The 71,564-nt window shown below is 43.9% G+C and overlaps 2 protein-coding genes across 2 annotated transcripts; both read left to right on the forward strand.

Moving 5' to 3' along the window:
• The first annotated feature begins 7,787 nt into the window (after positions 1-7,787).
• Positions 7,788-35,569, forward strand: LOC104567066 (tubulin-specific chaperone A). Its single transcript, XM_088522833.1, has 4 exons — positions 7,788-7,861; positions 25,331-25,436; positions 33,223-33,309; positions 34,659-35,569. The coding sequence occupies exons 1-4, from the start codon at positions 7,809-7,811 to the stop codon at positions 34,737-34,739; spliced, it is 327 nt and encodes a 108-aa protein (XP_088378959.1). The 5' UTR covers positions 7,788-7,808; the 3' UTR covers positions 34,740-35,569.
• A 13,882-nt stretch (positions 35,570-49,451) lies between these two features.
• On the forward strand, positions 49,452-54,544 carry LOC148594998 (homeobox protein orthopedia-like). The gene is made up of 3 exons (XM_088522828.1): positions 49,452-49,488; positions 50,294-50,703; positions 54,026-54,544. The coding sequence occupies exons 1-3, from the start codon at positions 49,452-49,454 to the stop codon at positions 54,542-54,544; spliced, it is 966 nt and encodes a 321-aa protein (XP_088378954.1).
• The last annotated feature ends 17,020 nt before the right edge of the window (positions 54,545-71,564 follow it).

Below are 71,564 nucleotides of genomic sequence, written 5' to 3' on the forward strand. Positions count from 1 at the left end.
TTGTAACTCCTGGGTCAGTTGATGGGCTGAGCCCCCTTCCCTCCCCTCAGGTCGGGACGCTGCCTGAGGAGACTAAGGAGCGAGGAGGGAAGAATCCATCGTAACTCTTGGGTCAGTTGACAGGCTGATCCCCCTTCCCTCCCCTCGGACTGGCACGCCGCCTGAGGAGACTCGAGACTGAGAGCCCTCTCCCATCTTCTGGGGTGAGTGATGATTGCACATTTGTACATCAGAGCTAGCTAAAAACCCCACGCTGTAGTAGAGAATTTCCTGTACTGACATCCGAAACCTGCTTTGTAAATGTTGCATTTGAATAAATCATACTGTTTGTGAATCCGACTACTTGTTTGGGGGGAGGCAATTGGACCTACAGTTGACGGAGTGTTTGTGAATCCGATGCTGCCAGAGTCGAGCTTATAGGTGATCACACTATTTGGGAACTCGATTCTCTCATAGGAAGGCGATCGGACCTATGGTCCACAGACTGTTTGTGAATCCGATACTAATTTGATATCTCCTTCCCCGTCCCCGCCACCACTACCACTACGGCTTTCAAACTGCAACATTTCACATGTGTGTATTGCAGATTTCTCCTGAGCCTTCCCAGCCTTTTTTTTTTTTTTTTCCCTAAAGTGTAGGCTATAAAACTGGGCCTATAATCCCAGTCAGAGTTCTGCTCTTTTGGCATTCCTGGGTAACAGGAGTCCTAGCTGACATTGGCATGTTTCTACATGCTTGGACAGTACCTGCTCTCTGCTAGGTGTAGCACTGCAGCTGGGCTCCCATCCTGTTGGTTGGCCCCTGCAACCCAGCAATCCTTTCTAAAGTTGCTGCTTTCCAAGATAGAGGCTTTCAGCCCACACATCTGACCTATATGACCATCTGACCCGTAGCTAGCAGTGTCCCCCAGGGGTCAGTCCTCGGTCCAGCCCCGTTCAATTTATTCATCAATGACCTGGATGAAGGCACAGAGTGCTCCTTCAGCAAGTTCGCTGATGATATGAAATTGGGAGGAGTATCTGATAGCCCAGAGCGCTGCGCTGCCATCCAGAGGGACCTGGACAGACTGGACCACCGGGCGGTGAAAAACCTCATGAAATTCAACAAGGCTAAGTGCAAGGTCCTGCACCTGGGGAGGAATAACCCCAGACACCAGTACAGGCTGGGGACTGACCTTCTGGAGAGCAGCTCTGCAGAGAGGGACCTGGGCGTCATGGTGGACGACAAGTTGACCATGAGGCAGCAGTGTGCCCTCGTGGCCAAGAAGGCCAGTGGGATCCTGGGGTGCATTAAAAAGAGCGTCTCCAGCAGGTCGAGGGAGGGGATCCTGCCCCTCTACTCAGCCCTGGTGAGGCCGCATCTGGAGTATTGTGTCCAGTTCTGGGCTCCCCAGTACAAGAGGGATGTGGAGCTGCTGGAGAGAGTCCAGCGCAGGGCTACGAGCATGATCAGGGGCCTGGAACATCTGCCCTATGAGGAGAGGCTGAGGGAGCTGGGCCTGTTCAGCCTGGAGAAGAGAAGGCTGAGAGGGGATCTAATCAGTGTCTATAAGTACCTCAAGGGAGGCAGTGAGGAGGATGGTGCTGGCCTCTTTTCAGTGGTGGCCACCGACAGAACTAGAGGAAAGGGCCAGAAACTGAAGCACCAAAAGTTCCACAGGAACTTAAGGAAAAATTTCTTAACAGTGAGGGTGACAGAGCACTGGAACAGGCTGCCCAGAGAGGTTGTTGAGTCTCCTTCTCTGGAGATCTTCAAAACCTGCTTGGATGCAGTCCTGTGCCACGTGCTTTAGGTGACCCTGCGTATGCAGGGGAGTTGGACTAGATGACCTCTAGAGGTCCCTTCCAACCTTAAGCATTCTATGATTCTATGATATTCCTCAACCTTCAGCACAAGACCTTGACTTTTCCTACATTCGAGTTATTCGTTTATTTTACCAAGCAATCCAAATTGCTTTACAGAACTAATCTGTTCTTATTATGTATGTCACCAGCATTTGTGTCAGCAGCAGGCTGTACTAGCAATTATTTTATATTTCCTCTCAAATGATTAATAAACACTTTGAATAGTTTGGGCCTGATGAAAAAAATCCTGCATGAAGCCACCAGATATTCCTACATTATGACAATTGCCCATTTACAATACGTTCGCATTTTTGCAGATATGCCAATTTCCAAACTACTTAACATGCGCTACACTGATACTGTACAGTGATAAATTTCTAATCAGGATGCAGTGTGATATCATGTCAAATGCTTTACAGTGTCAGACTGTATCATAGCAATGCATTTATCTTTGTCAGTCAAGATTGCTGTCCTATTAAAACACATATTTTTTGTTCTTAGACTTTCTAAATACTACTTCATTTTGATGCAGCAATCTGCAGGTATTATTTTCCTTTTTTACTGACTCATGAGACGCTGTCACAATGTCGCCTGTGGCACCATAACGGGTATTAGCAAGAGCCGCCTTGTTAGCTCCAGTTACTTTGCAGTTCTGCACCTCCATGTGCTACCAACACATTCCTGTCTGCTAAGCACTGGCAGGGGCTGTTTCTTCACTGGAGAATATTGTCTCGAGTGTTCATTCTGTGGTAAGAATCACAGCTTTTGGATGTGGCCAAAAAAGGAGGAATCCCCTTTACTGGTATTTAAACTTTGCACTGAAGCATGTGATCCGGCAAACCCACACGGATGTCAGTTGATGTCCATGAGTTTCTCATTGTTTTGTTTTGTAGCATACTGTGGAAAGGATTGCATAAAAATAAAGATAATGGCACATACTATCATCCAGGAATTGAGTGCACATTGAAGATTGATTTAAAGCTATTTGTACAAAATGTCTTCAAAAATCTTGAAGCTTTCTAAAGACTCAGGAGAAGAAATAAAAATTAAAACAGAATTTGCCTTTTTTCTTCCCAAAGAGATTGATCATATGTGTCTTTACTATGTGAATACCTTAACCTTCAGAATTGAATTTGATCTTTCACAGAGATTTTATTATATCCAGTTATTGTCAAGTCAATAATTCATTTTGTTTCATTCCAATGAGAATCACTTATGCAATAATTTTAAAATATTCCTCAGCTAGAGACTATTAATTAAAATAAAGAAACTGTCTCACAGATAGGATATATAAATTAAAGCAACCAAAATAATGTTAGCGATAGGTTCATCATCAAAAACTCTCTTTCTACCATGAAACAAACACTGGTGAGGAATTTCAGTGTGTTTTACATCCTTAATATCTGTTAGGTCTCTCTTGATTGACCTCGAATAAAATCTAACTGAGGGGGGTGACAAAAAAATATGTCCATCAACTTTGCTCATGCATTACAACATAAAAATTGACTGGAGTCATTGACTACAGGTAGCAATGAGCAAAACTACACAAGATAAATACTCTGGTTTGTGGATACCCATTCACTCTATTTTGTCTGCCACCTTGATTTTTGTATTGGGCATTCATGGATAAAAGGTAGGTGATCTGAAAAAAATGTGTGTGTCTTTTAAAATACAGTATCGTGTTATGTTACTCCCTTCACAGAAATTTATGTTACATGGCGTTAGATCATGGGCTAAGCTTAATGTAACATGATGCATTAAAAACTGCGCATCATGATTGTAATGTGTGTCAACACAGTGAATTGTTATATCACATATCTCTTCATCTGTAAGCAGGAGAACCAAGGAAATAATTCACAAAGGGATATATTCTCCCTTTGATGCATGCACATATATCCCTTTCACCCTCACTACTGCCAGCTCTTTACCTAATGGTTAGTCTGGGCTAGGAAAAGCTTCTTTAAAAGGAAGCTTTGAGTTAGCTAAAAAGATTTGAATTGTAGCTTAGCATTTGTAACAGCATTTGTTATAGGCACAGTTTAACCCCCTTTAAAATTGTATGAGAGGGTTGTGTTGCAACCCCGATGGTATAAAACCTGAGGAAACACCATTACTGCCTTCTCTACCCAGGATAAATAGTGCTGTCTACAATTTTGCTGAGGATGAGTGGATTTTCTTCTGATTTTATACCACCGTAGCCCTGTGGTCTGCATTTTTATTCTCAAAAGTACAGATGGGACCGGAGTTGAGCCTTGCAGTGTTTGGTGACATTACAAGTGCAAACAGCATCTGTTCCCGGCCCCTTTCCCCAGCATGACCCCCTCCTCTGCACCGCGTTGAGGAAGCTCCTCACAAACTCTGCATCTGCGACACTTCTCACCTGCGCCCTGGGCCCTGGCTACGTACTAGCAACCTAAATGTCCTTGGGTTGCATTTGTGGTGCTGAACAACTCCCCGAGCAATTTTCTGGGATATTTTTGGAAGAGTGTTTTGGCCAGTGGTAGTCACCTGATAAGTAAGTGGGTTGAGAGATCTATACTGCAAGGAATAATGACACTGTTATATGTTCACAACCAGGGAAATTCATTTGTATGCACTTCAACGAGGTGTATAGCTTTGGGCTTGCCAGCTGTACAGGGGTTAATTTTATTTACTGCATACATCCAAAAATTAAAGAGATGCTGCTGGCCTTTATTCAAAATCTAATCTTATTTATCTATTACTCTTCCAGGAAGCTATATGAAATTTGCTTTTCCTACAGAAAATGATAAAATTTGAAGGCTAAATAATTTCCACATTCTTGTATTATCATAAATGAAAATGAAATGATATTCAAACAGCACAGATGGTTTTGGAGGATAAACAAAATAGTATAAAAGCTAGCTCATCATTTACTTATTAAAGAAATGGTCTCAGTCCCAGCTGAAACAAGTACAACCTGTCAGGGATTGCAGCTGGTCTGTGAAATCCCTGGCTCCCTTAGCAGAGAATGTTAACCTTGAAAAGATTAGAGTGTATCTATGAGATAGGGAGTTCACACAGAGACAGCAGAAAGTTATTAACAAGTTTAAGGAGGTTTGGCCACGGAGCAGAAATTGGCCAAGCTAAGAATCATCCAATCATAAATCTGTTACTAGCTACTGTCCTTTGTAGCCCTCACCAATAAGCAGCAGCCACGACGAGGAGAGCTCGGTATAAATAATGTACCTAAAAAACAATAAAGTGTAGTTTGTGTTGCATCTACCCCAGTTGTTTGTGTTTTTGGCTGCCACGACTGTGACAACAACCGTGGCTAAACCAGCTGGCAAAGGACGTTAAGATGGGAACTGTCACCAGAGTCTAGGGGCTTGTAGCCATGTCTGCACCTTGTTGTGCAACGTGTCACTGGCTTCAGCACCAAAGGTGGAAGTGGCCCTGATACCCCCAATTTGAACTACACCAAGCGGTAGTTTCTGCTGCAGTGAATTTCCCAGCACCACGTGTGTCGGTTCCCTAGGCCAAATGGACAACCACAGAGCAGTTCCACTGCAACCCAAAACCAACTCTGGTCATTCAGGATCTCCTATATTACCCACCAGGGAGACAACACAGATTTTCAAGGCCAGACTTCCAAAGGACGCCATAAGCAGTGAAGTGGCAGCTTTTAAGGGAGAAAGGGATATCATAAAATTACAGAATCAAAGAGACTTGCAATGTACGCAGCTTAGAAACTCATGTCTCTTAGAAGTCCTTTTTAGTAGTCTTTTTTAATGGGGAGACAGCAGCTTGAGCAAGCACTGTATGTGCTTCTGCCTGGGGAAGAAATAAATGAGATTTTAGTTGGATTTTTCAGATAGAGGGATTAGTATATCAGTAAGTATAATTGCACCGGCTCAGGTAACTTTTTGCAGGACACTTCACAAACTGCACTGGAAACTTTCCTGGAGCCAAACAAAACTTGAGAGGACTGCACAAGATAATGCCCTTGGCTACAGGGAAGGGAGTCATCTGCAGCAGCTACACATAGCTACAACTGAACTACAATTAGGATACAAAATATTTAAAATAGTTTTGGGAAAAAAGCCCTTTAATTAAAAAGAAGTTTTGGTCTTGGACAGTATTATATGTACTTTCTTATACATCCAGATATCAGGATTGATGCCTATAAATAAAAACATTTTATCTTTTTAAGTGTTATTTTAGCATTTTTTAATACTGACAACACTTATTAATAAAAATATTTCAGCATCCACTAATAACACTTTTCATTTTATCTTCATATGTGTTTAAATCTACACTCACACTGATATTCTGTCATCAGTTAAGCTATCTGGATTAGCTCTGTTCTAAGAAAAAAAATTGTCTTTTATTTCTACAGTTCAACAGCTGAGTCTCTGAATATTGTCAGTGATGAAGTATTGTTATACTTCAGGGCTAGAAAAATTTGTAGCACTTTAAAAATGAATTAGTTTTCTTAATACTAAACTTCTGGGTGAGTTTTATTCTTGCTGTTTGTATTTGCTGTTGTCTTGGCTTATTGAGCAAAACTGTCAAATACAGAAATGATAGAGAAGACTGGTTTGGAAAAAAATCATTGATGTGTGGGGGCAAAATGGCAATGCAGTTTATCTTGTGCCAGTTTGTATCTTAAAAGGGTCTGTAATGTAAGCAGAAATCACACTGCTTTGCAATTATTCAGAGAATGGTTTCAGCCTCGGCATAACCTGCGGCAGGTTCCTAAAGCAGGGTGCATATGATGTGCGTTTCCGTTGGGCTAAGAAACATTTGTATTCTTGCATCCAGAGCACGTTGATGGAGCTGTTGGATTTAAGAAGTGAGTCTGTCTGCAGAGACAAGTGCAGGGTCCTCCTGAGGGTGGTTTGGAGTCCTTGGGGTGGGAGGCTACAGTCAGGGGCCGTCTTGAGTAGATGTAGGAATACGAATATTACTCTCAGGCCTGGCTAATGTCACTGTTGAACTTAACCAGTCAGGTTTCCCCAAGAGCTCCACCTGCTCAGCCACGAGTGTCTTTGAGCCCAATGCAGGTGTCCCTGCTGGAGCAGGGGAGTTGGACTAGATGATCTCTAGAGGTCCCTTCCAACCTCAACCACTCTGGGATTCTGTGATCCAGCATTTGGGAACATTTGCTAAGGTTAATAACATGGGTCAAACACATCCTCTTCTGTGGGTAAGGCATGATCCCGTGGATTGGGGGGATCTTGCAGCACCCGGTAACATGCCTGAGCTAGGCCTCATGCACATACCTAGCGATGTGTGCCGGCACCTTGCCTAAAGCAACAGTGTAGCCTTCCTCATGGCCACCCCGTTTTTTAGGAGGTGCTGGTAACTAACCGCTAACTGTGTCCAAAAAGAGGACAAGCAACTAACATAGAGCAGACCAGAGGTGGAAAACCAATGGGCTGGGCAGAACTTCTCCTCAGAGCTGCATTTCTCCTGGTGGCTTATTTAGCTCCACGTGCTGTCTCAGACAGGGTCCCAAGGATTGCTTTCTAGATGTGACCTCCTTAGTGGTCAGCATCAGCCGACTACAAGAACAAAGAAAAAAAAGCCCTTTATTGGTAAAACACTGTTCAGTTATAACAGTTATAAGACTAGGACTGAAGCTACTTGTGTTTCCTTTTCATTTGTTTTAACTTGAGAATAAATCCTTCTGTTCTATGGTATATAGAACTACCATATATTAAATTTGGGACAAAACCAAACGGAGAATTCAATCCTTTTCGTGTGTGTGCGTTGCGTGTTGATGTAGAAGCAGCGACCGGCGCTGCCATGGCCGGCCTGCTCTGCGCGGGCGGGCGGCGGTCGCCAATGGCAACCGCGCCACCCCGCCCCGCAGACCGGGCGGCTCCACTGGCCGGGGAAAAAGTGGGGGGTCCCGCCGGCCTCCCCCGCTCGCGCGGTGGTGCCGCTCGGGCCGGCGTGGCGCATGCGCAGTCGCGCCGCCCACTCCGCGCCCCCGGCGCCATGGCCGACCCGCGCCTCAGGCAGATCAAGATCAAGTCTGGCGTCGTGAGGCGGTGGGTGCGTGTGGTGTCGCTTCCTTCCGATGCTGGCCACGCGGGAGCCACCCGGGCTGCGGGGCGGGGCGGGGCGGGGCGGGGCGGGGCGAGGCGAGGCGAGGCGAGGCGAGGCGAGGCGAGGCAGGTGGGGTTTGCCTCCGAGGGGTGCGGGGGAACGCGGCCCTTGGGCGAGCTCGGCGGCCTTTGCCGCCCGCGCCGAGTGCGGCCGGTCCTGCCGCGCCGGCGGCGATGGTCCCGCGGGGCTGGGCGGGGGCGCCGGGCCGGGCGCGTTTGGCGGTGGGACGGGATGCGCGACGGGCGTCCGTGCTCCGGCGGCTCCCGGGCTCTCCCGGGAGCGTAGCTCAGTGCGGGCTCTGTGCTCTCTACGGCCTCGAGAGCCACGGGCGGCCGAGCTGCCCCGCGGGGTGCAGAGCTGCCCTGCCCGATGCTTCGCGAATCCCGAAAGTCTTGAGCATTTGACCCAAACGTGGAAGAGCTGCGGTTAGCTCCAAAATGATGAGTGGGTGTAGAGGGATGGCTAGAGAGCCGCGTACATGGCTGCCCAGCAGGCCTGCTCAATTCCAGCCTTCAGGTTTCAGTGAAAGAACAAAGGGAGTGCTAACTAGGAGATAAGAAAGTAGACCAAGGTCAGAGGGAATAAAAGAGCTGTTGAACTAAAAGGATGAGCTAAACAAGTAAGGGGGGCTGTAAGGGTCTGAGTTAGATCATTGTCTACCAATTAGGAGCCTGTGTAATTACATCACTAATTGTTAAGAATCATATAAATGTACTGCATGAAAAGCTAATAAACGAAGTCAGTTCCAGCTTCTATGAAGTTGATGTCTGGCATTCCTGACCCGCTCCAAGCTGCAACAAGTGGGGTGTTTGTCATCCCCACGCACACACTGCAAAACTGGTAAATGTTATACTAGAGGGTCCATTCGATTTTAACCTAGTCCTTGCTTTTAAGAAAAGTTGCAGTTTATCCCTCCTACTGTGACTATCAAAGCATTGGGCTTTGATATTAGCTATTTTGTTCATAGCGAGGTTCATTAAGGCTGGGTCCTACAAAGCCTGCACTGACTCAGGTGCGGGCAGGAGTGAGGGTTGTTATTAGTGCCAGGTCAGGATGCTAATAGGCCTGTTCCCTGCTTATGGCTTGTTTAATGTCGGCTAGATAGATACTGCTGACAGTAAGAAGCATGTTTTCTCATACCTGATTATGCTTGAAGGGCTGGACTCAGGAGTGGAAGAGGAAAATGGATATGGATTTTATCATTATGTTTATGCCAGATAAAGTCATCTCAAGTTCCTAAGCTTAAAATGGGGAGTGGTTCTCAAATATAGCTGCAGACAAGAAATGGATTATACTGTCCTTTTCTGTTGCTGTACATAAACTTGTGTGTGAACATGTGTTTATTTATAAACCAGGAAACGTCAGTGAAGTTTGATTTAGTGCTTCAGTGACTGCCTCCTGCTTTGCATCCCCTTCATTACCTTGCATTATACTTAGTGCCTACACTGGACAGGAACACTGTAAACATCATATTTGCATTTGTAAGTGGCTTGTGCTTTGTGTCAGTGTTTATAGTTAAAATATTCTGAAGTGCAGGAAAACTAGAATTATTTGTATTAGCATTTTCTCAGTCTGTATGTTCTTCCTGATACCCAAACACAAAGTTTATTTGTGGGCAGATATTTCTGAGAGAACTGTTTCATCTAATAAAACACAGCTGTACTTTAGTAGCTTGTAGAAGTTTCTATACTCTGGCCTATCGCTGCTGTTTGATAGTAGCACACAGTTCTCATTAAAACTATGTAATAGCACTTCAGATGAACATCATTTAGTAAGAAATTATTAGTAAGAAATTATTACAGCAGTTGCCTGCACAATGCTTTTTCCTCATCACATCTTCTAGCCTGCCATCTCTGAGTGAGAACTGGAAGTTTCCTTTGTGTTCCAGCTGCTTTGCCCAAAGATCTAGTAGGAGGAAAGGGAAGGACGTGGAAGTGCATGGAGTGACATAATCTCCTCTGATGACATTACAGGAGTCTTCATGTCCAAATCATACATGTATCCGGAGTATGATTTGATTGATGAAACAAGCATAATGAGGTCTTTCAAGCCACATTTTTATTTATTTACCCTACCCAAAATTGTTGAGTGCTGCTGACTGTAATTTCTTGGATGGTAGGGTAGGAATTCTGACTCTAGTGAGACTCTCTCTCTCTCATTCACATTGATTAATTTAGCATTTCATTGCAATGATTTTAAATTATAGTATGACTGAATACTTTCATCTCTCTAATGCTACTCTCTTAAAATCCCATTTTTATTTCAGTAATATAGTCCTGAGATTAAACATTTTATACATTGTGTAATATTTTAATAGAAATAATAGATCTTGCACATGGACCTAGATGTGGCCTAAATGTGTGTGTGTGGCACATGGAGCTTTTCCAGATCTAACTTGCCTAGATGTTGACAGCAGTAGCTTCTGGGTCTGTGACAGCTGCACAGACAACCGGACTACTGCTGGTCTTCATCTTTTTAGCGAACACCTGGCCCTCATAAATGAGGACCTCTCAGTTTGGGAGTCTCTCATGGACATAGTTGTGCCTGCTAGAAAAAAATACCATATTCCTCCTATCCTTCCCTCAAGGACTTGAAACAGCACCCTAAATAAACCAAGATCTCTATGAACAGGTCATCACAATGGTCTGTTGTTGTTATCATTGAACAGAAAAAATGATGCATGTTCACTCCAATGTTATTTCTGAGTTTAAGTGAACAGAAGAAAAAGTTGGAGACTTATTGAATGGTCTCCAAAGAGCCTCAAAAATGTTATTTACAATGGGAGCACATGTAACTTGAGTCAACTTGGGAATTTTAATAATATCCTCTCATTTGGGAGTGGAGTTTAGTTGTAATTTAGGATTCCAAAAAGCTAAGATATCTTTATTTAGTCGTCATGCGAGGGGACCCACATTGAGGCTTATTAAATGTGCCATAAGGCCACTGACTTAACATTTCAGTTAATTTGCCCTATTTTTTTCATGAATTCATGATTTAGAAAAGTCCGTGTCTCTCCTAATAGTGGTTTTCAAGTGCTCTCAACTTTCAGGGTAAAGATGGGGAAAAGAATGATAAGGTTTTATTGAACTTTTAGGTATTGGTATTTTCATTTGTCTTTTCTTAATCTCATAATTTACCACTTTTCCCAAACTAAAAACAAAGACGAGCAACTTCCTGTTAAATATCCTGTTAAGTATTTCTTTCTATCCAGATAGCATAGATTCTCTGAGCAGCTCTCTCAAAAGAGAGTCTTCTGTAGGTCATGGATGATTTGCATATTTAGTGTTTCTTACACTATTATATTTTAATGTTAAAAAAAACTGAACTAGCAGAGGGGAGAACCTTTTGCCTTTTCTGATAAATTTGATAGCCAGGCTCTCAGTGACTTTTGTTAGCCAATCATACAAAAAAAAAAAAAAAAAGATGAGCATAATAATAATGCTAATTATATTTGTGCTTTGCACCCTTATAAGTAATTTATTTATCTCAGAGGAGTCTTATTCTCAGTAAATCCAAGCTCAGATAACCAGCTAGATAATGAGTTAATAGAGCAGAGGAAAAAAAAAAAGAAAAAGAATAAAGAAAAGCATCTTATATCCATTTCAGATTGGCAATGGTTTTAAAAACTACTGTGAACAAAGTAAGTTGGGATGTGTGAAAATCGCACTGACATTTGCCCATAGTTTCTATCTGATTAAATGAAGGTGACATCAGTAGATTAGAATGAGACTAAGACAAATCACATTACAATTGTGTTAGTTTAACAATATTTTAACACTCTTGACTAAATGTGGCTGACATACCATAATTACAAATCTACAAGCCTTGATTATAGAATTTTACATCACGAACCTATGGGGAGACTGTATTGATTCTTGTGAAGCAGCCCTTTCTCAAACCACCTTTCTAAAACTACAGCATCTTCCCCAGACTGTTCTTTTGCCTGCAGTGCTGACATTGATACTGTTTTTGAATTTTCACAGAATCCCAGAATGGTTGAGGTTGGGAGGGACCTCTAGAGATCATCTAGTCCAACCCCCCTGCTCCAGCAGGGACACCCAGAGCATGTGGCACAGGGTGGTGACCAGGCAGGTTTGGAAGATCTCCAGGGAAGGAGATGCCACAGCCTCTCTGGGCAGCCTGGTCCAGGGCTCTGGCACCCTCACAGGAAAGAAGTTCTTCCTCACATGGAGGTGGAACTGCCTGTGTTTCAACTTGCACCCATTACCCCTTGTCCTGTCACTGGCCACCACGGAGAAGAGCCTGGCCCCATCCTCCCTACAATCACCCCTCAGGTACTTGAACATGTTGATCAAGTCTCCTCTCAGCCTTCTCTTCTCCAGACTAAACAGGCCCAGCTCGCTCAGTCTTTCCTCATACGATAGATGCTCCAGTCCCTTAATCATCTTTGTGGCCCTATGCTGGACCCTCTCTAGAAGCTCCACGTTCCTCTTGTACTGTGGAGCCCAGAACTGCCCCCACTACTCCAGATGTGGCCTCACCAGAGCTGAGCAGAGGGGCAGGATCCCCTCCCTCGCCCTGCTGGCAACACTCCTTCTGATGCAGGCCAGGAGCCCATTGACCTTCCTGGCCACGAGGGCACACTTCTGCCTCATGGGCAACCTGTTGTCACCCAGGGCTCCCAAATCCCTCTCCGCGGAGCTGCTTTCCAGCAGTTCAACCCCTAGTCTGTACTGGTGCCTGGAGTTATTCCTCCCCAGGTGCGGGACCCTGCACTCGTCCTTGTTGAACCTCATGAGGTTCCTCTCTGCCCAACTCTCCATCCTGTCCGGGTTCCTCTGAATGGCAGCGCAGCCCTCGGGAGTGTCGGCCACTCCTCCCAGGTTGGTGTCATCTGCAAACTTGCTGAGGGTGCACTCTGTGCCCTCGTCCAAGTCATTGATGAACAAGTTGAAGAGCACTGGGCCCAGTACTGACCCCTGCGGGACACCACTGGCCACAGGCCTCCAACAAGACTCGGCCCCGTTTATCACCACCCTCTGGGCTCTGCCATCCAGCCAGTCCTCAATCCACCTCACTGTCCACTCGTCCAGTCCACCCTTCCGGAGCTTCCCCATGAGGATGTTATGGGAGACGGTGTCGAAAGCCTTGCTGAAGTCGAGGTAGACAACATCCACAGCTCTCCCATCGTCCATCCAGCCGGTCACCTCATTGTAGAAGGCTATCAGGTTTGTCAGGCACGACTTCCCCTTGGTGAATCCATGCTGACTGCTCCTGATCACCTTCTTTTCCTTGACATGCCTAGAGATGGTCTCTAGGATGAGCTGCTCCATCACCTTTCCAGGGACAGAGGTGAGGCTGACCTGCCTGCAGTTTCCCGGCTCCTCCCTCTTGCCCTTTTTGAAGACTGGAGTGACGTTAGTTTTTTCCAGTCCCCCGGCACCTCCCCGCCCTCCATGATCTCTCGAAGATGATGGAGAGCGGCTGAGCAGTGACCCCCGCCAGTTCCCTCAGCACTCTTGGGTGCATCCCATCCGGGCCCATAGATTTATAGACACCCAGGCTGCCTAAATAATCCCTAACCCAGTCCTCCTCGACCAGCGGAAAGTCCTCCTTTCTCCTGGTTCTCTCTCTTGTCTCCAGGCTCTGTAGTTCGTGGGGACAGGCCTTAGCAGTAAAGACTGAGGCAATGAAGGCATTTAGTAACTCTGCCTTCTCTGCATCCTCTGCCACCAAGGCACCCTCCCCATTCAGCAGCTGACTAACATTTTCCCTTGCCTTCCTCTTGCTGCTGATGTATTTATAGAAGCCCTTCCTGTTGTCCCTGACGTCTCTCACTAACTCTAGTTCCAAACGGGCCTTGGCCTTCCTCGCTGCATCCCTGCATTCTCTGACAATGTTCCTATATTCTTCCCATGTGACCTGGCCCTTCTTCCACAGTACGTACGTGCTCTTTTTCTCATTAAGTTTACCCAACAGCTCCCTGCCCATCCACACAGGTCTCCTGCCTGCCTTGCTCGACTCCTTTCCTGTAGGAATGCAGTGTTTTGTTTAAGTATCATCCCAGTGCCAAGCAACTTTACTGCATTTTTTTTTCTAAATGCAGAAAGCTCTGAAAGTTAAATAGGACAGCATCCTTTGAAATATAAATATAGCTTTTTAATGAAGTTTTTGGTTAATTCAGGATACAATAGTATGTGCAAATCATGTACTGCTGGATGCAACTCTTTCTTTAGGTATGTGGTGACTCTTGCTATTCAAAGAAAAAAAAATGGTTTATTTTCTTGGTTAACCAAGGAACTTCACAATTAGAAGTGAAAGGACATGGAAGAGATGACGTTCATAACTTAAAACAAATAGTTGTGCTTGAAATGTATTTTCCACAAATGTCTAATGTTGGGCTCCAAACTAGCAACACTTCACCTATGTATGAGATTTCTGGTGCAAATCACTTTTTTTTTTTCCCTTCAGCCTCCTGTCCAACATAAGAATTATCATCACTTTCCTACTTGTTTCCCATCAGTCATGGGCCCCAACTTTGATTCTGACCACCTCTATATGGATAAAAAATTGAAGTCTCCTTTCCTTATTCCAGTTGCAAATAGAAGATTATATGCAACAACGGCCCACCAACTGAGATGGTGGGTAGGGCCGGGCTGTCCTAACTGTGTCCGTGTTGGAGAATGTTCCATAGAGATACTCAGCTCTGCTGAGTCAGCGTGAGTGAGCTATTTAACATGTGTGTGCTGTGCACCCAAGAGAGTGAATATATTGCGTGCCCTGCTGGATTCAAGATGGCTCTGTGTTTCTGTGGCATGAGATCCAAAATAAATAACCCCTCTCAGCCCAGGAGCTTGCGCAGCTGCTCTCCAGGGCTGGCACCAGCTGAATTGTAAATTTGGCTTCAGTGTTGGTCAAACTTGCTTGTTGTGGTCCTGAACTACTTTAGTGTGCTTTCAATACCTTTTGTCGTGCTCCTGGCTTCAGGATCAGAGATGGAAAGTCCTGAGTTGGCCCTGCGTATGAAGGCTACGTAGGTCCTTTGCTCTTATTAACTTGGACTCTCTTCAATATAAAAACTGCTTTATGTGAACTGGCTGTGAAAATGGTGCAACTGCTTATACACAAGGCTGCCTCAGTTAACGTCCATGGCTCGAATAGTCAGCAATCCAGATAATTGGTCGAAGGGAAGTTGAAGGCTGGCACTATGGTCTCCAGAAACAAAATACACATTTCTGTGTTTTTCAATGCATGCAAGTTGCAGTAATATTAAACAGTGGCTGCAAACATCTTAAACATCTTAAAGTTTCAGGAAGAGCAAAGTATCTGCTGATAATTTAACATTACACTGATTCTTCTCTCCCACTTAAAAAAAAAAAAAAAAAAAAAAAAAAAAAAAAACTTTGAGCAGTCCTGACCTGAAAATTGATTCTCTTTTGAAAGTATCTCAAAATTTAAATAAGTAATGATCAGAGCTTTAAAACACTCTTTGCACTCCCTCTTCCATCTCATTACCCCTTCTAAAAAAAAAAAGGGGGGGAGAAGGGGAAGCCTCTAAAGCTCTAGTGAAGTGCATGGTTCTGGCATCTCATTGTTTCTGTGTCCCCTCTGGAAAAACTCCTGTTCATGTCCACATTGACCACACTAATCCATTGAAGTTTTTATCCTAATTGGCAGAAAGATATGGCACACCGGGATTATCACCACTGTCAGTGGTGATGCTGTGCAATAATTCTTTGGAAAGGAAAGAGGGTTTTCTTAATTTGGGCATGCATGTATTCGAGACCAACTTTGCAACTTTAATAAATCCTTTCAGCCATTTTTCTAAAGCTGTGAAAACTGTAGTTCCAGTTGCTTGGCAACCCTAGTTTGGTGCCATTATACATACATGTTGTGCAGTCATTTGTCATTGGACATACTTTTTCTGTAGGATTCTTATCCCATGACGTGGGGGCCACACATGCAACTGAGGATAAAATAGTTAAAAATAATTACTTTTGTATGCTAGGTTAGATGGTGGATCTAGAGAAAAACTTATAGAAAAAAATATTAAATATATGATAGCATCTTGCATAAAAAGATATGTTACAACTACACTAATGACCATGGTCCATCCTGGCTTGACTTTTGAGTTAAAATGCTATTGTTATATGCATAGTATAAGTGCAAATCTCATTCAGGATTGAGGCCTATTGTATTTTCTTTAAGCTGCATTAAATTTCTACCCCCATCCATGTGAATTGTCTGTGTGTGTAGCAAACCATTGCGGTAACAAATCCACTATGTTGCCCAGTTTTCTGGGACTATTCTATTTCTAACACTGTGTAGAGGGGAGAAGTGGCATTTGTGAAGTAGGTTCTGTGTCTTTTCTGCAAAGCAAAGATATTGCCTGGAGGTAACTGCCTTGGGGGGTTACAGAAGGGAACTTGAAGTAGTGATCTGTGGTAAGCCTGATTGTCACCACCACGGAGGCCCCCCTGTTTCTTCCCCTTCCTTCTGTGGGAATGACTTTTTCTTGCTCCTCAGCATTTCCTAACTGCCTGTTTCTCTCCAATTTTATCACATGCTATTCTCTTTTTGTTGTTGTTTTGGCCACTCCAGAATCCTTTTGCAGTGAGCTGATAAACTTTTTACTTCTTTTCCCAGCCTTTCCAAACATCCTTTTGGTTTTCCTCCTGCAGTCTTCTCTCTCTTCTTTGTCCCCAGTCCATCCAAGTTCCTTCCTACAGTGTCTGCAGACCTTGTCCCACCTTGGCACCCAGCTTTGAGAGTATACAACTTAAGAGCTTCCATTCCAGTTGGATTTGCTGAATTCCATTCCTTGCTCCCTCTCCCCCTCCATACTCCTGAGGGTGTCCAGTCCTACCCTTGGCAAGCAGACTCTCTCAACAAGGGGAAAATGGGAACTTCTCTTGCTATGGCAAGGATTTAATAAAATCTGCAGGAATGTATTGCAAGAACAGAAAGAAAACTGTGTTGAGAGACAGGGACAGAATGTGAATCTCCTGGAGATTCAAGAAAATTTTAAGTAAAAGGTATAATTTGTCCTTTTTTATTAATAAAAGAAGATGCAAAATAAGTCATCTTTAAATTAATGATCTAACTTAAAAATACAACTGCTTTGCAGTAGTCATCTCTAATTGAATCCAAAACCTGTAAAGTTAAACTGAAAATGTCATGGTAACTCAGGTTTGCGAGCAGTAGATGTAGGAGGGGCTAAAAATAATACTTATTGTCTGTGCTTACATCTTGACTCTTAAAAGAGAAGGTTTATCTTTTGTGATGGCTTTGTCTCTGTCAAGAAAATGAAGGCATACCTTAAGATCATCTCCATTTGGGAAAGTAGCAGTTACTTGTGGCTAAGAAAATACAGCAATTAGTAATAAGTGCTCCAAATATTATATTGTATTCCTTCCTTCTTTGACTTTTTGTCTTAAGCCCTGGCTCTATAATGTGTCCTTGTGCAGCTCCCTGAAACCAAGAAGATGCATTAGCAATTGGCAGATTTGGGGCCTGTTGTTTGAAGCTCTGTATGTCAGCACAGCACCACCGTTATTGCAATTGATAGTATAATTGTGTGTGTTAGTAATGCATGGAATTGACCATGCGACAACTATGCTAAGTAAAAAGAAAGAAGAAAAGCTGTACCTTGCATGGCTTATACTATTACCGATTTTTAAATTTGAACTAAGTCAACATAGATATTTCATTATCTAAGCAATACATGCTGTCAGCTTTGGGCTTTCTGTTTGTTTAGGTTAAATCCTTGGTAAATGCTAATATATCATGATTAATGCATGCATATCCTTTAATGGTGAAAGTATTCAATAACAAAATTGAGATTTTTTTTCCTTCCTTTTCCCACCGCAAATACAAAACCTTCTTCAAAGTTCAGCTAAGATTGCTCAGTCCAGACAGGGAAGTGTTTCTAATGTTATTTTACTGATGCTTGAGAGTAGCATCAGAGACTATACATTTATAGGTACCACTCTAGCTCAGGTTGAGCTTGGTTTGGATATTTCTGGAGGACAGTGGAGAATATACCAAGAATACTTGTTTTTGTTTGCACTGTTCTTATGCTATTTTTATTCTGGGCATTCACTCTTAGTTTTGTGTGTGACTGAGGCTCAGAAAGGTGGAACTTCTACCCAGTAGAGGTAGAAGTGCAGGCATCCTGCACCCCAAAACTCCTTCTTGCCTAACAGACAAAACAACACCAAAGCAGGTGTCCCGCTGTGGCTGCCTGTCCACACGTGTTCAGCTGTCAGCTTTCAGATAAGCTATGTGACCTTCCTTTGATCCGCTGATCTCAGAAAGACAGTTTTGTTGCTAGTGCAAAGGATGCAACTGCAGGAGATGATCCTGGGGCTGATCCCCAAGGGAGAGGATAGAAGCATGTGTCCTTTGGGGAAAGAGAAGGGAGGGGAGTTTGGGGCTCTTTTGGATGCAGGCAGGAGTTCCACTTGCAAAACTGCACCCTAGATGGGCTAGGAGTGAAGTCTCTTGAGAAATCAGTGCCATCCTGAATCAGAAGACCTCATTTCCTTCCCTCCCACCTCTCCTTCCCTGTTGTGGGGCTAGACAGACCTTTTACTGAGCTGGTCCAATTGCTGAACACAGGGGCTTTTTTTATCAGCTTTTTTTTCTTGCTGTATTTGTTTCCTTCTGGTTTGGAGTGAAGTGGCCCAGGGAAGGATGTTCTGGGCATTAGTAGAGGAGGGGAGGAAGCAGATCTCCCCTCCGCAGCCATGAGCTGTTTGTCTTGAGCTGGTTTTGTGAAACTTCCCTCCTCAGCTTGAGGGAAGAGAGCGAGCAGAGGAAGGAAGAGGTGAGAAAGCAGATGGTGATGGTATAGAGAAGGTACGTAGAAGGTGACTTGTTCCTTTTTCTGTCTCAGGATTCTGTCAAGCACTGCTGTCCTTGTGGTTTTAGGTTGGTTTTTTTTGAAGCGGTAAGATTTTTTTTTTATTATTATTATTTTTCTGTCCTCCACAGAACACACAGATTGTGGAATTCACTGTTAAGTGTTGTGCAAGTCAAAGATGTAAAGGATTTTAGAAGGGCCGTAGCCACAGTCAGGAGCTGACCTACTCTCTGTTAAACATCGATGGGCTGGTTTTGTTCTTCAGTGCTTAGTCCCTAATTTGATTTCTGTAGGCAAGAATACTACAGGAAATGACACTTTAGACCTGATTTGTTTCTTTATAGTCTTTTCCTTATAGTTAACTCTGGCCACCACTGGAGTGGTGAAGTCAAGGTCTAGCATAATTGGATCTTATGTTTGTTCTTTTTCATTCTGAAAGATTGGGAAAGGCTAGTAAAATACTCATGGTTTTGTTTTGGCTATTTTTCACAACTTCTGGGGATGTAGATTTCTGCTTTAGGGTGCATGAAAGATAACTAAGTAAAGCAAGCTTGTTGTCAGAAGATTTAAATCAGCTACATGATAATCTTCGATTAAAAATTTATGGGGAGGTCTGAAGGTTGAAAAGAACTATTATAGATGGGGACTTGAAGTATGAGAATAAGCTAATGTTATATAAAATAAATGTCAGTAACCAACAACCCTTTTATGTATTGTACAAACCCAGATATTAATCAGTGTTTTAAAACATTTTCACCAAGTTCGAATAATGGCTTATTTATGTCTGAAGAAAAATTATTTTCATGCACCTAATAAAGAAATCTGTCTTATTCAGTGATAGTATGTTCTTCTACCGAAATAGAATTCAATGAACAGTGGCCTCTATTCGAGACCATTTATAATTCTGCAACAGCTCTGGGTGCACATTTACTAAAGTGTGACCTTGGGCAAGACCTGCAGTCACAGTGCAAAGTAAAATGAAGCATCGCCACTGCTTCCTTTCTCCTCTTTGGAAGTTAAAAATACTGTGCCTGGCTTTTCTACAGTTTTGCACATTTGAGTTAGCTCCTTACACGGCAGATACCCTTAATAAAATGACAACAGTAATTTAGTTTTGTCATTTGAACTGGCACTGGCTACATGGCTCAAAAATACAGTATTAGAGTAGTTGAATGTGTGTCGAGTCTAATTCTTTTTTCCATTTTCCAGAGAGCTGCTTTTCCATTAACTTTGGGAAAACACACTGGCAGTTTCATTTAAAATAAGCTCAGCTCCACCCTTCATCTAAGTGACTTAGCCTGTGCAATAAGAAATTAAGATCAAGGGACGTTTTTTCATTAGCCTGTTGTTTTGTTATTTGCATTCCAAAGACAGCATTACGAAACACAACCATATGTGCAAGGAGCTCATCTCAAGGAGCGTTAAAACACTTACTGTAGCATATGCTAACTATTAAAAGATGCCTTGATGGAAGGATATTAAAATTGCTGGTAATTGACATAAAATATGACAAAGTATTTTAGGCTTTCTGAGCAAAGCAACACACATTATGGAGGAGCAGCCCCATAATGTAACTGATTAATGAAGGATTGCTGAGGCATACGCAGCTGATGTTATGAAAAATGAATTCTTTGTTGTCGTGCCAACAACCCAGCAACTGCAGTCAAAAAAGACTATTAGTGAGAATCATTATCAATAGCTATATTTTCAAACTCTATTATAGCAATCAGGCTAGAATTTATTCAATAGATTTACTTCATTTGGTAGTAATTGATAAATAATCAAAATTTATCAATGTGCTTGCACATGTTTCACTAACAATCAAGCAAAAGTGGTCCATTTACCACCTGACTTGGTCCAAATTAGGATTAAATTGATGATCAATTAATCTTAGAAGGGGCAGTGTTGTGTTTTGTGGAGGAGCAGCAGCAAAAGTGGCAAATAAATGGAGTAAAGACAGCAGATTAGTAGAATGAGCAGAAATGAGCTGAACTGCTACGGTTCGCAGCTAATGAGCATGCAGCTGGATTGCAAATGGCTGGATTTATAATGTTGGTATAAAAATAAAACTGGCTGTAGTTTAGAACTGTCACAGGCCTGGAGACAGAAATTGGAGCATATTTGACATCACTCTCTACAAATAGAAAAGGCAGAGACAAGTTGCAGGTAATACCTCTCACTGGACTAACTGCGTATCATCAACAAACCAGTTTCTGGGATAAAAACAGTTTGGGGTCAGAGGGCTGGGGACACGATGAAAGAGCAAAATAAGTGCTTATTTCTGTACTTCCCTCCATTACTCCGCGATGCTTTTTATATTTTTGTGCAAACAAACTTTGCACATAGTAAATGAGACTGGAAAGATTCTTGTCTTATACACTAAGTGTGAGATGCAATGGAAAAAATAATCTCCATGAAGAATTCAAGAAATGTGCATAGGCAATGTCAGGCTTCTGTGAAATATTTCAAGTTAAAAGCTAACAGTAACCTTGTTTCCAACTACATGAAGTCGTATTTCAGTTTTCATCTGTATAAAGTATATCTCAATATCCAGGTCTACCCAAGAGATGCAAGGCACAAAACGAATCCTGCTTTCCTACTTCTTTGAGTTTGAGGAGAGGCAACAGTGACTAGTGACTTTTTGGAAGGAATTGTCAAACCACAGTAGTGCTTACTTTCACGGCCAGTTCAGTTCACTAATAAATGTGTTACCTTTGCCTTATAATGTGCTTTATGAGGCTTTATTTTGGTGTTAACTGTCCCATGTTTTTTCTTTTTCTTTCTTCTTTTAAACATTTTAAGTTACTCCTGCTTCAATTGAAATTCTGTTCTTATACCGGCAACCTAAATTCCACTTAATTATCATATATATGTCAACTTTCATAGCTGCTTTTTAGAAGAAAAATACAATTGCATTTTAAGGCAGCTGAGATGTGTGTTGTAGTGCCAAAATGTTTTATTTAGAGCACCTGAAGAAAAAACATCTTAATTTCACTGACAAAATAGAAATTCTAGATTTTGTTCCTTTTAAAGGAGTGTTGAGTACCTTTCTCTCCTATCAATGTCCATCCAAGTTCTGTTTATAGTGTACTGCTGAAAAACAGGCTCACTGTTTTTCACTGAAGAAGAAAAAATCCAAAAATAGAGTTTTAGATTCCAAACTTAGGCAATCAGATTGGAGACTAGTGGCCACAAAGCTGACTATTTCTTAAAGCCCCCTGCCTTGAAATATGCAGCTGTACTTGGTGAGAAGTTGGGCTTATTTAAAAGCTATTGCAGTGTGCAGAATATTGGGCAGCTGAAATAAGACTAAATGTAGGATTTATCTTAAAGCATAAGCATATTTTAAGGAATCACCTGTTATAGGATAAAGGTTTGTTAAGTATGGCAACTGCAGCTATGATCAGCAATCTACATTGTTCCCTTTCTTGATTTTAGATTATATAATTAAAAACACTTTTGCTACATACTGCAGCTTCCATTTCTTATCACATTGTGTGTAATGTCTGCTGGAGTTATGTCTGCAGAGATTTTTATGGTTGTGTGTGGTACTTTTTTTTTCCTCTCTTGTTTTTGCTTTTTAAACCATGAATGATTTGTGCATTTGAAGTGCAACAACTTAGGGTCTGGCTATTTTCCAAGACTAGTGAGCTACTTTTACTCTGGTCACTGCAAATTCACACCACATACAAAGGTTCTGTTTCAGTATATTAGAACTTTTTTGAAAAGCCAGAATCTTGAGGAGAGGAAGGGAAGTGTCTTGCAGGTACTTTTGTGTAGACCTCTGTTAAAATTATTAGGAAGAGGTGACTGAAGGATAATATTACTCCACTATAAAATTTTACTTTTTTTTTTTTTTTTGAAAGAAAGATAATGATTTAATATAGCCTCTTTCCCAGGTTTCATATAATGTTTCCAGGATTTGTTAATATTCTCATGACCCTTTTGGGGAATGCCTCAAATTCTGCCTCTAAAATATACAATCAGTACAGAAAAAGGGAAGTAGATAAATCAATACATATATATAATTCTTAGGGATACAGCTCTGAAAAAGGTAGACACAAAAATCACTGAGCAGTTTATTTCTGAAGTGGGCCAGAATGCGTCATGCTTTCCCTTTTGATAAAAGCAAACAGATTTGAATGGCATTCATCTTGCAAAGTTAGTGTGCAGAGATGTGAAAATGGAAATATAATGTGAAAATGTAAGTAATGACAAACATACAGTGGCTGTTATTTTAGCTAAAAATGAAAATCCATCACTAAAACTTGAATTTGGGATTAAGTCATCTTTTGTTTTAATAGCAGACACATTATAATAAGTGGATGCACATAAAAGCTGCTTTTTATTGCTGCATGCACACACCCTTGAGGGAATTTGCTGTCCTCATTCAAAAAATCAGTTGTCTCTGAATTAACTTTTTTGGAACCTAAAAATAGTAAAGCAAATCATACTGTGTGGAATTAAATCAAGCAACCTTGATCAAACAATTAACTCATTCTCTATTAAATCAATAATTGCTGATGCTAATACTAGTTCCAGTACTCGAAATTACAGCCACTGATTTAGTGTCTTTATTAGTAGTAATTAGGCAGCTGTCTTTCCCTGGTAGTACATTCCAAAGCTGGTACTTGGCTGTCTTCTAGAAACTGCCCGAAAGTGCCCGCGTTGCAAACCACACGGTACCGCAGCATGAAGCTCTCTGGGCAAAACAATTTGAGATGTGATATAAGCTCTGCTAAAAGCAGGCAGGAGTACCTGGTGTTCCAGTATTAGAACATGCTCTGGGATTATTTTTTCAAGTATTTCAAGCATTCCTGGGTGCTCCATCTGCAGTTGTAGTTCACGAAATGTTCCCATTGCCCCAGCATTGTTCTGAGCTGTCCATCCCCAGCAGCTCTCCTAGTGAAGCGCTTAACTGTGACAAATTAGGAATTAATTTGCTCTGATGTGCTAACGTGACCATGAAGCTCTTTACAAGACCTTTATTTATTCTCTTTTCATTTGTATAATATAGTCTTTGCTTCTTGCCTCTGGTTACATTCTTTTGACTGGTAAGTTCTCCCACTTAAACAATTTTATCTAATATAGGCTAATCTGACCCTTGTTCTTCTTAGGGGAAGAATTTTCTTTGGTGAACACTCATATTTGTATTAGAATCTAGGTGTTTGTTTTTGTCTTGAAAGCACCAGCCAGGAATTGCTTAATCCTTCTCCAGATCCGAAAGGCATTATGTATTCCAGCATGTAGGTATATGAACGTGGAATTACTGTGCAAAAATTACTACAGAGCATCAGTCTAGACTATCTTAATATTCTCTTCTGACCTTCAGATTTTTTTTATGTTTATCAGTTGCTGTTTTTGACTGAGCCTGTGGAAAAAACCCTCACTTAGCTTCTGAAACAGAAATTACCTTGCATATTGAAGTCAGATAAAATCCTGCTAGTCTCACGAGATTGAACCTCATTATTGCTTTTATCGACATTTTAAGACCTACAAATTTTCTTAGCTTGTGTATTTTTATAGGCATTCAGGGTCTGCATTTCCTTAATAACCTCAAACATTACTTTCAAGGCATTTTTTTATTTCTTTTCAGTAGCACCAGAAATTTGTTGGACATATTCTTATCAGCTTGCTGTGTTCTTCTCTACAGGAAATGCAAGAAAAAAAGATAGAAAAAAAAAACCATTACTCTGAAATGTACACTTGTTAACAAAAAGGATCCTGCTTCCAAACATGGATCCATCATTAGGATTAAAATTCAGATTTCTTTCCCTTTGAAAAATAGTTCATAAAGAAAATTACTATGAGGTAAATTACAGAAATGCTACTTTTGTCTCCAAAACTACCATCAACACAAACCCAGCAAGTACTCAAAGGACCCACAAGGCTATGAAGCTATCATGTTATTTGGGAAAGTTTTAGTATTTTGTGCCAAAACTAGTATATGAAATATTGTATTTAATGGCATGACATGTAATTGCAATGAGGAAAAAAATATTGAGATTGTAGTCTGTGAGCCTGAAACTGCTGTTTCTTTTCACTTTTTTTTAAAAGTTACTGCTGAGAAGAATGTCACCTTATCATCTGTCTCCTGAGGGGCTGTGCTTGGTGCCATTAGTGGCATTATTCAGCAAGTGCAAAACTTTCAAAGCCTGGATGATACTGGGAAGCTCTGACAAAAGCTGCTGTAAAAGCTAAGGAAAGCAATGTTGCCTTTGCAGACCTCTTAATATTGAGCTTGTTTCAGCTTCCTATGATGTGATTTTTTTTTTTGATACAAAGATAGCTTTCTTCTTCATTAGCTGTCATCCAGATCTACAAGGCAACTTTTTAGGATACTCTACATGGAACCTTGAAAATAAAAATATTATTATTGAAAATATTGTTACAAGAACTACTGTACATAATAGCTAAATGCAGTATTTCATAGATTCAATTCTTTGAAATGTTAAACAGCCTTTCTTTGTAAAAACTCTAATATCTCAGAGGACTGCAGCTTTCAAGTTTTTTTTGTTTTATTTTCAGTGGGGTAACCTTTTACTGTAACGGAGCAAATTAACACAGTCACTTGTTTTAATTGCAGGCTGGCAAAAGAAAAAGTTATGTATGAAAAAGAAGCAAAACAGCAAGAAGAAAAGATTGAAAAAATGAAAGCTGAAGCATGTGATGATTATGGAATTAAGAAGCAGGTAAATTAAGCTTGTTAGTTTTTTTCTTCTTTGTTTTGTTTTAATCATAGTCATCCTTAAATAAGATAATATCTTGTACCTCTTTCCAGACTCCTGTCATATGAACCCTAGACTAAAAATTCTGTTAATTGTAAAAATCATAACTTGCATTTGAAGAAACTTCCTTTCCTCCAAAATATTAAATTATATGGCAATTTGGCACTTGGTGATGGGATGGCTATCACTACCATTGAGTAGGAAGCCATCATGAGCACTATTCCTCAAAAATGCCAAGCACCTGAAAAGAACTGTTCTAGATAAATTAGATTAATTAAGTGCTCGGTGGTAAATATTAATGTTACTGTGAAATGTCTGTTAGCTCCCAGTAGCTAGCGTGTGTTTGGTAAAAATCATGGGCACAGAGAGCAATGGGTAGGTTAACTCCTAGCAGCTGTTGGAGTTGTTGGGGTCACTCGCTGGAAATGTGCTTGTTGCAGTTTCATGTGCTCCAAAGGTTCATTTAGAGTCACAGTTACCATAGGTGGAATTTTTCCTGACAGGTTGCCCACAAAGGACAGTGGGTGGTTGCAGGCAGTTGGTCTATGGGCTTTTGGAAGGAGAGGGAATGTCAGGTTTCCTTGTCACTGAAAGAAGGGAGGTTGGGGAGGGTTGTTTATTTTCTTTATAGAAGTTTGGCGTGTCTGAGTGTTTGTTTCTCCCAAGCAAATTTGTTAACTTTTAACCATGCTTCTCCCTCCCCATGAGCATTTTCCAGATATATTCACTTAAATCTTCACAGAAACTGTGAATTAGAACAGTGGAAGGATAGGTTTAAGAACCTGAAAATAAAAAACTAACAAAAATAAGTTAAGAAGAAACCTTTTAGAAGAAGCTACAACAAATTCCTGAATAAATTCAGTTGTCAATGTCTTGTTGTCAATGTCTTGGCCTGTCTTGTTTTCATTATAACATGGAAAGAAACACAAATGTAGAATTTGCAGAAAACATTGTATTTATAGACGTGAGTTGTTTCTGCCCGATTGCTGACTGACTCCAAGAGGCTGCAGAAATAGCAGTCTTTGAAGATGTGCAGATGCTCACCAGAGCTAATGAATGCAATCCCCATTTTTAGTGTCCCCCAGTCATCCGGCTATTTGCTATTGCTATTTGCTATTTTTCATCCTTGCTGAAATGCAAAACCTCATCAAAGTCAGGAGCAGCAGAGGTTTTGAACCTTTGCAGTGGAAAGGATTGTAACATACTATTTGAAGGTATTTTTAGAACTGTGGCAAAAGCTTCTTAAGTGATCAGTCCCAATTCATTCAGTGTTTGCCTGAATTCATTTTGAAAACAATTAATACCTCCAAGGACATCTTTATCATTCTTTTAGCACACGTTATACTCTGAAAGGTGTAAATATTTTAAGTTGTGCTGAACTTAAAGGCTCAGAAAGAAGAGGCACACTTGTCACAGATGAGGTGAAACATGTAGTTTCACTGCAGTGTGATTTCTTTCATAACCCCTTGGGTTTTCCCTAAGAATGGGTGACCTCTGCTTAATAATCTGACCTTGGTAGCTCTAGCTGCTCAGGTAAAGAGGCAGGGAAAATGCTAACAAGGAGTCTGATGTTTCACTTATGTATTTGGATAGTGTCCTTAACTAGTACAGATTTGTCTCTTTAAAAGTTTAGCAAACAGTGGGATGAGAGAAGGTTCATTTCTTTTGTAACTGGGTTCACTTCTCTGCTCTACAGGAAAACAAGGAAGAAAAAATCAGCTTCCATCTTTTTTGAAGCTGATCAAGCTTGTTGCTCCTACTATATGCGTCAGGCTGAAGGAAATTGCTTCCTGTTGCAGAATACTTGGTATTGGTGCTTTTAAACAGTAGTATTTATTTCTCTTCTAAACATATTCTTAAACTTTCAAAAAATTGATGTTTTAATATAAGTGCTTGGATGATCCTAAATTAGAGATTCTTCCCTCCTTTGAGCACTCTAATCTGCCTTGATAAGTTGAACTACTGACTTTGAACTTTCTTACTGTGGGACCTGCTAAAATCTAAGTTGTTTAGACCTCAGACATTGTGTCCTCAGGTGTTTGTCACCGAGTTGTGTTTGGCCTTTGGGCTTATTTTCAATGTGTATTTATTTTTAATGGTACACTTCCACTTAAGTGAGTGTTAGGTGGATCTGTAGTTTGTATCTGGCGTTTCTGTTCGGTGTTATCTGTCAATGCAATCTGAAACTTATGGGAAAGACATAGAAGACTATTGATAAGGTATTAAGATACCAGTTCTTGACATTTAATTCAATGTAAGAAAAATACACATTGAGTTTTGTTATATACACACCAGCAATCAAATATAAGCAGACCGCTTTCTTTTGAAAGGTGCCAGGCTTCTTAGTAGAAATCCTTCAATACAGAAAGAGAATTGACTAGAAATTCAGCTTTTTGAAGAGATTTCTTATACTGGCTTTTCAATACGTAAGAAAGAATTGGGATGGCAGTGTAGTCACAATAGCTCTTCTGATTATTGACAACAAATCCAGTTTGCTTGTCTTCACATATATTTTTGTGCTTTACTTTTTTTTTTCTCTTAATACTTTATTTAGATGCACTTCAGTTATTCCAGTTTTTAATACTTTTATTTGGTGTTGTAATTCACAGTAACCTTGCAGATATTTGTGGTTCTTTTCAAAGTTAGATCATTCTCATATAGTAACTTCCTCTGTAACCTGCTTGTTAGTTAAACTAACTAGAATTTGGCTAGAAAGTTTCTGGGCTTCTTGACTAGTAGGGCTGCTGTTTAATTTTTATGGAATTTGGAAAGCAAATGCTTTTTTATAAGTTCAATCTTAAAGTCTATCTAACTGTTCAAGCTTTTGACTTCACTTTATTATATAGATTTGTAACAGTAAATGATCTACCTAGGATTATTTTGTTAAAGATGATTATTGGGAGGGAAAAAAAAAAAAAAAAGCTAGTTATGCAAAAGTTACCGAAATCTGAGTAGTGAGTTCAGTAGTTTAGTACTGCCTGGTTCTCTAACTACTTCTGTTCTCCAACTGTTTGCACCTACTGGACATAGAAGTTCTAAGAATTATCTTTCTTTTTAAAAAAAAAAAAAAACATTTAATATTGCAGAACAGCAGGCAAATAAAACTCAGGTACCCCTTCAGATCTCTGTAAATTCTGTTTCAAACTGAGTGATTTGGGTAGTTTTATGTTCTTTTCTTGCAGAAGGCAGGACTACAGCTTGCAGATTCCAGGTTATCCTTCCCTTCCCAGATAGCTCCTTGATGGGTTATATAAAATGAGTTATTGCTTTCCACATTATCTCACAGTGCCCAGCAGGTTAGCAGGAGCAGCCCAGGGCAGTCAGTATTGGATACTCAGCCCTGGAGGTATTTTTACAGAACAAAGTAGTACTCCATAAGGCAGAAGGCATCATCTTGTACAGTTTGTGGCACACTATATTACATAGAAGTATTCTATAGAAGCTTTTATTCATTCACTTCTCACAGTGTAATATGCAGAGTGATTATTTTTAATACAACCTAATACCGATGCTTAAAGTGATAATGCTGTCAAGAACTGCAGCTTGGGGATGCTTAACTTTTTTTTTCTGTTGTTGCTAGCATTTGCAATCTCTCTCTTGCTTCATTATTTATCTAAGGCTGTCTGAAATGAAGTCCAAAACAAAAATGGAAAATTATTTCAAAAACGGCTTGAACTAAGAATTTGAGCAGTAACACATACATGCATGATGAAAATGTTTTATTATAAAAGGACTTCCTCTATGCATAAATAAATAAATTCTTAGTCATAGCTCATCTTCCTTCAAGAGACCAGTGTTCCCTTCAGTGCTCCCAAACCCTCCAGCATTAACAGTGAAAGGAATATGCAACGCAGGGATGACATTTAAAGTGAAAGGCTTCTGTTGCTGGTTATCCTGAATGCAGAAGTGTTTTAGTACTTTAATGTCTAACTAACTGATTTTCATATCTACGTAGATTTAACATTACTGATCAACTCTGCACACCTTTTCAGTGGATAGATTTGAGGTCCAGAAATGTTCCATGAAATAAGTGTTCCCTTGTATAAATCTGAAGTTGTTTTCTGTAGGTGGAGGCAGGATATTCAAATTCTGTTGCAGCTTGGAGCGGGTCAGGAATGCCAGACAACAACTTCATAGAAGCTGGAACTGACTTCGTTTATTAGCTTACATGCAGTACATTTATATGATTCTAGCAGTTAGTGATGTAATTACACAGGCTCCTAATTGGTAGACAATGATCTAACTAAGACCCTTACAGCTCCCCTTACTTGTTTAGCTCATCCTTTTAGTTCAACAGCTCTTTTATTCGCCCTGACCTTGGTCTACTTCCTTATCTCCTAGTTAGCAGTCCCTTTGTTCTTTCACTGAAACCTGAAAGCCCGAATTGAGCAGGCCTGCTGGGCAGCCATGTCCACGGCTCTCTAACCATTCCTCTATAATTCCCCCTTTTTCTTTTGCACCAGCAAGGCCTGCTTGGTAGTAGAGAACGCTTCTTCCTCCCATGTTGTTCTTCTGCAGGCTCACACTTTCCACAGCTAGGGTACCAGCTGCTTGCCTGCTATGTCTGATGGATGCGAGTTTGCTTCCAGCCAAGGTCTCACCCATTTTGCTGGCACCCATCTGGTTCCAGTATCTGTAACAGCACAAACATACCCTTTTCCCCAGATTATCAAGTCCAAAGGTCCCGTCCATTTTCCCGTGTTCCAGTCTCTCAGCATCACCTTACATGGACCCGACTTTACTTCTGTCAGGGCTCCCTTTAGCCCAGCCCTGTGTTTGACCATCAGAGGGACTAGGCCGTCCTGGGGTAATCTCAAAAATTTAAAAGCACATTAAAGAAGCAAAGTATGAATAATTACTCTTGAGTTAATACTTGTCGGCGGGATACTGAGACTGAACATTCTCTCGAGTTGGCAGATTAGAGGGTTGCTGACAGGCTCCTAACTCGGCGGGCGTCCCCGCAGAGACAACGTAGGCCTCAGTGTCAGGAGTCTCGCCCCCTCCTCTCTCCGTACTGTCTGTTTCAGCCCAGTGCATCCTGCCACGTAGGGCCAGTACATGCCAGCAGGCAGATCGGGGGGGCGGACAAACTCCGCCTTCAGTCACATAACCTTCCCTCCTGGGTGCGCAGGTGCGCATACCAGTAAATTGTCCCAGGCGTCAGTCTGAGGGTCCTGCCTTTCTCATCTCCCTCCCTCTCGTGTGTTTTGACCATCAAACTAGTTTAGAGGATGTTTGCAGTTAAGTTGGCTACAAGCCTGGTCGAGCAGCCCCCTTCAACTGCTTTCGGAGGAGGTCGGCTGTGAGCCTGGCTGAGCAGCCGCCTCCGTGCTCCTTATCTCTCAGCCTGGGCAGGCAAACATCTTCTTTCTCAAGGTCTTGGGTTCTGTTTTGTACAATAGTTTTATGACTCTACGGATCGTACAAATTTCCACCTTTCAACCATACCTTGTGTCAGCATCAATATACAAAGGATACAACACATAATAAAGATGAACATAGCAAATAGAAATAATAGCGCTAATAACAGTTTCTGTCCTCACTTAAAGCATTACAATTCTTCAACCCCCACTTTAAAAGACAAATCAAATCCCCTGCACCTCCCCCCCCGGCTGTTGTCAAGCCCTCAGCAACATAAGTCTCCTTGATCTCATTCGCCTTCTCTTCCCCGGCCCCCCTTCTTTTTTCTTCAAGGTGGTCTAACAAGTCCTGGACCCAGCCAGGCCGTTCTTCAGGCGTGACGAGGCGGGTCCGGAAGCGGGGGCACAGACGGTGCAGGTGCCGCAGGCGAGGACGTGGGCAGGGGCGTTGGCAATGGATCTCCAAACACCAGCGGTTTTCGGTGGCATGGCAGTCCCGGTCCTGAAGTGCTCGCAAAGGCTGCCGTGGCTCCGACGGCCACTTTCCTTTTGGCTTTCACATCAGATTTGAATACTAGGTGGGACTCGGCTTTGAACCCATTCTCTCTGCACCAGATCAAAAGCTTGCAGAGGGTCATCAATGGCCGTTCTCCGGTCTCCCACGCAGAGAGCGGCGGAGCTGTGGGCGGCACTGGCGGCTCCATTGGTCGACTGGGTGACTGCTGGCGGTCCTTCTCCACACTTTCCACCAGTTCACGAGGAGACTTACACGGGGTACCCACCGCTCCCTGTCCAGGAGCACCTCGCGGCGCAGCGTTATGGGTAGCTGCTGGATCTTCCCCTTGCAGCATCTGCGTCGCTGCGGCTACCATTTTCTTTTCAGCTAGCATGGCCTTTAGTTGATTCGTCACTTCACGTCAGGTATGACCCAACTCTTCGGCAGTTTTGCTGCCCTCCAGAGTGGCTTCCCATAGGGAACTCACTATCTCACGCCACTCCGTCACGCTGAAAACAAGCTGCGGCTCTTTTAAGTGGCCTTTCTCTCTCGCCCACTTAATCAGCTCATGCAGTTTCTTCATGCTCACTGCTGCCTCCCTTTTTGCTAATAAGTCCAGCAGCAGCTGCACAGCAGCTTCTCGCTCCATGTGCACGTACACTGGGAGTTCTGCTTCTAACCGTTACCCCACACCGTCTTCCCGTGTGCGCATTCACGGCCGGCTTACCCGCTCCGGTCCACCTTCTTGGTCAGATCACTCGGCTGCACCTGTACGTCGTCCTCTGGAATCCCGCACCGTTGTGCCAAGTCCCTGTTTGGAATCTTGTCCCTGTTCGGGCGCCACTTGTTGCAGCTTGGAGCGGGTCAGGAATGCCAGACAACAACTTCATAGAAGCTGGAACTGACTTCGTTTATTAGCTTACATGCAGTACATTTATATGATTCTAGCAGTTAGTGATGTAATTACACAGGCTCCTAATTGGTAGACAATGATCTAACTAAGACCCTTACAGCTCCCCTTACTTGTTTAGCTCATCCTTTTAGTTCAACAGCTCTTTTATTCCCTCTGACCTTGGTCTACTTCCTTATCTCCTAGTTAGCAGTCCCTTTGTTCTTTCACTGAAACCTGAAAGCCCGAATTGAGCAGGCCTGCTGGGCAGCCATGTCCACGGCTCTCTAACCATTCCTCTATAAAATTCAGTGGGGTGCCAGTTTAGTAATTTTGTTCAAAGTGCACGGTGAGAATAATCTTTCTCCTGAAATGAAGCACAAGGATAAGTAATAACTTTTTATGTATGATAAGCATCAAAAATATGAGCCTGCTAGTCTTTGCTTTTCATTTTTCTTTACCTTTGTCTTTCAGTCAGACTCCTGCAGTGTGCACACAATGTGATCAATAACTTTTTTCATGCAGTAATTATCTCTATGTGGTATTATCTGAACACTGTTTTTCTTTATTACCCAAAAGATGCAGGAGATATTTATATAATCAGCTGATCCCATTTTGGATGAAGCTGCTTCATGACAGCAGGAGAAAGTTTGTTCTAAATAGCCTTTTTAAACAAATGTTATATGGAAACCTTACTAGGTAGTATTACTTCTTTCTAAAGGAAAAATATTCTAAATACTTTTTTTTTCTCCACTTAAAAATGTATTTAATTAAACACAAAGGAAAATGAAGTGTCTTGTAAAATCTTAATATACATGAACAGAATTTTAAGCAATTATGCAAAGTCAGTACATTTTAATAAAAAAAGCCAATGCAGAAAATATGCAACTGTCCTGAAGTTCCTAGATGATGACTGAGCTACTGAGTTTTCAAAGTAAAAGCTCCTTTTAAAAAGTAAAACTCTCTGGAATATGTTCTCGTTTCATTGGCTTCCACTTTTCACAGATCGAGATTTTGCAAGAATCACGCATGATGATCCCGGACTGCCAGCGCAGACTAGAAGTTGCACGCTCAGATCTCACTCAACTATTAGTAAGTACCGCCCCAAAAGCTGCTTCTCACATACTGACACCTCATACAATGCAGTGTTCTTTCTCTGCTGAAGCTGTATAAACATGTTTAGTCTGCAGCATAATTTAAGTATAATAAACTTAAATTTACCTGTAAAAAAAAACCTGCAAATTACTTACAGGTTCCAAGACTGGCATCCTATAACATACCAGTATTCCATTTTGCATAACCATCTATGCAGACTTGGTCTGCAGTATGCAAAAGTGTGTGTGTTACAATGCTAGAAATGGCCTTTAATGGAATATATCCCTAACAATGCACTTAAGTAAGTACTGAGCTTATTACACATTCAGGTAAAATAGTTTACCTGCTTATCCCTCCTTCGGTGGGAATATATATAATACTCTTCTAGTGACCTGAAACATTCAAAAATACTTTGCTAAACATTTACTTTGCTATGGACAAATGAAACAAACAAACAAACAAACAGCAGCAGAAGTCTGTGCTGCATAGTGCTTATGTGATTTATTAGTGAGGTGGGCATTAGTGCTCCATTTGTAGAATATGAATAAATAGTATCTTGCACAAATAGTTTCAGGTTAACTAAAATAAGCTTTTGGAGATTATCATGCTCACTTTAAGAGCTGATTTTTCACCAAAAATTCTGCTACATCTGTAAATGTTACCATGGAGCTGATACTACACACTGCAAGTTAAGCCTCTGACACCTGATTGTTAAAATGTAACAATGATCAGTTAGGACTCTCTTTTCAAAGGAATATCACCTCAAGGGGACATGTCCCTAGTGCTTTCCAAAAGAGATGTTTAGTATTGCCAGGATTGGGCTCCTTTTGTCATGCCAAAAACTTGTTAACATGACAGTTAGCATTGGGGGATGCAGAAGTTATTTATACTGGATGCTATGAATCTGTACAACCGGGCATGCAAATTTAAATTGAGAAATGCAAGCACAGAGGGGTTACATTTTCTTTCAAGAATTCAGAAGTCTAAGAGACTTGCTTTCTTGCAGCTGACTTTATTTCTGTTTTTACCTTACCTTCATTTTTTAATTAATATGACTTTAAAGTATGTTTAAAAAAGCTTAAGCTTTTTTCCTACTCGTACTCTTGTTCTGAGTTCTACTGACATTGGTTCCAATGCTGATGTACTTGTTTTTGAGTATTTATTTAATAGATAAAGGCACACATAGGTCTACTCGCACATGACTGCCATTATACTTTAAACCTGTGCTTTGAATCATGTAGAACTGATGTTCTCAGTTTTGATGTAACCTTTTTGCTTCATGGTTTCCTTCTTATATTTAGTCATATGTCAGTTATGAAGTACTCAAAGGCTCTTTTTAATTCCAGGAAAATGAAAAAGAATTGGAAGAAGCTGAAGAGTATAAAGAAGCACATTCCATACTGGAGTCAGTGAAGCTAGAAGCTTAGAAGTTTTCCAGTACTCTCTTTATATGCATTAGCACTGGGTCCATTCCACACTTCTGTGACCACAGCGCTCTCAATATTGTTGACTTGCTAAGGTTCCCTTTATGCAAATAACTTAGCCTTTCTCTAACTCCAAAATGCATTGAATAAAGGATGTTCTGAAACATCTGTGTGTTCCATATTCAGGCAAAATAGAAATACTACCAGTTCACCTCAATTACAGAAAGAATATCAAAAAGTGTATTTAATAGTGTGATAGTTAACATAAAAACTTTACTCTGGACAATTCAGGCTAAGAAACAGAGTACAGTTCAAGCATCTAGCTGTGTAAGAAATACAACAAGTCAATAAATGCTTTAGAAGCACCTTATATTGGAAATATTTTCAAGCTATTAATCTGTATTGAAACAGTGGATGGACTAAATGACCCTAAGTCACTCATTTTTCCCCGTGGCACTATTTACCTGCAATTATAACAAAGTATTACTCCCTATTTCCTTTTGAATACAAGGCAGAAATAAGAGCCAGTTCCAAACATTTCTTAATTTGCTTGGAGTTGATTTGTAGAACCCAGTTCACATTATTATCATTAATCAAGTCTGAGTTGCTTTTCTCAAGAAATAAAATTTAGCAGCTGCCTAGCGTGTTGTCAGCTGGACTTACTGGTAGAAGCTCTGAAGTGAACCTTTCTCCTGAAAGCCCAGCTGCTCAGCTGGGTTTAAGTGTGACTTCTTTTTGAGCAAAACTTAAAACCTGTAAGGGGAGAGAGAACTAATGGGTATGGGGACAATGCTTAATCTGCCTAGAGGACCATTAAAACATTATGTACAAAACCTGTGGCTCTTCCAGGATGACTTCTCTAATTTTATAGTCTTTTGGCATGTTCTTTAAGGGCAACAAAGCACAGTGTACCTTTTGTGTGGCACTATATGAAATAGTCTAATAAAATTTGTTGTTAATGCTTGCAGTTCAGGTAAGCAGCTCCTGAGGAGAGAACCTGTCTTTTCTACATACTTCAGTCAACTGCTTCACCAGACATGGCAGCTGAGGGGACAAAGCAGCCCAGCCTTAGCTGACCAGCTGCAGCCTGCATAGCCGTGATCCTGCTTAGCAAATGCCTGAGGTTAGTGAGGGGAGCCTGCAGGCAAGATGTTGAGCTAAAGAGGGGTGTTGGGGAGGAGGGAGGATAAAGTAGAATTAAAAACAACAAAAACCTTCCTTTTTGAAGAAATAATACACATTCTTGAAAAGCAAATCCCCAGGAAAATGAAATATAGCTGCTGACTTCCACAGGAAATGCAGGTCAGCATTAGCATTCCTTAGTGTGATAGGTTCTAGGGTAGGATATTTCATCATGTCTGTGGTTGTCAGGACCCGAACTGTGTTTGCATATTTATTTTTTTCCTAGCTATTTTCTAGTTAACACACACAGTGAAGTAACAAAAGAGCTAAACCCAACATTTTAGAAGGCAGTTTTCAATAGAAAACTTCTCAAGTCTCCTCTTGCGCAGCTGAGATTCCTGTCCTCTGGCTTTAGAGGATGCTCTGATCTATAGTTCTACTGGCAGTCCAAGCAAGAGCCATACAAACCTGGTACATTCACCCGGACACAGGTATTTTTCAACTCATCAGTTCCATTGCGTATTGAAAACAGAAAGCAGCTTCAAAACCCTTCCGTTTGTCCTCCAATTTAAACTCCTTCCTTCACTTGAAAAACCTCCACAACACTCAGGTAATTACTTGTAACTAGCTAATTTACAGGCTGATTGCTTTTGTTATGTTACTTTATTAATTTAAAAAAAAAAAAAAAAAAAAAAACAGCATTTTCCTCCCCAGCAACACTTTCCCAAGGATTCTTTGAAGGTAGGTTTCTTACCTTCAAAAAGTAGTCTCTGACAGCTCTCTGATACAGAACATCTCAAATAAAGTCCCTCACAATAGTCTACGTAAGCAGCAAGACTTATAAATTATTTGCACTACTTTGGGGGTTGTTTTTTTCATGATGTTTATGCTCCAGAGAAAGCTCTAAGATAAGAACTTAATTTTCTCCTGAAAAAAAAACGCATGGTGTAGTTAAGAATCCAGAAAATCCCCACACTTTAGCATGAGACATAGAAAATACACAGTAGGACACACATCCCTTCTTCACCCCTATTCTTCCAACCCTAATTTAATTCCAACAGCTCTAAGTCATGCCTCTCTCTGGGATTTGTAGTCTAGATTGCTTCCTCAAGTCAGATGCTCTTCAGTTATTTCTCCCAAACACAAGCAAAGCTGCTTCCTTTCACCCTTTTGTTCATTAGCCAAACAGCCACTGTTACGGAAATGAGAATAAGAACATGGAAATTCTTTTTACTGGTGGCCAGTGTCCTCAAGAGACCAACCAGACAACCAAAATTTAACACTCACCAACCTATATTGTAAAAAGAAGGCAAGTGGAGTGGTTTGGAAAGTGTATGAAATGGGGTGCAGAGTCTGGGCCGGAAGCACTTATCCAAGGAGCATTCTCACATACAGAGCATTGCTGGACATGGTTTACTGGGATAAAAGACACAACCCACTTTTTTTTTTTCCATTAAAACATTGCTCAGAGTTGAATTAGCCTAATTTCATCAAGATCCCACAATAAAGTTAAAAGGGAGGTTTACTCAGTGAAACCCAGAGTTTCAGAAGCCACAGAGCATCTCTTAAATGCAAGATTTAAGTAAAGGCACAACAAGATAGAATCAAGTGTCCTTCTCTTATTCTGCAGGTGTACGATTAGTTGCAGAGGAAGATATGTACATCTCCAGGGAGATTATGCCCCAGCTTCCGTTAGGAGGTGGCAAGAGCTAACTATACATAAATATGTAGGGTTAAATCCTCAAAAAGATGAAGGTGTTTCAAGAATCACTTTTGGAAGCTCTGCTAAATGCTCTGATGTAAGAAAAGGGAACCATAGAGCACTGAGTCATTCAGTGCAGTTCCACTGAATCCAAGGGCAACCATTTCACAAATGGAAGAGAGGAGGGAAAAACAAAAAAGAAAAAAAAAAGAAAAAAAAAATCCAGTTACAACATGTTTCAATAAGGAAAGAATGCAAGATTCTACATGGCAGCAGCACTTACTTGCAGTTACCTTTTTTTGTAGTGATGCAGCAATACATCATTTCTAGAAAAGATCAATTTTTTGTGTGTGTGTGTGAATTTGATGCAAAAAATGAGCCTAGCTCATAAGACACAGTCAACAGCCCTTACGCTCTCCTTTGTACATGCAAGGTGTCAGCTACAAGCATTATTTTAGGTGCTATATTTTAAAAAAGAAACAAAGCAGAAGGAAAGATTCAGAGGAAAACAGAAAAAAAAAAAGACTTAAAATAAGAAATAAAGGAGTAGCTATGAAAAGATGGAACAAATTTGGAGAGTTTAAGCTGGAGAATACCAAGGGTGGTTATATTTAGGGCAATAGCCTTCAAGCCCATGACAGAATGTGGAGGAAAGGAATAATCTTTTGCATGGCAGAAAGAAGAAGACATGATGGGCTTAAGCTATGGCAAGTGGGGAGAAGTTGGAAGGGTTTGCAGTTTCTCTCTCAAGAAAATGCTATCTAGCAGACAAATCAACCTCTAGATCAGGCTGCCTCAGGAGACAGTTGGAAACACATTGCTAGAGGTCCAAGATTCCTCACTGTCATCGCACACCAGCGACAGGAAAGGCACCTGAAGGTGGACAGAGCAAGGATGTGTCCTGCTGCCAAACCCTCGAGAAAGGCAGGACTCCCCACAAGGGAAGTGAACTGCTCCCAGGTCCTGCTCGCCACAGCAGCAGTGAAGAAGGGCTGCCCAGAGCCCCTCCAGGGAGGGGGTCTCAGCCTTGCCCACCAGACCTGGCAAACCTTCCACTGCACAGTGCAAAGCAGTGGATTGAAAAAAGCTGAAAATGCCCTTCGTCAACAAAAAAAGGCTTCTCTCTTCTATGCATAGTCACAGCTACACTGCTTTACTGTACGGCATGCAGGCCTCACACCAACTGCAAATGATAGACTAAGGACTGCAGAGGAGACTGCATAGGATGTGTGCATCTCCTGCCTCCCTCCTGTTTTTTTAAATACATCTTCAACCACAGTGGGGAAAAAAAAGCACTTAAACTTAGAAAATTACTTCTTAATATGTCCCTCAATCCAGCATTTTGTATTGAATGTCAAAGCTCAGCAAAGTGCAAAATCCAGAACCAATTAGCATAGGCATTACATTTACTGAGAGGAAGAAAAATTTCCTATAGTTTTTCCTAAAAATTTTAGGAAATTAAAAAATTTCCTAAAAATAGTTCCTATAGATGTTACATTTGCCAGAAGGAAACCCACTGACCCACAGAAACAGCCTCAATTAGTAAGGTTAACAGAAGCCATATAGGTTGAAATTGAGAAAAAAAAGGCATATTATTTTTATATCAATTACTACTTGCTCCCCATTTCAACAAAAGGAAATAAAATACTCTCATCCTTCCTAACAATCCAGTGGCCTCCTCCTGCCCTAGCATAATTAGTGACAAATTTCACCACAGCTCTCCATAAGCAATCAAAAAGACTAGCTAATTAAAAAATAATTAGTTTACACAGATGGATGAGAGTGGTTAGATTAGTTTATGAAAATAATGTGAAACTCCTCTAGATGCTTTTAGTGACTCAGCTTCCTGCTGTTTGTGGGTTCTACACTCCCCCAGGCTGAGGGACAGGCAAGAGCACAAGGGCCAGTAGCCAATGCTCAAGGAAAAGGTGTAAAAACATGTGATCTCTGCCCACAGCTGGGAGGCTCCCACACAGATACCAAAGGGAACAGAAGGGGCTCCCTCTCCTGAAGGCTGAATCGTGGCCAATAGTCACTCATAGACCTCACCTCCATGAATGTATCAAATACTATTTATGCAAGTGTAGTGTTTAAGGGGGGGGGGGGGGGGGAAGCATAAGAATCCAGAGATCACCAGAGACTAAATTGCCTTCTAAACAATGTAAAAAGATAGCTAAAATATAACTGTTACACTTAGCTGAGCAAATTAAAAAGCTGTAAACTGAAGTTTTAAACTCTTTTAAATTAAGAAGCTATAAAAGAAAATGAGGTTTTAAGCAGTGGTGCTGAAAAGACACAACTACCTGTACTGAATTAACTGCCCTACTTGTTTTTAAAGCAGACACAGCAGCACCCCTGATTTCTTTGGCCCTGCTATTTGTGGAGCACTACCCCTGGTCCGTGGGAACGTTGAACACAGTGTAAGGTCCTGGCTATTGAGGGCTCACGAGTCACAGAACCCCAGGCTGAAGACATCTGAAACTGCTGCATCCCTTAGTTGCACTAGATGAAAATAAATAAATAAATAAATAAATAAATAAGCTCAAGAAGTGAGCAGAATAAAGGTGTTTTCACATTAAAGCTAACAGAGCCCAGATTACTTGGTCAAAAAAAATAAAATCAATGCAATGTTACCAACATACCGTTCCAACAGCCTACAGAGAGCGAGATGCTGAACCCAGCCCAAGAGCAATTGCACAGATGGCATCTAAAGAGCCATCACGTTAGATGCCCGTTGCGCCAGAGCCTGTACAAATAAAAAGGAGTTATGGTCTCAATATTCATGTGAACAGATGAATGAGACTAGCAAAGACTAAAAAAAAAAGTAACCAAATACCTAAGATTCTTACTCAGAAGGAACTGCATAAAGGAGTTGTGTTGGTGTGGAAAAGAAAGCAACTTTCTGTCCTTAAACTATATTCTTCACAGTAAAATGAGTAATGCTAGACCAGAGCGAAGACACATTGCAGAAATGAAGAGTCAATGTAAAGAAGGTCACACAGTTTTGCTAAGATTGCACATGTCCTGTGGATAAAGAAAAGATTTCAGTCCCATTTGCATTGATCGCCACTCTGTTCACAAACCACTACTCCTTTTGAATGGAAAGCTCAGCTGGAACTGGGCCAATACTCTCACTTTAGTCTTTCAAATATAAAACTTTACCCAAGAATTAAAACATAATCAGCTGTCTATAATTCACAGCACTTCACAGGTGGTTTAACTTTGAGCGATGCACCACCCTTCATACAGATGCCATCCAGAAATAGCCAACCTACTTTTGAGTTTTACTTTTTCCCCACAAAGTACAAAAAAAGAACATGTAAAGAATAAAAACAAATTTGGTCATGGTTTTACAGGCAAAAGCAAAATTCACATGTTGGCCAGATGCTTGATAAGCCAGACATGGACAAACTCTACTTCTCTTTAGAGAGGTTATTAGGTACAGGTTACCAATAGTGCCACAGTTTTGCATTGCTGTTCTTCCAAATCACATAATCTCTCCAAGTTCTGGTTGGCTTTAGCATAAACTAATACCTACAGGATTTAAGTTCTGCTCTGCTGTCTTGCTTAGTTCCGTACTCCCATCCTCCAGCAAAAGTTAAGCGAACAAATTGCTACTGACTGCAGAAGCAAGAAACATTTTATCATAAAATCATGGACTGGTTGAGGTTGGCAGGGACCTCCGGAGATTACCTAGATCATGCTCAAGCAGGGTCACCTAGAGCACGTTGCCCAGGTGTGTGTCCAGGTGGCCACTGAGTATCTCCAAGGATGGAGATGCCACATTCTCAACCTGTCACTGCTCAGTCACGCTCACAGTGAAGTTTTTCCTCACATTCAAAATCATTTTAAAGGGTTGATTCACATGCACAAGTCTCGGAAGTTCTTAAAGAGTTTTAAGAAATGCAGAGCGTAATCATCCCAAGACACCTGAGTATGCAGTGTGCTCTATCATAGACAGTTAATACTGTTAGCCAAGCAGAAGCCATTATCCTCTTAAAAAGAGGAAAATCACACACTGTAAGATTAACACATAAAAAGGTACTTTCAATCTTCAGCTGTTCTTTAAATCTTCAGCACTAGAACTCAGGTTGTCAGCAGTGGGAAATCTGGCAGAAGTGTCCAGAGAGGGAGGGAAAGATGATGAGAAGGAAGAGTGGGGAAACCTCCTGGCAGGTAGTTACACTGACTTCAGACACATAGCTCAAGGCAGAGAATGAATCTGAATGCGTTTTTTGAGCCAGACAGAGAAACATGCCCTTGCAAAACACAACAGCTTCCTGAAAGCACATATTATTTGCCCAAAATGGTACGGAGGCAATATAATCAGAAAGGACCACATGCATTACCATTCAGGATAAAGCTTTTATAATGATGCTACAAGACAAAACACTCACCCTGCTGTCAGCTATTTTTTGAGATACCATTTGGTGAAAGAAGTTTTACAAATGCTTATAAATAGACGGAGCTCTTTTTCCCCCTAGGAATCTCAAAAATCAGGCCAAGGCGCAAACTACTGTTTTCAAACACTGAGTTCAAAAAGGAACACGCCCTGACAGTATCAGGCTATTTTATCGCTGCCTCTCTAATTCTTCCCCTGCAGAGCAGAAGTGTCCTGTTAGTTCTAGTTCTCAGTGTTTTCTGCCTGTGCTAAACTAATTCCGCGTAACCTGAACAGCAAGCAATTTTCACAGAAGCAAATAGCAAGATTAGGTACCTAGTCACCGCAACCTTATTAACCCCTTACATGGCCTCACTTTGCACGGGGTCCTACATAAGTACTATTAACAGAATATCCTGAGCTGGAGTCAGCCAGACCCCACACATCTCCATCTTCCTAAAAAGCGCTAAAGTGGAAGCTGGACATCCCAGCGTATGTCCTCCCTGCATGGACCTCCTTGAAGACCACAAGCCCTCTGCCTCCAGGGATACCGTGACCACACAAAGTGCTCTGCGCGGAAAAAAAAAAAAATCACGTTATGGTTAAAAATGCCATCCTACACCTCTGACTGCTGGCCTTCTCATGCGCCTCAGCTCTTAAAGCTGAGCACAGCTTTCCCTAATTTTTTGTTAATGTCACACAGACCTTTTTCCTAATCAAGAAACTTGACCTTTACTATGCATTGAAGATATTGGGCTGAAAGGAGAAATGTTTTTGGCGATAATAAGTACAAAATGTAGAGCCCATCTCGTATTTATGTTACTGGGGGCACAAGCAAAGAAAGAAAAATAACCTGGCCTTTATTTTATTTTAGCATTTCATATGTAATATGTTTTTTCTTGATTAGATGGAAAAGAACAAAAATGCACCCAATTTCCCACTATTAAAAAGCAACAACGAGGAGGAGGCGAAAGCAAAGCATCGCTTTCCCCTCTGCAGGAAAAAGAGCCAGCATGTAATTTCCCCAGGGGATGGCGGGCAGGTTATCACCCCTTGGCTCCCCTTTCGTTTCATGTAAGTATCCCCTTCGCCCTCGCCAGCCTCGCCGCGGGGTCGGGCACCGTCCCACACGTAGCGGCGCACAGCCCCAACGACCGCCGACAGCGCCTCGGAGGAGCCGCGCTGAGACCGACGACCGTCCCTCCCACTGCACCCGTTCCTCGGGGCTACGGTCCAGACTCATCCTCTCCCTCGGTAGGCCCAGGGGTAGCGGGGCTGCCTCTTTCCGCCACCGCCTCGCACGTGCGCGGCAAGTGGCCGCGGCGGGTGAGGGGGGGAAGTGTGATGGCGGCCGCTTGCGGGGGCTGTTGCCGGTTTTGCTAAGATGACTCGATTTTAACCTGCTTTGCCATTCGCTCCTGCTTTTACTACGCGTAGAGGGGAGCTGGCGCCCTCACAGTTTCCCCCTGTGGTTTCAGGGATGCTTGAAGGAGCCGTGATGGTGGCAGGGCCGTGCCCATAGCTCTGGCAAATGCTGCTTTGAGGGGAGTTGCCTCTGGGGCTGCCCCGGAGAAGATGGACGGGCTCGGATGGTGAGGTCGAAATAGAAAAAAATAACGATAGCTGTAATAACGGCAAGAGCCGTCACTCCCCGATGCGGGGAGCAGCGGGCGAAGGCAGCCACTGCGCAAGAAGATGGCGCTGTGAAGCGCCGCCACCGCTCACGACGCCAACAGCCGCGCCGACGGCTTTTGGGGAATTAGGAGCAAATAAGCGAGGCGCCTCCGGCAGCGAGAGGGGCCCGGGGGCCCCCGCGGCTGCTGACCGGGAGGGAGGGAGAGTTAGAGGGCGAGCAGCGGGGCGAGCGGGCAGGCAGAACACGCCGGGACCGCGGCGCAGGAGTCCGCGGCGCTTTCGATATTTTGTGCAACTCCCAATATTCGCCGAAGCCTCATTACCACCTCTTAATGAGACCCCTTTACTCCGTGACGTGCAACCGCTCCATCTCATCAAGGAAATAGGTTTCCAATGCTGATTATTTTATTTACAGACATAATTATATTTCTTTCGGCTGAATCACGGTTTAATCGAGCCCACATGGAGGGCAGCAGCACTAATTACAGCGGGAGATGCGGTGGCGGCGGCGGCTCTTCGCCTGCCCGGCCGGAGCGGGCCGGGGAGGTGGTCTCAACACAACAACTTATCGCTTCTAATTCCCCGACTGTCACCAAATCACCTGCACGAAACAAGAACCTAATTTGTTAAGCTGTCATTTCTGCAGATGGAAGATCGATTTTCTCTTTAGATTTCTCTAATTGAGTGAATATAGACGCCCCGAATTAGCCGCGCTTGGGCAAGGGAGAAAGGGAAGGGGGAGAGGAGGGAGAAAAAAAAATAAGAATAAAAGTCAACAAAAAATCATCCTTGTAAAATAAGCCATATTAGCTCCAGAATTGCCCCCCAAATAATAAGGGAAGGTGGATCGAAAGGTCCCCGATTGAGTGACAGTCGTATTTCTGGAACTAACTGGGTTTTAAAAGCAAAGGGCAGGACGTCTGGAGAATGCTAAGTAACGGCGTGCAGGAGACGGCTGAGCTCTGAAATTGCTTACAGAATTGCATTTGTTTTAATTTTATTAAAAGTCACTCCTCCTCTCCAGAATGCGTGAAAATATCTACTTTCCACTCAGATACACCGCATTAACTTGTTGGAGGCGAATTTGTTTGTTTGTCTATTTTATTTATTTGCCAGATAAGATTGATGCAGTCTTATTAGCGCTATATCTAGTTATAGGAAGAGATAAGGATGAGATGTTTTCTTTTTATTCCAATTACTAGACTTGTCACCTAACTGGATAACTAATATATGATTATTTATCTTGAGTAAATAGAAATCAGAAAAGCAGCGAACTTAACACATACAAGCAAAAATATGTATGTTCCTTATTATTATATACCACCTATGTAATTGAAGAGATTAAAAATACGGTGTTAAAAATGAGAGAGTTAAATACTCCAAGTCAGTCAGCGATGTACATTCTTTCATTGCTATGCCTGGGTGTTTATTTATCCGGCCATTTGGGGAGATTTCGGATATATATTATATATATATAAAATCTTCAAATTTCAGGAGGAATAATTTTCCTGGAATCTTCCTAAAAACAAAGACGTATCTTAAAAATGCTGTATACTACCGTTCTCCTCGCTTTCGGGCTAATGCCGATAATTCGTGCATGATTGGAAAAGCTGCAATAGCCTGCGTTATGCTTGGGGTCGTTTTCTATAAGTTTCTCAACTTGCTACCCTGCTAGAAGGTTCTGCACCCATACGCACAGAGTGGGAGGGAGGAGAGGAGGTGACTCTTATATACGGAGTTTGCATTTGGACGGGAGAGGGTGGAGGGGTGTCAGACGTACCTTTTATTAAAATATCTTTTTCCCATAAAAGCCTGGTTGTCGTCGTTGTGATGAAAATTAATTGATAGGAGCCGTCCTTCCCATGTGAGCAGGGAATGCGCGGAGCTGCCCGTGAGCCCGCCTGAGGGGCACATACCCACAGGCACGTAAATAAGCACGCGGGAAACCCTTGTTTGAAACTAGGTGACAAGAGGCTCGCGCGTCCCTTGCTGTGCTCAGAAAGGCGATTTTTCGGAACCTCTGACGGCCGCGCTTCGTATCAGCTGCGCTGCTTCTTGCCTCGGATGTGTTTAAACTTCAAAAAGTTGTTTCCGAGGAAGGGTGTTTATTACAGCTACAAACCGCTGCACGCAGACTAATGCTATAAAGCGGCAATGATCGTCATATTTAGCTCTGACTAGAATGACTAAATTGGGATCTGCAGCTGCTGGCAGCCTTGTCCACTTCCGAATAAGACATATTTTTCGAAATGGTTGATTGAAATAAAAACACGTGTTTGTGTTTTTCCATTTCTTAACTCCATATTACGCCTAACGAAAGGATATAGTTTGATTTGTCATTTGTGTTTAGGCTATGCCGATGTGAAAAAGTAAACAGGAGCCTAAGTCACTTGATTTGTTTTCCGTAAGCAAATAACACTCAAAAGCATAGATGTAATTTGCAATGAATTAAAATTGATCCTTTTCGTCAAGCAAGAAAATAGGGAAATGTGAGGTCGTTAATTATTGAGGGAGGCGCTTTTCATCAAAGCGAACAATGTTACAATGCAGCACGGAGGAGCAGGAATATGAATAGTAATGTCCTATATTTCAGCACTACTGTCTGAAACGCCAGGAAGGAAAAAAAAAAAAAAAAAGGCAGCACAAGCAAGCGAGGCAACCCGAAGCTGCTTTTGGTAAACGCTGGGAGCGTGTGCTAAGTGTAAAAAGCCATTACGGCGCTCTGCATACAGCGCCCCCCTTAGCTGGGTCGATGCTCTATAAATACTATACATAAAATATCAAATTACAAACCTTATCAACCATTTACGCCCAGCCACCCTGCTGACTTTAGCAGTTTAACCTTATTTCACCGCGTTTCTTGCTCCAAATATAATTATTCTGGGGGGGGGGGGGGGGGAAAGAAAGAGAGAGAAGGTTCTGTTTCTAAATCAGAGCAGAATTGGTTAAATACACTTGTTTATATTACAGCCTCATTCAATCAGGGGTTGAGTTTCGCTAGGAAGAGGAGGGCGACGGAGGGGAGGTGGAAAGTTCTTCCCCCACTTTTCCCAGGGTCACAAGGCCGGGGATTTGGGCTATTTTGCTTCCCAACGCGACTCGCGTCCTCGCCCTCGTTCCGGTCCCAGCCGCGGCCGGTAGCGGAGCGCGGAGCAGGCGGCGGCGGCGACCCCGGTATCGGGCCCGCCGGGCGGAAGGGAAAGGGAAGGGAGGGGTGGGGGAAATGATTTCCCTGGCCTAGCCCCTTGGCAGGCACTCCTGCACGAATTCAATCTCTATTTTTTATGAGAAGTAAAATAAATTTGCCGTCTAAATAAATTTTATTAGGGCAACCAACATATTTTCTGGTAGTTCCCTTTGTTCCAGTTCTACGTGTTTTAACAATCTAAAACCTATCTATTTGGGGAAAATCACTGGATCCGTCATAGAAAATCCTTTTACTTTGATCTGGAGTGATTTCTGAAGACACCCGGAATATTTTGGGCCGTTGCGCTAAAGCCTTCGCTTGTTAGGAACATGATCATGCGGTGAATACCTTAAATTATAGCGGGGAGCGGACTTGACTGGCAGTTTTCTGGCTACACTGGGAAAATGGAAAGATGACGGGGAATAAACTCCCTGTAAATACATCTGCACTGCCCCGGTGAACTGCGGCACTTGACAAAACGGGAGCGCGCGGAAGTTTAGGCCATGAGGGGTTTTACATAAACCTCCCTGTCATTCCCTCCGTGACACGCCGAAGTGCCAGGCGGGCTCGCTCTTCCCTCTCCTGCAGACTTCCCGCTCTCATTTCCCCCCTTCCCCGAAGACGTCTGTGCTCCGAAGTCTTGGAAGAAATGATTTAGTTTGTTTATACTGCTATAAAAATCAAGAGCAATAGAAAAGTCATAAAACGAAGCGCGTTATCAATCACCCCGCAACATTGTTATTCAGCAGTTACTAACAGAGATTGATAATGCTCCGATTTCATCCCATTGTTAATTGCGCTGTTGTGCCTGCACATTAACTCTTACACATTTATTTATCGACCTGAAACGCACAACAACGCGGCAGAGGCGGCCGCCCCCGCGCAGCCCGCGCGGCGCTCCCGCGCTTTGGCTCGGAGCAGCGCGGCTAAAATAATTTCCAGCCGAAAACGCAATGGAACGAAACGCGCCCCCCACCTCAAACCCGGGCAACCTGCAAAAATAGATAGATAAAATAAAATAAAATAAAATAAAATAAAATAAAATAAAATAAAATAAAATAAAATAAAATAAAATAAAATAAAATCCCCGATCTCCCTCCCCACTGCCGCTTTTTTAAACTTTTCTTCCTTTCTCCGTCTCCCGATCTAACTCGAGGCCCGGCTCTGCTTTTTCCCGGGGCCGCCGCGCCGATCGCCCACGTTCACCGCAGCAGCCTTGGAAGCGGCCGTGCAACATTGATGTAGCTAGAGAGCTGAGCAGGGAGCGGGCAAAAAAAAAAAAAAAAAAAAAAAAAAAAAAAAAAAAAAGAGAGAGAGAGAGAGAAGAGTAAAACTGCCTTGCGGATCGCCTAGCCGAAACCCCGCACGTCTGAGTGGCGAACGAACCCCCTCTTGCATCTGTTCGCGTGCAGCATTTACGCATTTACACTGTTTTCTGTAAGTCAATTGGATAGCGGGAAAGAAAAGGACGAAAAAGAAAAGCCATTGGCGCTGTGTTATTTAACACAGACTTCACTGGGCTCCCTTTTTGGTGGAAACTTTATTTGCACTAAATGAATAATCTTAATTGCATCACTTTTGAATTAAAAATCAATGCTAATCAAGTTGGAAGTAGTAAATATCAGTTTTCATTGTGCTTGGGTAGAGGGTATTTTTCTTGTTTTGCAAATAAAAATACAAGTCAAATAACTTTAAAAGGGCATTATGTTCTGCTAAATGGATTGTTTAGAAGCGGATCAGGAATGGTACAGAATTTTGCACTTAATTTCTTCAGTTATCGTTTACAATAAGAACCTCTTGGCTTGACAGCCAAGTCTAAACAGTAGTAAATTAGTACAAATTTATACTGATTTTACTCTAATAATCGTAATAAAAACTTATAGATTTGGCACTAATTGCATAAATGCCTAATGATCTTGAAAATTGCTCTGGTTAGAAATATATTACTAATCTAAACTTTGTTGTTGGGTGGCTTTGAAAAATCAGAGCATTAGGAATGGTTCGCTTCCTTGGTGCAAAAAAAAAATAAAATAAAATAAAAGCACTTCAAGTCGTTCGAGTAAGTTTAGCGCATTCGGGAGGAAAATAAAACGCGCTCCACTTTATTTACTGCTTCGCGTCGAGTTCGCGGCCGCGCCGCACTCGCAAAGTTTCGTATCGCGGGGCAGGCTGCGGGGCGCACGCACGCGGCACGAGCCACGCGCTGCCACCGCCGCTCCGCGCAGGGAGCGGAGACCCTGCCCTGCCCGGGGCTCCCGCCGGGGCGGCCGAGGGTGGCGCAGTGCCCCGCGGTTCCGCGCGCGCACTTCGCACTTACATCCCGCGGGCCGGCGGGTCTCCGTGAGGAGGCCGAGGGAGTGGCGGGCGGGGCGGCCGGGCGGGCGCGCCGGGGGCAGCGGGAGCGGGCGGGCGGAGCGGAGCGGGCGCGGCGGGCCCTGCCATTTGCCGCTGCCCTCCTGATTGGTCCCCGTGCCGAGCCGCTCACTGCTCCGCTGGAGTGTTAAGCACCTCCCCGTCTCTCTAAAGGACATTATAATACAAGAGACCCCCTTTTTAACCACACACCGAATTTTCTTTCATTTAGGCGATATATATATATACATAAAAATATCTTATATCTGTTTTAAATAACTTAAAGGCCGCTAAAATTTGGGGGGGACCAGCCTTCGCCCTGGAGCGCGCTGCGCGATGCTGTCTCACGCCGACCTCCTGGACGCGCGGCTCGGTGAGTGTCCCCCGCCCCGGCGGCGGCGCCTGCCAGGAAAACGCGGCAGGAAATTGACTATTTGTTCCTTATTTTACCTTAATGCGATCTAAATGGGCTAATTCATTTTAAAGCAATTGTACTGTATTAAAGTTTAATTGGATTTAACATCGTCTTAAAAAAAAGAGGGGGGGGGAAGACCTATGGAGTATGTAGATCCAGAGTGAGTGGATCATTTAATTTCTCTCTTCCCTGATTTTTAATATATATACATACCCACAAGCTATTACTATTCTCATCATCGTCATTATTTGAGGACAGATGAGCTCCATGGTATTTATGAAGGAGACTGGGATGGCCTTTTCCCGCTTGCCCGCTTGCTTCCCTCTCCCCTTGCCTTCTTTTAAGAACAGGAATCTCTCTGTGGCCGTGTTCGTGGTGATCCAGGTGCTGGTTGGGAGCGACGGAGGCGGGAGCGGGACGGGTGGCCGCGGTGGGGGAGTCCCACCACGGCGGCAAAGCTCCCGGCAGGAAGGGCGATTTCTCTCTCATTCTTTCCTTCCTTCTTTCGTGCTTCCTTTCATCAGCCCCACGGAAAACCCGAGCCAAACCCGGCCGAACTTGCCCTCCCCTCCTTCCCCTCCCTCGGTTTCGCCAGAGGAGGCCCTGCGGGGAGCTGCTTATTTAAGCAGGAAGAGCCGTTTCGCGGTGTAAAGTTTTTGCTTCCCTCTCTCCAAGTTGCGCCGGGCAGCGAGGAGTCCGCGCGGGCCGGGGCAGCGGCTGGGCCGAGCGGGAGGACGTGACCGCAGCTCCTTTGCCTCTGCAGGGATGAAAGATGCGGCCGAGCTGCTGGGACACCGGGAGGCGGTGAAGTGTCGCCTGGGCGTAGGGGGCTCGGACCCAGGGGGGCTCCCCGGCGACATGGCCCCCAACTCGGACACGGTGGAAGGGACCACCCTGCTGCCGGGGGAGGACATCACCACGGTGGGATCCAACCCCAGCTCCTTAGCCGTGAGCGCCAAAGACGCCGATAAGCAGCAGGGCCCGCAGGGCGGCCAGGCGCCCGGCCAGGCGGGCCAGCAGCAGGGGCAGCAGAAGCAGAAGCGGCACCGCACGCGCTTCACGCCGGCGCAACTCAACGAGCTGGAGCGGAGCTTCGCCAAGACCCACTACCCGGACATCTTCATGCGCGAGGAGCTGGCCCTGCGCATCGGCCTCACCGAGTCCCGGGTGCAGGTAGGAGCCGCCCCCCGCAGTCCCGGCCCCTTCCCGGCTACCGCGCCAGGCTCTCACCGTGCCCGGAGCGCAGCCGCCGCCGCCGGGAAACCTGCCCCGACAGCAACAGTTCAGGCAGAGAAACCCTGAATCCCTCCTCACTCCTTCCCACGCGCGAGGGCGAAGCCGTCCCGGATGGAGAAGAGGGCGTCCCGGGGTGCCGCCGCACTAGCACTATCCTCATCCTCAATCCCACTCAGGGAAGCGAAGAATAAACCCGCTCCTGGAACCGCTGTCCAGGGTGCTAGTGCCGCCGGCGCGACCCGGCCCGGCTGCCGCGGTTCGGGCGGGTGGGTCGCGGAGCGCGCGGGGGCTGCAGGGGACAGCGGGGAGGAGAGGCGCGAGGCGGCCCCTCGAGGAGCGCGCCTGCGCTGCGGATCTGCGCGTTCCCGCGCCGGCTTTTGTAAGGACTGCGGGAGCCGGCAGGAGCGGGTAGCTTGCACGTGCAGCATTTTCTGCCGTCTAAAGAGCCCCTATATATGTGTATATATATGTGTGCGTGCGTGTATATGCATGCGGAGCCTCCCGGCGGGGAGGGCCGCGTAGCATGGCCCCTGCAAGCAACCGAGTCCTGCCCCGAAAGCAGCTCCGCTCCGGGACGTCACGGGCCGCTCTCGAAAAGCAAAGCGAGCAGAGTCAACCTATAGCGGGCTGTAACTAGTTCAAATTAAGAACGAAATTAGGTTCACACATAAATATAATTGGACAACCGACTTTATGAAAAAAAGAAACGAGGTCTATTAAACTTTATTGGTTTTCCCAAAGGTTAATAATACCAATTTCAATATTAGGTGTGGTAAATTAAGTAAAAAAATAAAATGGAAATAGTTATTTTCTAACACCACATCAAAGAAATGCGTAGGGAGAAAGACAAAGTGTTTTAATGGTCTCGGCATAATCCTAAACGAATGATAATAGCTCAAGATTGCTGATAAAAACAGTTTAATAGAGTGGCAATTTAAATATTTTTACAATAATGTTCTGTAGTTTAAAAAGCAATCAGATCAACATAACCTTCTTAATTAACACTTCAAAATGATTAACATTATGTAATCTAATGGAAAATAATTTATGTAAAATGTATTTGCTTCACAAGCCACTGTATCACTGCTCCTTGACCAAATTTAAATTAAATAGTAATTGGCTTACGTTCTTATATGAGTACTTTATAGTTTTCTTTATAATTAACAGATTGCCTACACGGTTTTCGCAGTATGCGGGTCCCATGCTGATTAAGAAATGATCTAAATAGTTATTTTTTAGCGGCTGTATATGTTTTTAAGGGGTTTAGATCCGAGGATAAATTGCCTCTTTTTTTTTCGTTTTAGATCTATATTTAATGTATATGATATATTTAAATAATTATTAATGCGGATGGTGCTTAAACGGGAACTCAATTCCATGTCTGATATTGCTCTGCTTTTCAGGCTGGTGTAATAAAACCATTCTTTTTATGGCATGCCATTATTAGAAACCAATTTCAGAATTATTTATAACCTGGAATGGCTTATTAAGCAGCAATGCGAGAATCATGCAAATTACGCGATCAAATGCAATATAATAAGCATAATCATTAGTCTCTAGCACGGATTAATTAACCTTCAATATTTATTTACATAAAAACCAAATCAGTGAAATAACTTCTGCACAGTCAGGCTTGCCTTTCAATATTTTATACGAACAAAAATAATGTGCTGTAATTCCATTGAATGTGTCCCCCACAATGGTCCCGTCACCTACCACATCTTAATAGGGGACAAGCTGAGAGTATTTTCTAGTTTTTTAATGGAATGAGAAATTGCATTTTCTTCCTCTCCCAGCACTATTAAAGTGTAATGAATTCGGTCCAGAGTTCACGGCTGGCTGATCGAAATGAACCTGAGATCTGAGCTTTAATACAGCTCTCCAGATTTCCTACCAAATCTTGACATTAATCATCTGCTGGATTCCAATGAGATCTTCATAAAATTTCGGCTCCCGAAAAATAAATAAATAAAATAAATAAATACATAAATACATAAATAAATAAAAGGAAATAAAACAGATATTTTCTCCCCCTATTTCTAACCCATTTATAGCTGGGGAATTAAACGGACTATATATTTTAAAATACATTTATAGTACGTCTATATTACTGTAACAGTAGATATCAGCAAAGTAGATTTTTAGATTCCAACCTCCATTAGATTCTCACTGTTGTATTAACAATTTTCAGGGACTAGTTGCATTTTAAAAAGGGGTCCAAAGTTGCCAAGTGCCTGCGGTTAATATATTTCTGGAGTTGTCATGTGTGCGTTTTCAAAATCTCCCCCAGGCTTTCCCTGCGTTTTCATCTGTCATGCACTAGTTTTCAACTGGAAACATTCACGTTTTAAAAACATATGCGGCACAGCTATGAAGTGAGGCGATCAGACCTGATGGAGGTTCTTTACAACACCAGTAAACCATGAAACATAAAAAGATTTTGTAGCCGCTATTTAACTATTAGCCCTAAAACATAATAGAACGCGATTTTTTTCGACGGTTCAGGCAGCACTGAGCTCCGCCGCAGCCGCTCGGTGTCGCTAATGGCCGCCCGCCTCTCCCGGCCGCGAGGCGTGGCGAGCCCTAGGCGGCCCCGCGAGTGCAGCGGCTTCTCCCCGCAGAGACACGCGGGGGGGCGCTGATAGAGGCACAGCCAGGCCCACGGACTCGCCTCGACGCGGCGTCGTTGCTGCGAGCAGAGCACGTGATTTCCAAAAAAAACCCACCCTTGCTCACACCCAGCCCGTTCCTAGCAGCGCGGGCGGCCGGGCCGAGGGGTCTGCGCGGAGCCGCCGTCCCGGCGCGGGGCGCTCCCTCACGCGGGCGGCCGGGGGCTGCTCCTCGGTTCAGCCTCGCTCCCCTCCGCCGCCGCCAAAACCTGCAGCGGCTCTTCCGAGCAACTTGCGGAGCTGCGGCGGGGGGTTCGCAGGGGCGGTGAGGGGACCGCGAGGGGAGCGGGGCTCGAGATGTACAGGGAGGACGCGTGTGGGAGCCGCGGGTCGCTGAGCCGCGCCACAGTCCCAGTGTGGCGAGCGCGACCCGCGGGCGACGCCCGCCTCCCCGCCCGGCTGCCGCGACGCCTGCAAGGCTCCGCGGGGGCCGGCGCGGAACGGGCAGCTCCCTCCTCCCTGCGGCGCCTCCTGGCGGCGTCCGCGACCACAAGTCGCTAACGGTCTTTCCCGCCGCGCCCACACACTAGCGGTCGCTCCCGCCTCGCGTGAGGGCCGCTAACAGTGTCTCTCGCCCCGGGCGCGCGCAGGTCTGGTTCCAGAACCGCCGGGCCAAGTGGAAGAAACGCAAGAAGACGACGAACGTGTTCCGCGCCCCGGGCACGCTGCTGCCCACGCCGGGGCTGCCGCAGTTCCCCTCGGCTGCTGCCGCCATGGGCGACAGCCTGTGCTCCTTCCACGCCAACGACACGCGCTGGGCCGCCGCCGCCATGCCGGGCGTGTCTCAGCTGCCGCTGCCACCGGCACTGGGCAGGCAGCAGGCCATGGCGCAGTCTCTGTCCCAGTGCAGCCTGGCGGCGGGGCCGCCGCCCAACTCCATGGGCCTTTCCAACAGCCTGGCGGGCTCCAACGGCGCCGGGCTCCAGTCGCACCTCTACCAGCCCGCTTTCCCCGGCATGGTCCCCGCCTCTCTGTCCGGCCCCAGCAACGTGACGGGCTCGCCGCAGCTCTGCAGCTCCCCGGACAGCAGCGACGTGTGGCGGGGAACCAGCATCGCCTCGCTCCGCCGCAAAGCACTAGAGCACACAGTCTCCATGAGCTTCACCTAATGGCCGTCCCCGCGCTGCCGCCGCCTCGCCCCGCACCCCCGCCTCGCCTCTCCCGCCTGCTCCGGTTCGGCCCGGACGCCTCGCCCGGCTCGCCACAGTGCCCACTCAGGATCTGGAATCAGACGTCAACGGACTGGTCTGTGGCCCGGGAAACCCGCACACGGGCGTCCCGCAGCCCCCGACGGGCGCCCCGGGAGCGGCGGCCACCCGCGAGCCTCCCCTGCCTCCCTCCCTCCCCGCCTGCCCTGGCAGCGGAAGAGAAGCAGCCGCAAGGACTCACTGGGCGTCTGGGGTCACCCCTGGCTCCCGCTGCCTCCCTCCCTCGCCCCCAGCCTTTCGCCACCTCCCCGGCTCTTCCTCCCGGCTGTCTGAAGGGCTTTGCAAAGAAATGCGGTTTTTCTGTTGTTTTCTTTTCATCTCCCTATTATTATTATTATTACTATTATCTGTCCAAGAGCAGCAGTCCCCCGCCGGCCCCATCCGCAGCTAGTGCAGCGGGCGCCGGGCGCGCTCGTGAGCGGCACGAAAAACTCAGAGGGAACCAAATCCGTTTTGATAAAGCATTTATAAGTGAGCGAGGGAGAGAGGAAATAAAATAAATAACAATAAAGTAAGATTTCTTTTCGCAAAAGTAAAATATGGGAAAAAAGCCAGAGCTCTTCCCTTTTTCAGTTCTTCGGTTTTGTGGCACCTGAGTTGCAAATCTGCCCCATGATGCTGTTTGTTTACTAATTTATTTACGTTCCTGCTGCTACTGTCCCTCCTGCATCTTCCGCTGCCGCCGGCGGAGGCTCCTGCCGTGGTCCCGGTCCCGGCCTGGCCCGGCCGCTTGCATTTGCCGGTCACCCCGCCGCAGGGCAGGGCCGCGGGAGGAATGGACAAACAATGTGAAATAGGATGTTTTGTGTAGATAAAGCATTCTTGTTACATACTGGTCGGATCGTGATACGTTTTAGCTTATTGTCTGTGCTTATTTATTGAGTTTTGGGGTTTCTTAATAAATGTTTGAGCTAATATAAAGCATATTATTTGACTTTCCCGGACACGTTTATATCAAGTTAGTGTAAATGGATAAATAAAATCATTTTCAGTATGTGATATGAAGAATTATGGGTTTTGGTGTGGCGTGTCAGATATGAGAGGTGTCTTGAAACGCAGGCCAAAAAAAAAGACACAAAAGACGAAAAAAAGACTTCTTAATTTCAGATCCACCGTTTTCTTTGTCATCCCTTTGGAAATGGTTTGCTTGCTTGAATTTTGCATCGAAGCCTTTCATTTATCACAATTTTAATACTTCATGATTAATCAACTTTTGTTAATCTTTCTGCCTAATTGGCCTTTCAATTGCCGGAAACAGAAAGTTCCGCTGCAAGACGAAAAAGGGAAGAGAAGCGAGAGGGGCCGCGGGGAGCGTGCGGAGCGGGAGCGCGGGGCGCGTTGCCCCCTCGTCCCCTCGGGCTCTGAGGCAGGTGCTCAGAGGCACCCGGGTCGCTTCCCTGCAAACTTGGGCTGGCGGACACAGAAGCCCCGGGCCCCGCGAGCGCGTCGCAGGTGGTGCCCGCGCCCCCCTTTCTGTCTTTTTTAGTGCAGCGCGCTGCGATCGCTTCCCTCGCACATCAATTACAATCCGCTTAATTACACACCTGAGAGTGCCCAGCTCCATAGCCGCCCGCAGAAGGGTCCTTGCCTGCTCCAAAGCGCATATTACGTATGCATATTTAATTTAAGAGAGAAATAAAAGGAGGATAAATTACCCCAGACTCAGGCCAGCAGCGAGCCCGCCAAGGTCCCGCGAGCCGACAGTACCGCGCCCGGCGCCGAGCCCCGCGCCCGGTGCAGGTCCCCCGCGCCGGGGCCGCCCGCTTGCAGCAGCCCCGGGCCCACGCGAGCCGCTTCCCGCGGCGCAGCCGGGGTCACACGTCGCCCCCCACCCTGCGGCTTCCAAACTTAGGGAACGCTGTTTACAAGCGGGGGTTTTTACAGCCGCTTCATATTGCTATAAGCGGGACGGCTTTATGATGCAGGAATGTAGCAAAGCGTGCTATGGAAGACCTTTAAAAATACGTGCTTTTTAATGGGAGAGAAAAATGCTCTTTCTAGCTGGGAGCGGGGGATTGAGACACAACCTGTAAGATCCGTCTCTTGACACCCAGCAGTGTAAATCTTCGCAAGAGGCCTTGCAACCATCCCTCTTTTCTGTTCTCGCTCTGTTGTCTTGCTTATGAGAAAAGCTTTTTTGATCCTGCTCAACTTTGATATAACATTTGTTTCCATGGCAATAGATCTTCATGTTCTTGGTCCTGGAGATTTTTGAAATTATACATACCCTTAGCAACATCTGAAGCTTTGCAACATAAAATGTCTAAGCTGATACACTTTTTATATTTAATGTGGATAGAAAAAAAGGGAACTGTGGATTTCACTCATACATGTTACGCTTTGTGTGAGGGATTTTATTTCAAAATCTCACTCACACTGATGTTAAAATACAAAAATTAAACAAAACTGACCAGTTCCACCTAACAACAAGGAACAGCCTCGTCTCATTCAAGTAAAGTGATCAAAATAAATGAGTGAATTCCATATATATTGAGGGAACATTTATGCTGAATAACAATTAGCCTATTACTGACTAAGTAGCTAATACAGTGTATTTGGGTTGTAAAAGCTGGGCTTTTTTGCCTGCCTTAAAGCTGCATCTCGTCTTTGAGCGGTTACCCATCCAGCTTGTAAATAGACTCAGATCTAAGTTTATAGGTACAGATTCATTTCTATAGCAGGACATATACACATAGGTCTGCTTTCCTCTAAACATAACATCATCTCTAACGTCTAAGGAATATACCTAATGATAATGTCACCGAAACTTTCATTTGCTCTCTTGATGAAATGCTTTGACATCCTCCCTCTCCTGCCTTCTTCCCCTCAAATCCCCCTTGGAAGGCAGAGCCTGCTCTTACCCTCGGCTGGATTTTGCATTCATGGGGCCATAATTAACATTGGAAGAAAGCTTGCGCAAGGTGAGGAGGGATCAGGTACCGCTGCAGTTGAGATTGTATTATTGTCCTAGCAGCAATGATCCCTGCTCCTAGAGATGAAAATGTGGTTTAATTTGTGTTGCAGTCTTTTAATTTTCACCTTTTTCATAATAAAAACCTCTGAACATGAAAATGTATCTTATAGTAATGGAGGTATGGCAGTTAACCTGTCAGTTGAAAGTATGTAACCTTCCTTTTCTCCTTTTCATGACAAAGGTAATCTCATCTGAGGACATTTATGTGAAGAAACAACAGCATGGCATGGTGAAACCACTGGCTCATTAATCCTGGCATCTACTTCCTGCAGGGTTTCTTGATTAGTTAGATTCATTCATTGGGTATTTCGGAGTTTTTGATTTCTCACCTCTGGCTAGGTTCACTGAGTTCAGGCTAAATTGAGCCAGAAGCAATGTTTATTAGTAACTTTATAATATAGACTACCCTAATAATTCAGTACAAATACCTCATCTGAAATACATCCATTCACCTTAACACCTAATGTAGTTTGCAGCTGTGTTCAGAGGGAACTGGGAGAACACAAGTGATTGGGCATGTATTTTCTAAATTATTAATATAAGAGCTAATAGCGAACTCCTCTTCATTTCCAATGCTGGAATTAAGATCCCTTCCTACAAAGCAAGCTATGACACAGAGGGGACCACCTCCCGCCTGCTGTTAACTCCGAGCTTGGCTCAGCTGGTGTGGGAAGCATGGCCTGTGTAGCCCTTTCAGCCTAAAGACGTAAGGGAGAACAAAGGAATTTCATTTTTCCCCCTCCCGAGTCTTATAAACATATAGAATATCTAAACACTGCAAAAACAAAAGAAAGAAAATTCCCTGGAAGTTAGCATCTTACAATGTCACAAATCTATCAACTGTTCGATAGCCATCAAGGAGCTGCAGTTTAGATGAAGGGACAAGGAGGCAAAGGCCCTGATCCCACAGCCTTGAAGCCCGTGCTTAACTGGATGCAAGTGAATCACGCAGACACATATGCGAAGGTTTGCAGGAGAAGTACACAAAACTGTTCTGCAAAAACCTTTCTCCCCACTTCATAAAATTTCTTTTCTAAAATAATCCCATTCAACCAGTTCGCTTCTGAAATAGGAGGTTCCTCTCAAAGACCACATTAAAGCATTGGAGCTCACGCCAGACGGGCGTGTTCATATGCAGGCAGGAGGCAGGGCCCGAAAGCGGGTTTGACTTCACGCACGCGCGCTCTCTGCTCCCGAGTCTCCGGGCAGGAGTGCGGGCAGCCACGGCCGAATGCAGGCGAGCAGAATTTGGCCCCAGACACGGAGCACCCACAGGTCCCTTTAACACCCCACGGATTGGTCAATACCCCAGACGGCAACGTCTCTATGGCAGGAAGGCTGGAGCGGGGCAGAGGGATTGTATGGATTTAATTTTTCACTTAATCACAACAAGAGCAGCAGCAAGAGTCGCAGGGGCTGGTGGTACCCAGGACGTGACAAGGGGCTGCCTTTCATTAACCAGCTTTCTTTTTATCTATACAGTGCTCAGGGAGCACATTAATAGCCGTGAGGCCCTATGTGAAATTCTCTCTACTCGGAGGAGAAGCGGCGGGAGTGTCTCTCTTTTCATCCTCCTCACAGCCAGGGCTCGCGTGCAGATGAGACCGGCTTTGTCTTCCACCTGGGATGTGCTATAATGGGATGGGTGGGAGGTCGCTTCTCCAATTTGCCTGGAAATTGTGCCTGCCTCAGCCTCTAACGAGACCATGTCTGAGGCTCTGCAGCTCCGCTTTACTTTTCCTTTGCCTCTTTCATCAATGCTTGCACTTCACAAAATACTTCAGAGCTGAAATTATGCATTTTGGGGCTTTGAACTCAGCCGAAGGAGAATGCTCTATGGGGAGGCAGGCATCCCGAGGAGTTTGCATGGCACCTGCCATGCCGGATAACGAAATTGTTGGGCAGAGATCCTTATCCTTCCTTCAGAGGTCGGGAGGGAAAATGCAGAATATGCTTAATGCACTGCCTGCGAGGGTGGCGTTCTTCCCTGACCCCCATACGCTGTTTGTGCCTTCCAAGTATGAAGTTCGATTAGCCTTTTCTTGCAGCACAGGAAGCATCATGGTAGTGATCCAAAAAGTATTTTGACAAAAACAAACCACAGACTTTCTCTCACTGACCTCCCATAGCAGTGAATTTAATAAGATGATGATGCATCCTATAAGGACACATTTCTTTTTTACTGGGTTTAATTTATCGTCCTTTAATATAATTTAAGTGGCAGATATGGTTCCCTGTGGCTCCTTTACAAGCTTTTAAGGTTTAGTTTTTGCTAACTTTCTAAAGAACATTTCAGAATGACTACAGGCTCCATCCTCTGCTTTTTATATCTAATTATTAAAAAGAACTACCATCCCCTGTTTCAAGGCATAAATATTATTTCCTAATTTTTTAAATAAAATTCTTATATACTGTGAGCATGCAATATTGAGCTCCCTGATCTCTATCACAGTGAGGCAAAACACAATTTGGCTGTAACAGGGTGACTTCGTGCTGTTGTGTGCAGAGGATTTGGCCGTGCCATCACCGCAGCAAAGGAATATGCTGGGTGGATGGAAGATCAGGCGCTGAGGAAGTGATGGGCCCTTGCCCAGCTTTTCCTCGCCTTTGCCATGGCCCGTGGCACCATGCGGAGTGATTCTGTGTCCTTTGGGCCCTGAGCCCCTCCTGGCCATGGGGACACCTGCTCAGAGGCTGGCGTGGGCAGCCGTATATCCTCTGAATGCAGATTTATAAACAAGAGCCAATGCAGAAAGGTATTTCAGCAGCTACCTAGCCACAAAATGTCATCAGAAATTAACCAGCTTTGCTCTTTCAGCTGAAGAGCAAAATGAGAAGCCTATAGAAGGTCAGACATATAAAAATGCATTGAGATGAGTAGGGAAGAATGTTAAATTGCTAAGTAAAGAATTACAGTTGGTACAGTTGGTAGCTCCAGTCTTTGTGTCTATCATAAAAAATAATTAACACCCACAACTGTATTCGTTGTCAGCCTATGCTTTTATCCAAAGGTCCTGGTGGCAAATAAATGACTTGTGCTTTCTTCTTGAAATTTTAATTATTATGAGATTGATGATCGTTTCACTATATTTTATATTTCTGTCGCTTCTCCCTTTTTGTTTAGGATTCCTGTGCAATTTTGATCTCAGATTTGCCATGAATGGTGGTTGAACAGGTGGCTGCACCCCTGGAGAATCCTGATGGACTCTGAGGGATCCCAGGATACCTACGGAGGAGCTGCTTTAAAAGGGATGCAGGACCCTTTGCTATGTCCCGATTGCTCTGTCCTCTCTTAGCCAGAAACTAGAAGCCGCTGTCTCTGACCCCTCATGAGCTGGTCTGTATCCTCACTTAAGTCACACACTTCTCATTTCCACTGGAGCTGATTCTTACCCTTTCTACAATTAATTGTTCTAACAGTCCTTCAATGATGATCTCCTCTCTCAGCCTTTCCAGTAGGATGCTCCTATTGTAAATGTCATTCATAGGTGTTATGGTTAATCAGTTATACCCAAAATATAAAACCAGTACTTGTTGATACCTTGGATACACAGCCCTCTATGTCATAATTCTGACAACAGCTGGTTATATAATTGCTTGCTAAATTAAGGCATCCAATATCACATTTTTTTCCCTTTTTTTTTTCTAAAATCATCTACATGTCTTTGTACCTAAGTCTCCTCCTCAGTCCTGCAGGCTGCCAAGTTTCATCAGTTTTAATCCTGGCTGTGAGTATGAAAAGACTTGCTAATTTCACCAGTTTCTTACCAAACTCCACAACTTCTCAGATTTTTCTTCTTTGTTAAATAATATTCTGTTAGCTTGTTTTGTCCAAAGCCTCTAACAATACCCAGATCATTTCTTCCTACTAGTTGCACTGCTCTGGTCCTGCCCACATTTGATGTCATGGTTGCCCAGTCATTCTGGGCAAGTCTTATTCATGAACTGGTAGAAAAATTCAAGTGTGCAGGCACTTGCCCCATTAGTAAGTCATGTGATGGACAAAATGCTTCCTCATTTTACATACTCAGTGCAGTTTTGAAAGGCCCTGCCTCACATCGGTGTCTGCACAGCAGCAGATCCTGAAGGAATTCTGTCTGCCTCAGCACAATTTCTCGAGAGGCTCCTAGGAGAGCCCGCTTGACCAGCAAAGGGAATTGGAACTTCGACTGTGCCCTGGCCGAGCTGTGCCAGGGCACAATAGTGAGGTGCAGGGAAGGATCTTCCCTTCTACACCTTTCCTCATGCTTTGAGAGACTGATATCATCCTGGGAGTACCTGGAAGGGCTGCTGCTTCTTGCAGCTGGGATCATGCAGCAAAATGCAACGTATGAAAATTTCTCTAACTTTTGCGTTCTGTGGAGAAACAGAAATAATGCAGCACGTCATGGAGACTTACAGTGCATGATGTCTAAGCATTGACGGCTGACCTGTTGGCAGCTGGAGTGCTCCTGACTTGTGAATTACTCTTTGCTCCGTTTTACAGCATTAGAGAGCAAAGGGGTCTTGTTTAGCATGGTCTTGCCAAGGATTGCAACAGCACTCCTGCATTTTGTAAAGCTTGCATTTTCACCCATTCCCAGGTGGATTTGGTGCCCCAATCAATACAGTTGGTGCTGATTTTTCAAGGTGACAGCACTGAAACTTCAAGACTTACACTGGAGAAGATGGTGCCAAGACACTCTGAAAAATCAGATTCCCTGGTTCTTGCATGGATCATTGGACTCTGGACGCTCATGGAGTCCCCCAGATACTTGAAGTTAGTTCTTATGGACTGAACTCAGACTGTGGTTAACAGCATTTCAGAGAGAGGAAGATTGGCACAAGAGATGGGTGATAGTCTTTCACAGCAAGGTGAGGAGAAACCCTGTTCCCCTCTGTTAACTGCACAGGGAACCAAGCTGCAGCAGCCTTGCTCCAAATCATTCTTTGCTCTCTTCAATTTAGGTGTTATAGCAAAGGCCACGTTCAGACATCAAAAAATTTCACCAGAATCCCTATGTTCATCCACAGCATCTGAGGCCTCTAAAGAGGGCCACAAATAAGCCGATAGGAAATACAAGGCATAGCGTTCATGTGGAGTTTAGGCTGTCTACATGCGGCTTGGTGGGACATGGACCCTGCTGGGGGCCCTTTGAGTCTTTGCCTGGCATGTTGTGAGGTGGCTGCAAGTGCCAGAATTTGGAGTCCAAAAAGCAATCCCAGGCATGATTCATTGGACTAGATCTGTATTGTATTTGGCAAGTAATAATAAAAATCCCAGAATGTTGCTATGGTTTATTTAGTGGTTATATTAGCATCTGAGCTGATTCACATTGCCACAGAAATCCCTTGCTTGCATATGAATGTTATTATGCTATCAACTGCTTCTGATACCTCACAGCTTTTTTTTTCTATTTTCTCTCTTCTAATCTATTTTTTAGGCCAACAACCCTGCTTCAATGCCAGCATCTGCCTTTCTAATAATGTAACTATTTACCACATCATTGTGCTCTACTCTCATTTCATGTTGTCACAGTCTCCACGACATTATTTGGAAATTGTCAAAACCCTCCGTGAGAAATTTCTACCAGAGGGAAAATGAGAAACACAAATGGTGCAGGCTGGTTACCGTAAAAAGGCACAGAGACTGAAGCAGTGCAATGTCTCTTCCATGCAACCTCCTTCTGGCCTGGGGGTGACAGACTCAGAGCGCGTCTGCCACGGAAGGTGACGATTGTTTAATTTTGCTACGTGCATTTTCAATATACATGTCGACGTTTCCTCCAAACCCCTCTGGGCAGCTGTGTTTCCATCAGCATCTTCTGTTCCTTTCTGGCTACAGAGTGCACCACATTCTTCACTGACAACTGTCCATACACCGATCAGTGAATTATTATAAGTATAGTTTAGATCTCCAGAGCAGAGCTGACCTAGCTCAGCTATGATGGCTTTAACTCAACCAAAGACTCTAGATAAAGGAGAAAGGAAAATAACCAAGTGAGTGCACTGGACGGGGAGCTTTCTACAAGCAATGCTGGAATGCCGTCTTAAGCTCAGTCCCCAGGGGAGTTCCCCTCCAGCTGTTCACAGCTGCTTTGTCCCCACCGAGGCACATTCCCAAGGAATATGGAGATCCCTGGGGTTTGTAGTATCTGCCTGAGCCCTCTTGCTGCACAACCTCTCAGGCTGTGGTGGTTCAGGACACTTTACAGACACCAGGATAAACATAGGGAAGAAATAGCACTTTGGGAAGACCGGTTCCTTCAGGCAACCAAGCATGAGGGCAGCATGGCTCACGAGAGGTGACATTGCAGGTGTTACACACTCTGTCCTGGTGTTGAGAGACAGCTTCTGAGCCACGGGCCTGAACCTCACTGGAGCTGCATGCTCCGGGTGCTTCTGTGCTGGGCTATGGTGGCACCACCACGCTCCTCAGCAGCACGCCTGCTGTCTGTCCATCTGCGCGGAGAGCGGTGCCTACTGCGAGTGCCCAAGGTGCACACTCATGAAAAACAAACAGCCCCATCAACTCAAAGGACTCCAACAGAAAAAAAGGAATTGAGCAACTCAATTTGCAGCTGACTCACTCATCGAAATGTCTCCAGAATAAGGCTGGTATCATTTTTGAAGTTTTGTTTGGCTACTCCAGTGAGACTATGAAATATTGCCAAGTCTTAAAGATAAGGAGGCAAGAAGCTTTTTTTCATCTCAGCTGTACTAAATTGCTGTTGCCTATTCTGAACAATCATACAGCTTCTTTAATCAAATGAGGTAATATGAAATTGGCTAGTTTTTCTTCAATACTTTCAACTTCAGTGAAAAATACAATAATTAAACTCTTAGTACAATGACTTTCAAACCTCTACGCATTCTCAGCCCCCTCCCTCCTTCTCTCTCTGGATAATAAATCCTTATGAAAGCTGCCACCACAACTGAGACAGGTTGTGAAATTATTTAATAATGTTGACTCAAGTGGTGACATCATTTGGAGACTTTTGCTTTTCTGCAACATCTTTAGAGACAACTGTGAGCTGCTGGATGCGACAGAGCAGATATGTCCCATCACATCAGGCAGGAAGGTGTCCACAGCAGAGAAGTGTTTCAAAGCAAAGCTTATAAGGGCCACCAGGGAAGGAGAGGGGCAAGTTAGCAGTTTATATTCTGGAGAGCAAGGAGGAAGCCTAAGCCTCCCTTTACCACCTAAGCAAAACACTTCAACATGTCTTGAGAATAAAAGCAGCTAGGGAAAATAAAACCCACAGAACCAACTGCTTTCTGTAGTCCGAAAAGCAACTATCCCATCAGACCCCTGGTGCCTCCTGAACCCATGCAGAGCTGGCAGTTGGACTCCAGGAACATTTATTTTACCAAACTGATCATTTCACCAGGAAGACACGCATTACTTTAAGAAGATGGAGAGCAAGCCTGTGAGGTTCCTTCCTGATGTAATGATTTTTCATGATCAAACAATATTAGCATAACTCCTATAAAAATTAACAGGGTTTATCTAACTGGTTGTATTTTGGGGAAAAACAAAACAAAACAAAACAAATCTTTTTGTTTGTTTCTTTTACAGTAGATCTCAAGAAACCCAGCATGCTGGCTCCAATGTGAGAACCATGTGACATTTAAAAGGACAGTTCAATCCATGCAGAGTACTGCAAAACAATAACACACTCCCCAACTACCTTTTGGGTTTAAAAGTATATATCTAATTAATCTGTACATTTTCTGTTTAAATGAATGTAAAACATCCATCTCTCCAAAGCTAGGTTGTAATTCTAAGGACTCCATGAAAAGAAGAAAAAAATTACTAGCGCTAGTAACAGATGTGAAATTACATTAGATAAATATAATCATTAGTTTCAGTCTCACCCTGGTTAATTTGTTTGTGGAAATGTGCAACCCATTATTCATTAGGTAATTTTTCACACATTGATCAGAAAGCCATGTCGAATTGTGACCCAGCACATTGGGGTTTGCCTATCTTTCAATGAACTATAATGCTTACAATAGTGGAAATGGGGGACAAAATGTTTATCTCAAGCTGATTTTGTGCCAATAAATAAAGTAAATCAATAGCCAGTGAAGTGTGAATGACATTTCTCTGCTGTATAATATGGTTTTGGGGGCAATTTGACATGCTACAAGGGGAAACGAGGGTCTCGAACAGAAAGGTAATAAAAGCAAATCATGCTGGTAACTGTTACTGAACTTCTGTATTTTTCTCTACATGGGCAGCTTTAAGATGAAAAAAATAATGCACATAACATTGTAAAAACACTGAGACACTCCCCATATTTGTGGGCATATAGGATCAAACTCAGATGCAGTAGAGGCAGGGCCACATCTCAGAAATCAGCATGCTCACTAAAGCTGGGTCTGCACCCGGGCAGTTTCCTTAGAGCCTGAAGAGCCCCGGAAGGGCTGACTATTCTCCTGGAGTTTCACTTGTGGCATTCGCTGCTGGTGATTTTCTGCCTTCAGCAGTCTTGCTTTCTAGGGGTTTATGTTCTGAGGCTATAAATAGTTTTGCATCAAAATATGCAGATTGCAGATCCCATCCCCCCTTGGGACAACTGCAGTCCTGCTACAGCTTGTTCTGAACGAAGTTTGCTGCTGGTAGAAACTGGAGGAAATTCCTTAGTTTCACTGTGTCACACTAACTTGCACCAGTAAAGAATCCAACTCTTCATTACTTTTACTGAACCTTGATATTTTTCCTTTGCAAATTGCAAATGAGTAAAAGAGGAAAGAAAAGAGAAACACACGTTTCATTTCTGCCTGGTGCTGCAGTGTCTGATTTTTACACCAAACCATTCTTCCCAAAAGATAGTTTGGGCAACGTTTGTATGTGACCATAAAAGTTGCTGTTCCTGAACATCAGGTGTGGGGTCCCTTATTTAACCCCGATGCTTCTCAAGTCAACCAATTGCAAACAGGAAGAAACCCAATTCTATTTTTTTCATCATTCCTGAAAGAAAGAGAGCAAAAGGGATTTTCCAGAACTCAGGCCAGGCATCTGGGATGTCTCAGAAATCACCATGGCTAGTATAGAAAGGGAGCAAGGCGAGCTTGAATATGGAAGTATTTTCAGGTAATCACAGGGAAAATAAAGCTTCTTTAGCAAATCCCATGACTTTGAACTCCTGCACCTCCAAAGTCCTGTGCAGCTGCACCACCTGTGAGACTTTGTGCGGCACTTGCAGTGGTCCATTTAAGGTAAAACACAATGATAAAGTCAGTCTGGAGAAAAAACAGTGCTATAAATTCAGCCAGGAATCTTTCCTGCTGTGGTCTGAGCTGAGGGTAATTCCAGAGCCCTTGCTCTGAGCCCTTGCTCTAGACATTAGTTACTCTGGGCTCATCAGAAGCCACAAAGCTCTGCTGAGGCCTGACCAGGGGCACCTGCTGGCATCACCCATCCTGTAAGCTCCTGCTGGGCCTCAGGTGGCCTGGGGAAGCCAAGGGACAGCCTCCATCCCGTGCCTGCTGCCCCTTTCCCATCTCTAAAAAGCAACCGGTGAAGAGTCCTCCAGCCAAGAGCCTAAATTCTGGCCAGTGCCAGTAAATAGGGAGAGCTGTTTGTGTGTCACTCTGAAGTGGGTTTGGACTTTATAGCCCTAGCTTGGAAGTGGAACAGCTCCATAGCACTGGACAGTCTGGCAGGACCTGCCCTGGCAGCTTCGGGGACAGCGAGGCGCTTGAGCAGCCACCTACAAGATGGAGGCCGAAATGCCCTGGGGAGATGCACTGAGGCGGGAAATCACGTTTGCAGGAGCACGTGCCCACCTCGGACAAGCAGCGCAAAGGCTCCTGCGTGTACCTGAGGGCTGTGTTCCTCAAAGCACAGCTGCTATCCATGGAAAGCACTCAACTTCTGAGGCATTTTTAAATCAAAGCAAACCATTGGTATAATAAAAACACCAATGCAACTTAGAATTTTTCAAAATCACTTATTAATGCTGTATTTGCAACTTTTGCAGAAATTAAATTGTCTCTATATAGATGCTTGCAAAAACACACCAATATCTCTCTCAGACTCACAGGAGTCTCTCTCAACACCAAAGGGGCAAGAGGGGTGTCTGTCCACTGACTTATAAGATGCCTCTGCCTGGCATATTAAGTCTCCGATGTTTTCTTTAAAATACAGATTAAAGTAACTTGTGGTTTTTCCACATAATGCCAACTGGATTAAGGTAATTAACATTTAATTAACAGCAGGTTTTCCTCAGTGGGTCAGATTGCAAAGGGCTCACTCTTGTTGTCATAGAAAGTGGAAGGCTGGGCTGTTTGGTTTCTAGAAAAGGAACAGCTGTGGTTGAGCCCTAATAGTCTGAAATTCTCTCTGGAAGATCTGATGCTCTAAAGGACAAGGAGAAGCGGATGCTATCAGTATCACAGAGACCATCTCAGGCTGCTGGAGTATGTCATTTTCTTTAGAAATACTGTTGTTAGGGTTTTTTTTTTTTTTTTTTAATTGAACTGACAGTAGAGCTTTAAAACTCCTGTATGCACTCAGTAAGCTAACTTAACTGTTTTTCTCTGATATGCTGCTTAATTGCATGAACAGAGCAGTGCAATTATTTCTTACAATTTTACTTTTCATCTTTAATTTTTTCTGTTTCTCATCTCTTTAGAATTTTTATTCTTTTTCTTGGTAGCCATTTGGGGCTTGTTATGAATATTATCCAAGAATAGATAGATGCACATATTTCATTAAAAAGTCACATTGTTGCTCTGAATTGAAAGCTGTTATCAAGATGTTGCAAGCAATATTTGTAAAGGGATCTTTAAAAAGGAGGGAAATACTGAAATGAAGATAACAAGATAGATGGAGTGAATCTGTAATAATACAGACTAATACCTCTGGAGAGGAAGCAATCTCAAAGAGAATTTGGAAGAGCATGGGGGCTCCCAGAAGACTACTGGAGTTTGCCTTTTCCCTTCAATAGGCACAAGACAAGGCTCTAAATAATAATATCAGTGAAATGCAATAGCAACAGCAACTCACTATATTTTTCACTAGAATGATTCAAGGCTTCATATTATGCTATATGGTTGTCCTAGTCTACGCAGACTTTTACGATTGCAGCTACAGCATCTTTTCCCTTTCTGACTGCCCTGGGCTATAGAAATTCAGGCAAGAGAAGGAGAGGGAGAAAAAAAAAAAGTCATGAATGGCTTACCCTGTGGTTTTACCACCCTCCTTCTCAAAGGAGAGCAATAATTAGCTTTCCCTTGTTTGGTACCAGTTTTTAACCATCCAAACCAATGCAGCTACCCTGGTGAATTCATCAAGCCGGTGTACTGGAGAGCTGACCAGGAAGAACTGCAGTGCAGTAGCAACCCAGGGCTCTGTAAATGTTGCAGATAGTTAGGGAACGGCGGCCGGAAGATATCGTGCTGTACGGAAAGATAGGGCCCCTAGTAGCCAATAGTGTTTAGTCTATGGTGTAAGCAGACGGATGTGACGTTGTAAACCTAGATATATAACACCTTGTTTCCCATCAATAAAGGCCATTTGCCGTCCACCACATTGCTGTCAACTAGCTGATAGCCCGAGTGGCTTGGGGGTGGTCGCCGTGCCGTCCCTGAACCAGGTCGCTGCAGCCATTTGAACTGCAACAAGTGGTGCCGAAACCCGGGAACGTCATCGCCTGGATGAGCGAGCAGCGTGAGCAGCAGCCAGAGCAAGTGGACCACCCCGGCGAAGGGGACACTACTGAATCAACAAGGAGGATGGAAGCCCTCATAAAGGTCGTATCGCAATTACATAAGTACTGGGGGATTGATTGTAAGCCAAAAGATTTTACTCTTGCAGTTACAAGGCTTTTGAAAATTAAGGCTATAGACCAGCCGGTGGATATTCTCCACCCTGAACTGTGGGACAAATGTACTATGGCATTAGCTGAGGAGACAATGTTCTCAGGTTGTGGGAAAAACCTTAAGGCTTGGGGAAAAGTTGTACAAGCCTTACAGAAAGCTATGAAAGAGCAGGAGACTTGGGTAGCAGTAAAAGACTGTTTATTGGCCACGTCCAAAGTGGGAATCGGGACAACTGCGCAGACTTTGGACCCCCCAGATGATGGCAATTCTGCTGAGCCTAAAGGTCAGCAAGAGGGTGAAACATCCCCTCCATCCCCGAGCCCCGCCCCGCTTACAGAGGAGCAGAAACAGCCGAAATCTGTTTGGAGCGAGCTAGCCGAGGAAGCTAGGAACATTGAAAAGAAGTCAGAGCATAATGACGTCTGGGCCAGGCCACCACCCTATGCCCCTCAAAATGGCGCCGAGCCACAAGGGGAAGGGCGGGGCGAGGGTGCCCCCGGCGCGAGTGAGGCGCCGGAAACCAATGGGAGTGACCGGACACCTGAGGGCGGCCCGAGGGAGGGGCCAAGAGGAGGTCCGAGTGAGGGGCGAAGAGAAGACCCGAGGGAGGGGTAGAGAAGACCCGAGGGAGGGGTAGAGAAGACCCGAGGGAGGGGTAGAGAAGACCCGAGGGAGGGGTCGAGAAGACGTCCGAGGGAGGGGCGGAGAGAAGACCCGAGGGAGGGGTCGAGAAGAAGTCCGAGTGAGGGGCGGAGAGAAGACCCGAGGGAGGGGTCGAGAGGAGGTCCGAGCGAGGGACCTGGAGCGAGCCCGAGGGAGGGGCGGAGAACCGATCAGAGCGGACATTTCAAAAAACGCCGAAGCCCAACGAAAAAGTACCGGAGCCCGGAAGTGACCAGTCAGTCGAGTTCCGACTCCGGATCAGACACTAGTCAGGACGAGTGGCTCACAACCGATTCAAACTTAAGGAAGGAGAAAAAGAAGGTAAACATCCGAATTAAAGAAAAACCGGCGGGAGCATTCATGATTAAGCATGTTGCAAAGGAAGAGCATCTGACCCCAATTCAGGTGGCTGTTACCTTCAAAATAAAACTAATGAAAATTGTGAGTTTCTGTTCACAGGACCGGATCATCGGACACCCCTGTAACCCGTACACCCCGGTGACAAGCGTCCCGCCCGAGCCTGCGAGTTCCACGCTGACCGAATCCAGAAAACAACAAAACAGCCTCCGCAAGAGGGGGCCGCGATGCCTTTGCGTTATCTTAATTTTGCAGCTTGTCACTATAGGACAGGTAGAGTCACACCAGCCCTTTAAATGGGGTACTTGAACAGATCGAACAATCTCAAGCAATTAGTACAAAAATAACTACAGGGCCACCAGTTTTCAGTGCCATGCCTTGCCAACTAGCACCCATTGAACCCTGTTCCAAACGCAGCCGGTACAAAAATTTGTTCACCGGTTCGCCGTGGTTAACCACCCTGATATCCACCTTGATAGGGCTGATCACAATGATCATGATGACGCTAATCTTTGGACCCTGTATATTGAATAAGCTCATGCCGTTTGTCAAGAATCAGCTAGAGAAGGTTAACATCGTGTTAGTAGAACACCAACAACTGCTTTAAGAATATATCCACTCAGTATTACCCCCAAGTTATCCCAAGGTACACCCTATTCCTACACCCTGGTATTACCTGTCATCCCCTACCTTCTACGCGCCTTCTTCTTTGTGCCTTATGTTTTATGTCAAGTTTATGATATGTAATTTTAAGATTGGTATAACTATAAGAATAGAATAAGATAGTAATAAGAATAAGATAGTTGTATTTTAGCTAGTTTTGTTATGCATAGGGAGGGGGGGAGTTGTTGCAGATAGTTAGGGAACGGCGGCCGGAAGATATCGTGCTGTACGGAAAGATAGGGCCCCAGTAGCCAATAGTGTTTAGTCTATGGTGTAAGCAGACGGATGTGACGTTGTAAACCTAGATATATAACACCTTGTTTCCCATCAATAAAGGCCATTTGCCGTCCACCACATTGCTGTCAACTAGCTGATAGCCCGAGTGGCTTGGGGGTGGTCGCCGTGCCGTCCCTGAACCAGGTCGCTGCAGCCATTTGAACTGCAACAGTAAAC

Source organism: Tinamus guttatus, unplaced genomic scaffold (assembly GCF_059628265.1).
Source record: "Tinamus guttatus ecotype Peru unplaced genomic scaffold, ASM5962826v1 Tinamus_guttatus_pri_ptg000168l, whole genome shotgun sequence".
In the NCBI taxonomy this organism is placed as follows: domain Eukaryota; kingdom Metazoa; phylum Chordata; class Aves; order Tinamiformes; family Tinamidae; genus Tinamus; species Tinamus guttatus.

What these genes read in the sequence shown, in the direction of transcription:
- LOC104567066 (XM_088522833.1), top strand. Translation starts at nt 7,809, where the DNA reads ATGGCCGACCCGCGCCTCAGGCAGATCAAGATCAAGTCTGGCGTCGTG. An exon ending in AAGTCTGGCGTCGTGAGGCG is followed by an intron (nt 7,862 to 25,330) that starts GTGGGTGCGTGT and finishes TTTTAATTGCAG; the next exon opens with GCTGGCAAAAGAAAAAGTTA. An exon ending in CAGATCTCACTCAACTATTA is followed by an intron (nt 33,310 to 34,658) that starts GTAAGTACCGCC and finishes TTTTAATTCCAG; the next exon opens with GAAAATGAAAAAGAATTGGA.
- LOC148594998 (XM_088522828.1), top strand. Translation starts at nt 49,452, where the DNA reads ATGCTGTCTCACGCCGACCTCCTGGACGCGCGGCTCG. An exon ending in CCTCCTGGACGCGCGGCTCG is followed by an intron (nt 49,489 to 50,293) that starts GTGAGTGTCCCC and finishes TTGCCTCTGCAG; the next exon opens with GGATGAAAGATGCGGCCGAG. An exon ending in TCACCGAGTCCCGGGTGCAG is followed by an intron (nt 50,704 to 54,025) that starts GTAGGAGCCGCC and finishes GGGCGCGCGCAG; the next exon opens with GTCTGGTTCCAGAACCGCCG.